Source organism: Urocitellus parryii, chromosome 6 (assembly GCF_045843805.1).
Source record: "Urocitellus parryii isolate mUroPar1 chromosome 6, mUroPar1.hap1, whole genome shotgun sequence".
Classification (NCBI taxonomy): domain Eukaryota; kingdom Metazoa; phylum Chordata; class Mammalia; order Rodentia; family Sciuridae; genus Urocitellus; species Urocitellus parryii.
In genome coordinates, this window is record NC_135536.1 from 2,709,280 (window position 1) to 2,777,500 (window position 68,221).

Genomic DNA, 68,221 nt, shown 5'->3' on the forward strand with positions numbered 1-68,221 from the left:
TACAGTGATTGCTCAGAGAGCCACGGCCTTGCAGAAACGGGAGACGTTTTCTCTGCAGGTATGAAATCTGGCCTGGCTTGCCCTCCCTGACATTTTCAAGATGCCCTTCCCTGTGGCCTTGCTTTGTTATTGTTTTTGAGACATCTGACCTCAGGTAGAACTTTGCTCTCATGGAGTTACTTCTACTTTGTGTGTGAAACAGTTTCTTTAGGGACTTTGAAGTCCATTCTTGCCCCCACTGACCACCCAGGCAGAGCCGAGTCTGTGGAGCGTTTTCTTGGACTGTGGTTGTCGACTGCGCCCCCATCTTCCCGGGCTCCACTTGTGCAGGTGTGAATCCTCCTTTGCAAGCTTCCTCTTGTACCACGTCCTCTCTGGCCCTTTCGCCCTCCAGATGGAGGATGCTCTCCCCCCGCACGGTCTCTCCAAGTCCACTCTTCCTGGGCATCTCATACTTCAGTCCTCATTTCTGGGGTGGATCTGTCTGTTTCTTCATTTCTTTTCTGATGTCCGTCTCTTTGCGTCCTCCTGCCTCTGTCCACGTGTGTTCTTAGCTGGGGGATTTCTGAGTTGAGAGGGGCTTTCAGATCCCAGGACTTCTGTGAGTTCGTAGGATTCGGTTTGGGATGTCGTCCTGCGTTTTCCCTGTTCATTTTTTCCCTGGAAGGGGAAGTTTACCAGGAGAGCTGAGTGATGATCACCTCCTGATTCTTGTGGTGATGAGACTCAACTTTCCTCTGTCCACTTCGTGCCCTGGGGGAGGTCACAGGACCCTGCTCCTGTCAGCGTGGGCTGTCTGTGTCTTCTCGGGATCTCGTCTTCACTCTGTGGTGGCCTCGGGAGGGAAGGGCCCTGTGTCTTCTGGAGTGTCTGGTTCATTTCTTCTGAGGGGACTGGATCCTCCCCTTCCATTCCCACCTGGGAACCAACCCGTGTCCCCGTTGTGCCTTGGCGTCCCCTGCAGCTCCCCTGCTGCCCTTGGCGCTCTGGTCTGCCAGGCCGCCTCCGATGGCGATGGGCCTTGCAGCAGTTCTTCTGAGTTCCTTGCCTCTCTACTCGCTTTGCTGAGGGAGCTCAGGCTGTTAACTTCTGCGGCAATGCCAGTGGTTGGGTCGGCCTTCACTCGGGGCAGAGGGACCTGGGATCAGGGCCTTCCCGTGGGAGACAGGCCGGGGGCACTCAGCTCCCTTCCCTGGACCTGCGGGGCAGAGTCAATGGGGAGAAGGAGCTGCAGAGAGGGCTGAGGCACACAGGGAGTGCTGTGTGTGCAGCCAGGGGCCTCTGCAGCTCTTCAGGTCCGCAGATGAAGGGTCGGCCGGTGACAATTGCCAGAGAGCACATGATATGTGCACTTGGCTTGTGGGGACCACTTGCATGAATATTGTTTGCAAAAAGCAATTCGCACTTAGTTCATTTACATTCAGCGAAGCAGCAACTTGCACTTTTTTCCAGGGACGGTTTCTTTGCCGAGGTGCAGAACCCATGCCTTGCCACGGATCCTTTGGTAGGAAGGCATTGCAGTTTAGTTAGTTATTTAAATTTTTGGCTCCTATGGATATCCCGAGACTTGGAGATATTCTTTTAAAAAAGGAAGTGCCCCCTATGAGCCCAAGTTCTCCAGATTTGAGGTTTCCCAACAAGTTTCCCTCTCCTCCACCTCGGAGAGCTGAAGTGGTCCTCTGGAGACCACCCCCACATCCCTCCTCTGCCCCAGAGGTCTAAGGATGGCTGTGGGGGCATCTCCTCTGTGGGAAAGAGGGCCAGGCTGGAGTGTGGGCTCCTGCTAAGTCAGACGTATGTGGGGTGCATGAGGGTGGTGGCCTGGTGCCTTGAGGACAGGACACATGGGGCCTGCCCCTTCTCTGGCTGCACTCCAGCTTCCGCCCTGGGTCTCCCCCTGCACCTGCACCTGTCTTCCGGCCTCTCACCTGTATTCATATGACGGCCACCTCTGCCCACTGTCTTCCTCCCCACTTTGGGCTGGGGCTGCAGTGAGCAGGGTTGGCCTGGGCAGCAGTGAGGGCTGTTGATTCAAAGAGTCAGGACCGTCCACATCTGGTGTCCCTAGGAGAAACGTGGAGCATGCTGTCCCAGCGTATGACAAATGTCCCAGCAGATGTGGCCTGCCCTGCTGGAGAGTGTTTTCACCCCCTGAGGGGGTGGCAGAGACTACAGCAGGTGACCTAATGGGAACTCTGCATGTGAGGGTACTGCACAGGGGAGCAGGCCAGCTTCCAGGGAAGGGGTGCGAGAGGCACAGCACCACAGAGCCTGCAAGAAGGGAAAGCCAGCATGACTGGTGGCCCAGAGGGACACAGGCCTCGGGTGCCTCAGAGAACAGGAGAGAGGTCTTGGAGTTAAAAAAAAAAATCAAGGACAAAACCAGATGACCTCCACAGATGGGCAGAGCTGCAGTGGACCTCCGGTGGGCAAGGTGGCCAGGCTTCAGGTAGAGGTAGCACAAAGGACAGAGTTGGGAAGCGACTGCGGCCCGCTAAGACGTGGAGGGCAGAGCCTGGAGCTCCAGGCTGCATCCAACAGGACTCCCCGGGGCAAAAGGCGAAGGTGGACGGGGCCGCTGTCCATGCTGCTCCTGGTAGACTTTTCCAGAGCTAAATTCATGCACCAGCTTCACAGAAAAAGCCCACCAAGCACCAAGCAGGACAAACACACGTGCGTGAGAAGCCCCAGCACTGGACCTGGGTGACCAAATGTGATGTGGAGCATCGAGTTCCAACACTGCGGAGGGGTGGGGACCCAGCTTGTCCTGAAGGAGCGGGTAGGTGACACCTGGATTCTCAGCAGTCACCAGAAGTGAGGAGGCGAGACACAGGGCTTCCCCTTGCTGAGGAGCCGTCCTGACACCCACTGTTTGTGTGCAGATAGGGAACAAAGGCGCCTGGCTCAGGAGGGCTCCCAGGAGCCTGGAGGTACACAGACGCAGGGACAGGGGCCCTTACGGTGTCACCCTCTGGGCACTGCTGAGTGTTCTTCATGGACTATCTAGGGTTGTCCTCGGCTAGGGTCACACTGTCCCTCCAAAACTCATGCTGAAGTGTAACTGCCACCGTGTAGGGGTCAGGAGGCAGGATCTTTAAGAGGTCATTAGGTCACAGGCTCCACCTCGTGGATGGACGAACGCTGTTGTTCAGGAGTGGGTTAGTTACCGTCTCTGTCTCTTGATCTTGCCACTCTCAACACGGGATGCCCTCGGCCATGTCACCATGCAGCCCTCACCAGGCACAGCCCCTTCACCCATGCACCCCCAGGCTCCAGAATGCTGAGAAGAAATTTCTTTTCTTTACAAATTACCCAGTTTGGGGTATTCTGTTACAGCAGCAGAAGACGGACTAGGGTATCTTTGTATTAATGCTGTGGGTCAGGAGCTGTTCCCATTTCACAGGTGAGGAGGGGAAGTACAAGAGTGTTAGTAAGTTCAACCACATGTTAATTCCTAAAAGAGTGAACACTCTAGAACTGAAAGTCCACATAGGAGGAGCATGGGGCGTTGGAGGGAGCCACGGGGAATAGAGTGAAGGAGAATTGTGTGGAGGGCCTTGTCTTATATGGACATTACATTATCCAGATCCTAATTCTCAAAAATCTACATGTAATGAAGAGTAAATTGGAAACAATGTAAAAAATGTCAAAGCCGATTAAGAAAAAAAATACAGAATAAAATAAACCTTTTTCTCTAAAGTAGGGCAAGAAAAGGGAAAAGCAAAACAGAAAATAGTAAGATGTAATGTTATTGGAAACCACAATAAATGTCAATGGTTTAAATAAATGTGTCAAAAGATGGAGACTCTTGGATTTAATCAGGACAAATAAATTCTAAATAAAATGTTACAAAAAATATATATATGTCTAAAAGTAAACTAGGAGATTAGAACATAAAGAGATGAACAGTTTTTAAAAAGGCTTACAAAAATCAAGCAGTCCCAGCAATATTTACATGATATAAAATGCAATCTGAGGCAAAATATTTAATGGAGAAAAGGGCCATATTTCATATGGACAAATGGAGCAACTCACGAAGAAAACATGAGAATCATAAACTGAGATGTGCAATGAAAATATATAAAGCAAAGGGTGATTTGTGAACTGCCATTCATAGTGAGAGACCTTCCCTGGACACTGAAGAATTGAAAAGGTGATAAATAAGTCTACCCAAGATTTCAGTAATGCAACTAGAGCTTGACCTGATAGACATATAGGAATTTATGGCCAAGAAACAGAATATATTTTTTAACACAGAAAGAACATTCAAACACTGTATTAGGTGACAAGATTTCAGGAAGTTAAAAAATGATTTGTGCAGGATAAATTCAACAATCACAATGCAATAAAATAGAAATCAACAACAAAAAGAAAGTCCTTCAAATTGTGTGCATCTGGAAATGCACTGTTAATTTCAGCAGGTATTGAAGACAGACAAAAATAGAAATTGTAAACCATTTGTAACTGATGACTATGAGAATATTTCACATCAAAACCTATCAGATACACAGGCACAGTGGCACATGCCTGTCACCCCAGCGGCTTGGGAGGGTTGAAGCAGGATCACATGTTCAAAGCCAGCCTCAGCAACTTAGTGAGGCCCTGTGCAACTCAGTGAGACTCTGTCTCTAAATTAAATATAAAAGGCTGGGGATGTGGCTCAGTGGTTAAGCGTCTGTGTGTTCAGTCCCTAGTACCAAAAAACAAGACAAACAAAATAAACCTATCAGATATGGCCAAAGTGTTACTAAGAGGAAAATATATAGCCCTATTTTATTTATTAAAATTGAAAAATAGTAGGTTAAGATTTTTTCCTTTTTGATGTTGGGGATTGAACCCATTGTCTTTTTATTTTATTTTATTTTATTTTTTTTTTAAAGAGAGAGTGAGAGAGGAGAGAGAGAGAGAGAGAATTTTTAATATTTATTTTTTAGTTCTTGGCGGACACAACATCTTTGTTGGTATGTGGTGCTGAGGATCGAACCCGGGCCGCACGCATGCCAGGCGAGCGCGCTACCACTTGAGCCACGTCCCCAGCCCTGAACCCATTGTCTTGAAACGCTAGAAAAGAAACAAAGTACACTCAAGAGAAATGGTGTATTAATCGAAACAGCAGTCCATGGCCCAGAACCTAGTATTGGCCATGTCCTTCCCAGCACTGCCCAGGGACAGAGTCCCCCAGCTCCTTTTGGATCTCAAGTGCTCCCAGTCGGCTGGGCAGGGGGACACTGTTGGAGATGCAGGTGCCATCTCCACTTAGGCTGAGCTCACCGTCATGCGATGACCTCCGTCCTTTGCTGACTCTGCTCTCCAGTAAGCCTCTCATCTGTGCTCCATGATCTGCTCTCCATGGTGCCTCCCCCGGGCACTGCTGACCAGAAGCAGATGCACTCACAGGTGGGGTATGGATGGCTGTTCTGGTCTTGCTGACAGTCACCTCCCAGGGTCAATCAGCACACTGACCCTTGGGATTTCTCTATCAGACTCTGAATCAGGTTAGGGAGTGCTGCTGTGTCCTCTTGGAACCATGAGCCTGTGTTCTGAGCCTGCTGTACTGAAGCCCTCACCCCCAGAGGGTAAACTCGATCACATCCCACGAGACTCCACCAGAGTCAGCCTGGGGTGCTTTCCAAAGTGTGGCTCCAGGACTTGCTAACCATTCTCTATCCCTCCCCTCCCACCTCGTGATCCACCTACCTACCCACTTACACATCCACCCATCCCTCCACCCTGGCCTCTCCGTCAATGCATTTATTAACCCTCATCTCCCTCCCATTCATCAATCTATCCATCTACTCTCCCTCTCACCCATGCCCACCCATTCACTACCCACCCCCTCACCAACGCATCCATCTGCCCACCCACCCACTCACCCATCCACCCATCCACCCACCCATCTGCTCACCCACCCACTCACCAACCCACCCATCCACTCACCCACCCTCATTCATTTAGCGCCCCCAATGATGCACCAGTCCACTAATCTGCCCACTCGTTCCCCATCTGCCCTGCCACCCTCTATCCCTTACGCCTCTGGGCAGTCCCCATTTGGCCATTCTTCCCGGGAGTGCTCATCTCTCTCCTAGGGTCCAGGGAGAAGTGCCCTTCGGGTCTCAGGTGGAGCACAGCGGGCAGAGGGAGAAGGAACTGTGGACTTCAAGCTGTCTTGAGAAGAGAGGGCTCTTCTCTGTGTCACCTTCCCTGTGTCCACCCTCAGAGTCAAGAGGTGGCTCTGGACCTTCTGTTTGTTCCTGGGCCACTTCTCACGCTGGCCTCCCTCAGCCTGGATTCCGGAGGGGCTGGAGGCCTCACAGGCCAAGTCTGCCCCCCCCCCCCGTGCTGCCTCCCTGCATAGCCCTGGGGCCGGCCACAGCCACAGCTCCATGCAGGGACACGGTGGGCCGGGGAGCGCCCCAGGAGGAGGCTCTTTCCCAAGTCTTCTCTCTCTATCCTGCAGACTTGAAGTCCCTCAGGGCATCCTGTCCCTTTGCTAGTGTCCCCTGCCCCCTCCAGCTCTCCAGGTCCTCCTGGACCCATCAGGTTAGCAGCGTCCTTCCCCCTGGCACCCCTGCCACCTGGCCTCTGCGTGTCTGTCCTCCATTCATGGGCATGGTGCCTAGAGGGAGTGCTGCTGTGTCCTCTTGGACCCATGTGGCAGAGCAGGTGGCCTCTGTCCATGGAGGGAGGAGGGGAGAATGAGGCAGGGTCCCTGACCTGCCCACAAGCCCTGGGTGGTGAGCAGGGCACAGTTACTGCTGCTTGGCAGGTGCCCATCAGCCACCCGGGCTTCATTGCTGTGCCCTTGTTAGCGGGGACTAGGCAGGTATGTGGCCTGGCCTGATTTGGTTTCTAGCCCTGGAGGGAGCCTGGAGGAGAGCAGAGACTGTGGTGGAGAGTGGATTACAGGATGCCAGCCACCTGCAGGTAAGGGACAAGGGTCACAGTGTGGAAAGGACAGGCAGGCCCTGCTGTGGAGTGGCATGGGCAGGAGCCAGAGGAGCCAGCAAAGGTGGGGGCGCAGCAGACAGGAGTCCAGGGAGCCCCACAGAGGGCAGATGGGCAGAGGACGGAGGCAGGGCCTCTGGGCCTCAGAGGGGTGCCTGTCCTCCCCCAGAGCTCTGGGGTCCAGCAGAATGAGGACTGGGGGGACTGTATTGGCCAGCGTTCTCTACAGGAACCGAATCAACAGGTTGGCTTCGTAACCAGAGGCTGGACAGCACCCAGGTTATCATCTGGGGGCTGCAGAGCTGGAGGAACAGCAGCTGCTCAGCCCAAGACGCTGAAGCCTCAGAACCAGAGGGATCAAGGGTGAGACCCTCCTCTGAGTCCCAAGGCCTCTGGGAGCTCCCTGGAGAATCACTGCAGAGTGACTCTCGCTTCAGGAGAGTGAAGAAGTCAGAGTCCGGGATCCTCAGGCGGTTGCAGCCGCAGTCAAGAACCTGTAAGGAGAACCGAGGTTGCCTCTGCTGCGGCTCCCTGCTCTCCAACTTTCATTCCATCCAAGCCTCCGGCCTACTGGAAGGTGCTGCCCACGCTTAGAAGGGTCTCCTCTTCCCTTGCTGTCCCCCGTGCCAGGCATTCCTCGACACACCCTCACTCACACCCAGAAGCCTTGTGGTCTGATCAACTCGACGGTTCAGATGACCTGCTCAGGGCCTCCGACATTCCGTCTGCCCTCGGCCCCTCTGTGGGCCCCCCTGGAAGCAGAGGCCCCTTGGACACAGGAGGCCGGGGCCACAGGGAGGAGTGCAGGGGTCAGCTTGTCGGGTGCCTGGGCCTCATACCCTCTGGGCAGCCCGAGGTTGCTGCTTGGCCTCTGGAGGTTCTTGTGGCTTTCCCAGCTGAGGGTTCACTGTCCCTCCACTGCCCTGCCCTCCTTCCCCACTCCCCAGGTGCTCTGCTCAGTGCCTCTTCAAAGAGCTGCCAGGCCCTTACTCAGAGGGGGCAACAGCTCTGGGTCCTGTCCCTGACCCCACTGCCTTTGGAGAGGGCTGGGCTCCCTCTTCCCTTGGCCTCTGGAGCAGGGCACACAGCTGCTCCCTGGGAGAGGTCCTCACCCAGAAGCAAGGATGGGGACACTCGGGTTTAGCCCTGCCCCAAGGTGAGCCTCCCACGTGGAAGCCTAGCCACTTTGGGGACCACAGGGAACTCCCAGCCTCCCCTCTGCCCCACCAACCCAGAGGAGGAGGGACAGTCCGGCCCCCAAAGCAGGTGACAGAAACACAGGTGACTGCCACCTCTAGCTTCCAGGCTGGTCTCTTAAATGCCAGCCCCGAGGCTCACCTGTGGGTCCGTGGACCACACTGACTGCCGCAAACTGCCCGGCCCCGGGCCGGCTGAGTCCCGCTCCTGCTGCCGAGCACTGCCTGCGGCACCCCTGCTGAGCGATTCCCTGCTGAGCTGTCAGTGCACGCGGGCTTGCAATCTTGCAACCCGGTTGGGCACAAAAACACAAGCCAGTCAAACTGAGACAAAGTTTTATTTAGAGAGAGGCCGTGTGCGTCCCCTAACAGGTGGGTCCGCCACGTGTGTGTTCTACCTGAGGGGGGGGGGGTTTCCACTTCCCCCGGAACACCCTCCTACCATCCTTTTCCAACCAATGGGAACTCTCCCATTACAAGAGTGACATGAGTAACCTGAGTCTAGAAATGGGCCCAGCTGAACAGCATGAGTCCAATTACCATATGAATGTGAATTGCTGGCTGGCAGTCATTAAATCCAAAGGTGCCTATAACAATATTTTTGCTGTGGCTCCTAACAACTGACCTGGGCGTGGGTGGCTTGGTGCCTTGCCAGGCAGGGGGGGAGTGCAGCTAGCTGCGTGGAGTCAGACGCCCACCCCGCTCACACACGGCATCCCCGACACGAGTGCAGGCACAGGGCTCGGCCCGAGCAGACACTCCTTCCGCCAAGCCTGGCTCACTGGCGCGTGGCTCTGCACCATAAAAGTGACCAGGCTCCCGCCTCTGCCTGGTGTGCCAGCATCCTGGCTGTTTTTGCTCTTGGCTGGAACAAGCGGCGGGACCGACATGCATGTGCGCGTGTCCTTATGATCAGACCTTCTCCTTGGAGCTGTGGCTTTGTAGAGGTGGCAGAGCCAGGGCCAAGGAGAGGTGCCGGCTGTGGCTCCCCCAAGTGCTGCCAGGGTCTCTCCTGGAGCAGCACAGCCCCCTGGCCAGGCCAAGGCTCAGCCTCGCAGAGTCAGCGGATACGGCCGTGGGCTTGCTTCTGTCTGTTTGCGTCTTCCCAGAGCAGCACAGGGTTACTTTCGTGCTCAGTCCCACTTCTGTGACTGACCTGTCCTTTATCTTACCAACCTGCCCGTGGGTCGGGGGTGTGCAGTGAAACCTCGCCGGCCTGGTGACGTGACTGCCTGTGTTCTCTTTCACTCTTCTGTTTCCCTCTTGACTTTGATGATAATACACTTTATTTTGCCACAAAGGATTTGAAATTTGACATGGTTTCGACTTTCTGTCTTTATATTTTTTTTTAAAGAGAGAGAATTTTAATGTTTGTTTTTTAGTTCTCGGCGGACACAACATCTCTGTGTGTATGTGGTGCTGAGGATGCCAGGCGAGCGCGCTACCGCTTGAGCCACATCCCCAGCCCTGTCTTGTCTCTGTTGTCACGGGATTTTCTGTCCTGCTGAGAAGTGGTTCCCTCACCTCTGATTGTGAAAAAATAGTCTTAGGTTTTCTTCCTCAGTTGTCGTCTTTCACTCTCGGTTCTGGCCGTGGGAACACAGCGGGTTTGCTCTGCCTTGGGCCTGAGTGTGCGCCCACCTACCTGGGCCGGTTTTCATCTAACGTAATTCTGTGTGTGCCTGTGAGGCTGTTTGTGTTAGTCAGCTTTAGATGCTGTGGGTAAAACATCCGACAAGAACCACTTAGAAGAGGGAAGATTTACTGTGGCTCACAGCTTCAGAGGATTCAGTCCATGGTTGGTTGGCTGCATTGCTCTGGGGCTGAGGTGAGGCAGGACATCCTGGTGGGAGGGAGAGGGTGGGGGGGAAGCTGAGAGAGAGATGGACAGGAAAACCCTTCCAGACTCACTCCCAGTGACCCACTTCTTCCAACCATGTCCCACGCTCTAGTTTCCTTCCCTCCTCATAATCCATTCAGCCACAAAGGATTAACCCATGCATGAGCTTGGAGCCTCAGGATCCATTTCCTAAAAGCTCATGCATTTTAGGAATGGACACTGCTGCACTGGGGGCCAGGCTTTCAACACAGGAGCCTCTGGGAGACTTGCAGATCCACACTGTGACACCGTTCCTGGGCCATGAGCTGTGAACCAGTGCCGGAGTGAAGCAGTGGGAGCAGCCCCCATCCAGCCCCTGGTCGATTTGGGGGTGCAGAAGTCTAGCCCCTACCCAGTGTGGGGTGATTCTGAAGGGCCATTCCTGTGGGACTGTCCTTACCTGCCTGAGTCACTGGGCACCTCTCCCTGGCCAGTCCTGCTGTTCTTGGTGGCTCCTAGGTGTTGTTCCCAGAGGACCCCCACATTCGTGTCTGTTCCTCAGCACCAGCCCAGGTCAGGTTTTCTGGGAGACACACACTGGGCTTCAAGACACTGGGCAGGAGATTAGGGGCTGGACCAGGGCAGGTAAGTATCGGGGCCACCTTGCTGGTGGTTGGCACAGAATGATTGCCCCTCCCTTGGGGCACCTGAGTACCATGTCAAGGGAAGGAAGTGCCCTAGGTGGCACTCACCTCAGGAGCCTGAGGGGCGGGGCAGAGCAGGAAGTGCAGGAGCACGGAATGGACTGGATGACAGATGCTGGGTGCCAGGGGACTGAGGATGGTCTCTGATTCAAGGGCAAGTGTCCACCCAAAAAGGAATAGTTATGCACATTGTTGGATCATCATTATTGTGGAGTGTTATGCTGTTATTAAGAAGAATAAAATAGACCTGTATTTGCAGGCAGGAAACCGTCCATATTGCTGAGTGAAAGGACTTGCAGAACCCAGGTACAGCATGAAGGTTGCTGTGGAAGGCGTGTGTGGTAAAGTGCAAGGTGTCTGCAAGTGTGGATGCTAGGTTGTTAAGGTGGTCACCCTGGTGTGGGGGGTGGGGAGAGGAGAATTTCACCTTTTCCGTGATACATATCTATACAGCTGGGATTTAGAAACAAGCATATATTACTTTGGCAATAAAAGAGTTTTAGTGCTTGCAACAAAAGTGTGGGGCTTCTTCACTCTGGGAATCGGACTAAATGTGACTTAGTCTTCAGGGAAACTAGAAAAGGCATTAAATCTATTAATTAATGCATCAGTGGAATCCACCTCAGCAAAGATGTCTTAATGAGATGCCTGGGGCATCCATTATTTATCTTATAAACAGCTCCAGGCCCTGCTGTGTCAGGCTGAGGGCTGGGTGCTGAGATCACAAACAGCACACACTCCTGGCTGGCAGCAGGGCCCTCCCCTCTCCCCGGGGGTGACCTCCGTCCCATTCTCATTAACCCAGCTCCTCCGCTCCGCGCCCCTCCCCCACCCCGGGCTTCCTGCGCTCCGGGATCCTGGCAAATGGATCCTCACTCTAGCTCAGACTTCAAACTCACCTCCCACCTCCTTTCCTTAGCGCTCACAAATGTTGCTCGTGGCACAGCTACTGGCAGAGTCTGGTCTCCATAAGCCGACCGGCTATACTCCCGCTCCCTCCCCCGGTTTCCGTGCAGCATCTCCATCCATGTAGCTTGGCCTGGTCCAGCGTGGCCCTCACCTAACCCACCTAACCTCCTGCTCCTTCCCCTGTGCGCGCGCCTGGAGCTGTCCGCGGTGCTGACCGCGGGCGCGCCCGGCGTTTGGCCGATGCGCACGCGTCCGGGCGGGGCGCGCGGGACTCGGCAGCGCCGCCACTGCGCAGCCTCCCGCGCGGTCCGGCCTGCGCGCTGCGCCGGGAGACTCTCGCTGCCCGGCTCCCGGCCCCGCCGAGCGCCCCTCGGGCCAGCGCCCGAAGACTCCCGGGCCTGCGGCCTCCTCCCGCCACCTCTCACCCGCGCCCGGCCATGGCGCTCAACAATTTCCTCTTCGCGCAGTGCGTCTGCTACTTCCTGGCCTTCCTATTCAGCTTCGTGGTGGTGGTGCCGCTGTCCGAGAATGGCCACGACTTCCGCGGCCGCTGCCTGCTCTTCACCGAAGGCATGTGGCTGAGCGCCAACCTGACGGTGCAGGAGCGCGAGCGCTTCACCGTGCAGGAGTGGGGCCCGCCGGCCGCCTGCCGCTTCAGCCTGCTCGCCAGCCTCCTTTCGCTGCTTCTGGCCGCCGCGCACGCCTGGCGCACGCTCTTCTTCCTGTGCAAGGGACACGAGGGGTAAGTGGGGGCGCTCGGGCCCCAACAGACGCAGCCCTCAGGCCGCGCAGGTGCCCCTTCCGTGCCCTCAGCGTCCCAGGCCCTCCTACCCACAGGAGCACGAGCACTTCCAGGGTTCCCGCAGCCCAGAGACCTGCAGGTGTCAACACTGGGCCCTCACCACCTACGCACGCAAACACAGGGGCCATGATGATCATCGGTACAAGGCCAGTGCCTCCTTCCCCTCCCCACGAGCTTCCGGGCATCGACCTCCCCTTGTGGTGCAGATGTTGCACAGTCATGGCCGAGCTGGCCAGGCCCTTCCAGGCCTTCCTCTGCTGGCGCAGCCAGGCTCCCACTTTCCAGAACTGGGGACAGCTCCCAGCCAGATTCTGTGCCTGCACTTTGCTCTGCTCTCTCCTGAATGGGGGAAGGGCCCAGGCTTTGGTGGCCAGGAGAGTGGGGGTGCCCTCCAGCACTCCCCATCATCCTGGGACAGAAGCATGTCTGGGGGAATCCTGGGCAGGCACACCCTTGGCTGGGGGCAGGGCAATGAGGGAAGGCCCTGCTTCCTGGTTCCACTACCTCCCTTCCTGGGCTGCCATTGCCCTCGTCACCCTGTCCTGCCCTGGCACTACCCTGGAGCTGGGGGAGGAGGTTCACCGGGGCTGGGTGGGTTCCTCAACCAGTGGCATCTTATTAACCCCCACCCACTTGAGGCCTGCTGGGCCTGGGAGGAGCCAGGGCACCTGTGTGTGAGGGACAGTGAGATCCAGGCCTTCAAACTTTGCCCCGCCCCCATCTGTCACTTGTTGGCAGGTTTTAGTGGCTTCTCCCTCTGCAGGGAGGTGGGAGATGGGCAAGGACTCTGAGGATGTGGGGGTGGGCAGGAGTGGGGCCAGCAGGACTCCTGCTGCCCACCCTGAGAGCTGTCAGACAGAGAGGCAGAGAGAGGATGAAGGGGGCTCCTGGGGCAGAGAGGGCCAGCAGGCTGTGCCTGGGTGGGGTTGCAGGACCTGGAGGAGGGGTGCAAGTCCTAGGACCCCAGGTGTGGGAGTGTCCTGGAGCTGCTGTAACCAAGTACCACAAACTGGGGGCTTCAGGCCCTTCCTCTCTCCCAGGTCTGGAGGCTGGATGTCCAGAATCAAGGTGTCTGCAGGGCCCCTTTCCTTAGGAGGGTCCTTCCTAAGTGCCTTCCAGCTTCGGCTGCTCAGCAGCCCTCCTTGTTCCTTGGTTTGGGGCTGTCACTCCTTTCCGCCTCTGTCTTCACATGGCTTTCTCTCCGTTTCTTGGTCTTCCCTTCTTCTCATGAAGACATGATCGCTGGATTTAGTACCCAGGATGATCTCATTCTCAATCCTCAATTAAATGACACTTTTAAAGACCCTATTTCCAAGTAGTCCATGTACCTGGGGCCAGGGCTTGGACATAGCTTTCTGGAGACACAGTTCACTCCACTAAGATTCTGCACACAGGGCCTGCAGGAAGCCAGGTGTCAGCTGGGGAGGCCTCCAAGTGCTGAGGGTTTGGGGGCCCAAACTCTGGGCTGTGAGGCTGGGGTCTGCCCAGGGTGAGCCTGGCAGGTCTCCTTCTCTCTCAGTTCCTCAATGGCTAGGGTCCCGAGGAGATGTTTGAGATGTCACCTTCACCCACATCACCAAATCAAGCCTTACCCCGTCAGCCTTCTGCAGGTCCAGGGGGTAGAAACGTCTCTGGACAGGAGCTGGGGCTGAAGAGGGGACAGGGGAATAGTCAGAGGAGGGGATGCCCCAGGTCCTGGGGTCCCTCCTGCCTGGGCCTCTGGAGGTGGAGGGTACAGGCCATAGGGGGTCAGCCACTGCTCAAGCACATCCTTCCAGCCTTCTGGGCCTCTGCAGGAGGATTGGCCCCAGGGTGCTCATGGGCTGGCCAGGGCTGACAGGAGAGCAGGTCTCTAGATGGGACTCAGCTTTGTGGCCACAGCAATGGGTGATTTCAGAGAGGCGGGGTGACCACCTGAGGCTGAGGGACAGGCAAGGGAGTGAAGAGACCCAGAGCTTGCAGGGCAGGGATCTGTCACACAGGGAAGCTCATTCTGCATGACCTAGGCAGCGGACCTCGGGAGCCCCAGCTTCTGTCTTGTCATCTTGTAGAAGATGTCCACCTGCCCTGTGGAATGGCCAGCATCGCCCACTTTAAATGTGGAAACGGAGGCATGAGTTTCCAGGTCCTCCCGGGCTCTTGCATGGTGTCATTCCTGAGGTCCTGAGTAGCATCACTGGCTGAAAGGCCCACAGTGGGATTTAGGAAGCAGATGGCTGGGTGGTCAGGGCACTCCGAGGAGGACCACATGGCTCGAGTGCACTGGGGGCCCGACCCAGGCAGCTTTTGCTGGTAGAATCTTGGGGCCTCTCTGCTCCAGTGGTTGGATTCGTGTCCTGCCTGGAATGACCCCTCTCCAGTTTTTGTGTGGGCAGCCATGGTGGGTCCAGCCTTCTTTCCTCCAGCACATAATGTCCCATCAGGAGCTATTGGCTAAGGCCACAGGGCTTTTGGCTGCCTGCCCTCCTCTTGGCCTAGTGCACAATCTAGATGGTGGTCAGCTGTGATGTCAGTACTCATCTGAGTTCTGTAGGACTTGGGTAAAGCTCTTGCAAGCCATTCCAGGCTGAGGGCATCAGTCTGAGGGGACCCTGGTGGGGTGAACTCAGGGCAGGCATCTTATTTGTTTCAGTATCCTCGGGGCTGGGTGCAGGGCCTGGTATGTGGGAGTCATCAAATGATATTTGCTGAGAGGTATCAGCAAGATGCTTGGGTCCTGAGCTGTCCTGCCCTGGGGGCACACAGCTGGTCCTGTACTCCTTGTAGATTCATGACTTAGCTAGCCTAGGGGTCAGCCCTTCAGACCTGCTGTGTCAGTAAATTCTGGCCTCCTGCCTGAACAGCTTGGGTCTGCAGAGGCCAGCAATGGATGAGGTGGTCAACCCAGAGCAGCACCTCCAATGCAGGCGAGCACAAGTGCTGGGTCAGCAAAGGGACTTGGGACAGCTAAGGGGCTAGGGCAGGCATCTACAATGAGCTCGTGTGGTGGGCAAGGCTCTCAGGGCCATCAGTACCCTGTCAGTCTCTGGTTTCTGAGGTCAGCACACGCACTGCTTCTCCCAAGGCGAGGCAGCAACCTTGAGGCTCTGGCTTCCCTCTGTCAGCACCGAGGCAGAGCCTGGGGCCTGTTGAGGGTCCCTGGGTTGGTCCTGAGCTGTGGGTCTGGAGCATCACCCCGGAGCTCTGGGCTGAGTCGGTGGCACCTGTATCTTTGGGGGTCTTGCCTGCAGGGCAAATGGCAGGGCTGATGTGGGCTGTGGGCCTGGGCTGGGGCACTCTGGCCGAGAGGAACCCTTTGCGCCAGGCTTGGCAGCAGCCTGTGACTGGCTGGGGAGCAGGGGGTTAAGACAACCCATCTGCCTGCCTACACCTGTCGCTCAGCCTTCAAATTGCTCCCGGCTTCCCAGGGAAGCCGTCACCATGGAGACGGCACATCCTAGGCTGGGCACCCCGAGAGGGGGGGGGGGAAGATATGTTAACCCTGTGTGTGCTACACTCCTCCTTCCACGGTGTCCTGTCCTGGGTTTGTGTGTTGGGGACAGGGTGGGGTGACATCGTGACCCTGGAGGGCTCCATCCAGATGAGGCTTCACATATATCCAATTCTTCAAAAATCTGGAAAGCCCAGCAGGGTCCATGGGAACCCACCAGGAGTGGCAAGATAGCGGAGGAGGCTGTCAGCAGTGGGTCCCGCTGGGTCTTCCTTGCCTCCTGGGGGCTCCGTGTCCGGCCATGGCAGGAGAAAACCATGATGCTGAAGTGTCTGGTGTCTGCAGATCATCAGAGTCTCTGGCTGTTGGAGCCTGTGTGTGAGCATCCTCAGTGTTGGCAAGGGACAGGGGCAGGGACTGCAGGGCCCCTGTGCGTCCCAGATGTGTTGTACCAAGGGATTCGGGGATGGGCTCAGGAAGACCCTGCGCAGGAGCTCCAGCCCGTGGGAAGTGCTTTCCATGCCTACTTCCCACCCCGCCTGGAATTCACTGCACAGCTCAGGGGCTGCTGTCCCACCCCCACTGGGGAGGCACAGATGTGGCGCTGGTCTGTCAGTTTGTCTGGCCTACTGTCTGCACTGTGGCCAGCCCAGCCCTGCAGAGACCAGCAGGGGGCAGCAGCAGCTGAGATGACCTGTCTGGGAGTTGGGAATGCCAGGTACCTTGGTGGTCCTTGGGAGGACCACAGAGTGCTGTCCAGCAGGTGGAGGGACGAGTGTGTCCTGGTACAGGCTGAGTCCTCACCCTCCTGCTGTCCACTGAGCTGGATTTTTGTGCTGAAGGCAGGGCTCTTGCTTGGCTTTGTCTGTGGAGGCCAAGTCCCTGCCTGCCCCCGGCCACCCTGTCCTCCTTGGCTGGAGCAAAATAGCCAGTGCAGGTCTGCATGGGGGTGAGCTCTGGGTGACCGTCCTGCTGTCCTCCACGAGCCGTCCTCCAGCAGGCCAGGCCCCTGCTCCCCCAGCTTGCTCAGTCCCAGGCTGCTCTGCACAGGGTGCAGCAGTTCTGAGCCCAGTCTCCAGGCACCTGGTGCCCATGGGTGACTGCACTTCCTGCAGCCCAGTTTCTTGGTGGCAGCACTGACCTTATCCCTGGACATAGCTCCAGATGAGCACTGAGGGCTGGGAGGGCAGTGGGCCATTCACAACAGGGGATCTGTCTTGGGAGGCGTGGGCAGGGAGTGAGTGTCCCTGGGAGTGGGGCCCTGGGTTACCTGGTGGACAGCACCTGCCTCCCAGCAAGGGTGGGAAGGCAAGTGAAGAGCCATTGTGGGGCGAGCAGGCCGGGCAGGGCACAGGGTCCTGTGCAGAGCGGGGCCACAGGGCAGCGTCCACCCAGGGTAGGGTCTGTCGGCTGCCAGTGTCCGTTGTGCACCTGCAGGTGGAATGGGACTCGACTCGCTGGGCCCTTGGCCAGAAGCCTGGGTGGAGGCCTGGTCTCCCACCTGGGTGCCTGCCAGTCCTGCTTGCCCTGCTCTTGCTGCTGTGTCTGGTGGGTCACAGCCCATGGCTTTAAGAGCACTGCGTCCTCGGGCCACTGTCTCCTCAGGGCTGGGGTCCAAGCCTCCCATCCTGGGGCTCAGCTGCTGACTCAGTAGCCACTGATGCGGGTGGGCCCTGGTAGCAGTGCTGTGAGATCGTTGCCGGGAGACTTCATAAGCCTGGTGACACCTGCCTTGAGCTGGGCACAGGGACTGGGTTTGTCACTGGTGTGTCGCCTCCTAGGCAGGACCACAGGCTCCTGTTCCAGCACAGGGCCTGGCAGAGGCAAGGGGAGGGCGTGGGGAGGGAGGGCACAAAGCAGGCTCTCAGGGGCATGTGCCACGCTGGGGGCCACAGCCAGACCTCCTGGCTGGGATGCCACCTGGTTTCCAGGTGATCCCAAAGCCAGGTTGCTTAGAGTCTACACATTGGCAGCACCAGTGGGCTATAAGCCTGTGGCAGTTTGGAGGTGGACAGGCCCTTTCTGGCCACCCTGCTCCTTGCTGCTGTCCTACATGAGGGTATTGCCTGTGAGGGCCCCACTGGGGGACGGTCCCTGTCCCCCACCCCCTGGCACCTTAGTGGGCAGCCGACCTGAGGCTTGCCTAAGGGACTTTGAATCTCAGGGGCTTCTGGATGGTGGATGTTCTGGGCAAGGTAGAGGTCTGGTGGCATGGATGACCCCACACAGGTCCCCTGTATGGGCAGACAAGGAAACAGTGGCACCCTGGGTGCCGTGGCTGTGTGCACCTGGCGGAGGCCCTGGGGCCCCCGGGGCAGTGGGCCCAGGCCTGAGCCAGCCCCCCTGATGGCCCTTGACCTGGGCTCCCAGCTTGGCCCTGGTTGGCCTGGCCTGTGCCAGTTCCCCTCACAGCTCGTCCTTTTAGCTTTAAATAGGTCAGTCAGCACCTTCGGCAAGTCCCTAACACAGCCAGTCCCCAGTGCTTTGGAGACCATGAAGGTAGAAGACCCTCCTTAGTGTCTTAGGCTGTTCGAGATGCTAAAGCAAAGTACCCTGACCTGGGTGTCCTGCTCCAGTCCTGGAAGCTGCATGTCCGCGGCCAGGGTGCTCTCAGGTTGGGTCTGGGGAGGCCTGTTTCCTCGTTAGTGCCCAGCATCTTCTTGCCGTGTCCTCATGTGGTAGACACACGATGAGTCCCTTTTACGAGGCAGTGACCCAGTTCCTGGGACTCCACTCCATGGCCTGTCTGCTCCCCAAGGCCCATCCCTCGTGCCATCCCCATGGGTTGGGATTTCCACAGGTGAACTTTGGGGTGGGCATTTGGCCCACAGTAGTGGGTGACCGTGGGGGTGGCCTGGGCTGTGGCCTTGTGCTGCACAGCCTCAGGAGGGCGCCTTGAGTGCCAGTGCACACCATCTCCTGTGCCTTGGAACAGCCGTCTGGTCCCTGTGCCGGCCTCCTGCTGGCCCTGCCTCCCCTGTGCAGTGACGGTCCCGTGGTTCCAGCTCTGGGTTTTTGGGAAGGTGAGATGGGCAGCTCGGGGCTGCGTGTGGACTAGGGCCGAGGGATGGCTGTAGAAGGAGGGCAGCCCCTGAGCCCTGCTGGGACCCATATGCCAACCAGGAAGTCCAGAGGGCTGGGCCCATGTTGGGGGTGCTAAATGCCCCCTGCGTCCATCTCCTGTCCTTGGCTGCAGCTCCTTCTTCTATGCCTTCGTGAACCTCCTGGTCAGCGCCTTCGTGGTCTTCCTGGTCTTTATCGCCAGCACCATTGTGAGCGTGGGCTTCACCATGTGGTGTGACACTGTCACTGAGAAGGGCACTGTGCCCCACAGGTATGCTGCCCCCTGCTGTGTCCCTGGAAGACCCTTCCCCAGCCTTGCCTGTGCCCCAGGGATCTTCCCTCTGAATCCTGTCCTGGTCTGCAGCTTGGCCCTCCCTCCCCCATACCCCTACCTGTGCACTCCTGGTCGCCCCTTCTGGGAGCCCACCCCCTCCTTCCTGGCTAGGAGAGCCACCAGGGGTTGGAGGACCCTGGAAAGCTCAAGGTGGCCATGTAGTCCGAGACCCTGGGGTCTTGCCCTGAGCTGCCTGTGGGGGGCAGAGGCCCCAGGAAATGTTGGGATGGAGGCTTGGGTCCTGGTGGGGTTGGAGGTCTGGCAGGGTAGGGGGTGGAGAATAGAGTAGAAGGCTCTGGTGGGGCCAGGTGGCTCCCTGCCATCGCCCAGGGACATCTGTGATCAGGGCGGCCACTTGGCTGTGACCTGGGGCAGCCTCTGACTATCAGGGTGCCCAAAGTGAAGCATGTGACTGCCCATATCCCTCTGGGATACTTCTGCCCAGCCCTAAGAAGGCCCAGACCTGGGGGGCAGGACCTCAGGTCACCTCTTCCGGAGGCTGCACATTCTTTCTTTAAGAAAATCAACTCTGGAACCTGATGTCTAACTCGGTGACGCAGACCTGGGCACATGGCCTGCCTGACCTCTGTGTGTCCAGTGGTTATCCCAGGCCAGGCTGGGGTGGGTCTGCGGGTTCCTCTCCCCAGAGCCAGTCCTGCTGTGCTGATGGGGGTGGGGACCTAGAGGCTCCCCTCCGCTGGGTGGACGGCCCTCAGCACTTGGGGGTGGTGCTCCCTGCTCCCTGCCAGCCACTCGGCCACAGAAATCGCCCTCATACCCACGCCTTGCGTTTTAGCTGTGAGGAGCTCCAGGACATCGACTTGGAGCTGAGTGTGGACAATTCTGCCTTCTACGATCAGTTCGCCATCGCCCAGGTAGGGTGGGGCCATCACTGCCCCCCAGGGAGGAGCGGGCCCAGGGCAGCCTGCAGGAGCAGAAGGTGCACCTGGAGGGGAGGGCCAGGTTCCCGGTGGCTGGATGGGGTGTGGGGAGGTGGGACTGGAAAGGGGCGTCACGTCCTGGGTTTGAAGGGAGGGGTCTGTGTTCTGGACAGGCCTCAGAGCGCCCTGTGCAGGTGGGTGGTGCCAGGCCCAGGGTCATCCTGGAGCAGAACAGGAGGCCAGTGTGGTGTCCCAGGTGTCCCTGTGCACAGGAGGCTCCTACTCTGCCTGTCTGCCCTGCCAGCCCTCACTGGGCTCCATGCTGGGCATCCTGTAGGCTGGACACATGGGTGGTCAGTGGGGCCCCAGGCAGAGCCTGGAGGTGAGGGTCTTTCTGAGGTGACCTGAAACGGTCACAGACAGTGACAGGTAAATCCAGCGGAAGATGCTCCGGGCCTAATGTGTGCCAGTTAGATGGTGTGGGGAATCGGGTAGACGTGGAGGGGAATCGGGTAGACGTGGAGCCGGCCTGGAGCTGATTAAATCGTTCTCTTTCAACTGTTTGGAAACAGTAGATAAAGGTCAGTTTATTCCAGTGGCTGGAGGGGGTCCTGCCGTGTGCAAGCTCCTTGAAGCTGAGCGGCCCCAGCTGCGGGGGTGGGGGGACGTGGCCCTGGCTCCTCCCCAGGGACCCTCCTCCTGGGGGAGAGAATGGAATCCACAGGCTCCTTCACAAACTTGGCTCTGGAGGGGGCTGCAGAGAGGAGCCTGAGGTCCCCAGGCCTCTCGGCCCATGTCCTCGCTCACAGAGTGGGACACTCGGCAGGGTGGTGTGGGCTGTGCCCTGACGCTGCCCTGCTCTCTGTGCAGTTTGGCCTCTGGGCGTCCTGGCTGGCCTGGCTGGCCATCACCATCCTGGCCTTCCTGAAGGTCTACCACAACTGCCGCCAGGAGGACCTGCTGGACAGCCTGGTCCACGAGAAGGAGCTGCTGCTGGCCAGGCCGGGCCCCCGTGCCTCCTTCCAGGGGGAGAAGAGCGCTGTCATCTAGGCTCCCCGCTGGCAGGGGCGCCGACCCCAGGATCCTTTCCCATCGTCCTGTCCTGGGGGAGCAGCTGGGGTTCCCTGCCCGGGCCCCCACCCCTGCCAGCGTCGCCCTGCATGTGTCCCCCTGCCCTGCCTGCTGTGAGGTGAGCACCCCGATTCCCACCCAGAGCCTGGCAGCGGCTGGCTAGGCAGCAAAGGGCCAGGGGCTGCCAGGCTTCACGCAGCACTCGGCTCTCCTCCTGGCCAGGTCCCCGGGTCCCTTTGCCACTGGGGCGGCTGGTCCACGCTCCGCCTCTGTGTGACTGTGCGTGCCTGTGGGCGTGGGGACAGGGAGGTGCAGGTGCAGACCAGCTGCCCAGGAGGGTGCTGCTGTTCCCCTCCTGCAGACTGCAGCCCAGGCCTCAGAGCCTGGCCAGCCCAGCCCGCAGGAGCAGGACGTGGGCAGGGAGCCCTGGCTCCACGCTGCGCTCGGTGGTGAGCGCTGGTGGTGGCTGCGCAGCCCTGCAGGAGAGCCTGGTCCTCCCTGGAGGGCATGTTCCTCTGTGACCTTGTTCCAGGGGCTGGGACCCCACGTGGAAGAGCCCCCCGCCCTGGCCTCCGTGAGCCAGTTGTCCTGAGCTAGTCCACAGGCTCCCTCTGCACTGCCATGCCCTTCTGGAAGGGAGAGCCCAGCATGTCCAGCTGTCTGCTATCCACCAGCGACTGCTGTGTTTCAGGCGGAAGGTAGCTCAGGCCAACCTGGAGGGGCTTGGTGAGCATGGTCAGCTGGGCCTGGGAAGCAAGGCCAGCAGGGACTTGTCAGGACACTCTGAAGGCAGGTGCCAGTCCAGGGGAAGTCCAGGCCAGGTGGGGCAGGTTGCTGCCAGCCCAGGGTTCAGCTGGGAGTTTCCCGCAGGTACTCAGGGGACAGTATTGTGACAGTCTGAGGTTCCCAACGCTGCTCTCCTCCTGGGCCCCTCACATCAGCCCTAGTCCACTGGACACAAAGACCCTTCCCAACCCCAAGGGTCCTGGTCTGTCTCCCCAACACAGAGTGGAGTGGCTCCTGCCTCACTCTGCCCTGGGTACAGCCCCTGGGACCCTGGAAGGAGGAGAGAGGGACAGGGCAGGGGAAAGGGCAGCTGGCCAAGGGCAGCCACTGTCAGCGCTGTGTGGACCTACGTCCGCCTGCACTGGAGCTCCCTGGGGGGCTGTGCATGGCTCCCCAGACACCTAGGCCCTGGGGGTTCCAGGAGGGGGCTGGGTGCTGGCCTGCGTGGGCCCCGGGTCCCCTGGGGGCTGTGGTGTGGGTCCCCACAGTGGCTCCGCTGAGACTGCTGTTGAGATGCCTGGCCTCCTCCCTGCTGTTTTCAGGGGGGCACCTTATTTTAATTTTCCTTCTGGCTAAACTGAAAGTGAAGATCTTGAACTTCCACGTGTCTCTTTCTCCAAGTCAAAATAAAAGCAAACCCTGTCTCCACTGCGGATGAGGGCTTGTCACTCTCCTGGCTGCCTCCCCCAGCCTCCCCCAGCCTCCCCCAGCCTCCCTCAGCCTCCCTCAGCCTCCCTCAGCCTCCCCCAGCCTCCCCCAGCCTCCCCCAGCCTCCCTCAGCCTCCCTCAGCCTCCCCCAGCCTCCCCCAGCCTCCCTCAGCCTCCTCCAGCCTCTCTCAGCCTCCCTTAGCCTCCTCCAGCCTCCCCCAGCCTTCCCCAGCCTCCCTCAGCCTCCCTGCTCCCGTGGCTCTGACTGCCTCCAGTCTGATTTGAACCGCTGCATCCTGGGCTTGTTCTGTCAGTTTCAGGGGCTTATCAGGAATGGCCTTCTGGGCACAGTGGGCCTCATGCCTGCATTTCAGGGGTCCGAGTCTCACGGCCCCTGGGTGACCCCTTAGGTGTTCGGACAGATTTGAGGGATTCCTCTGGGTCCTTGTTTGAGCAACATTTATTACAAAAACAGCTGGGATGGCAGTTCTGTGGGCCTGAGAGCTGGACACTTCTCTCTGCCATCTTGGCAGTGGACAGCTAGCTATGGGGAGGGGGCCCAGCCCCCTTCCAGCCCTGACCCAGAACCAGGTTGAGAGGCAGCCCCTGCCCAGGGGCTGAGCCTGGTCAGAGCCTCCTTCTCATCTACAGTAGGGATGGGGACCTGCCTGTCCTCCTCCCAGGGTGGGTGAGGTGGCACGGGTCTGGGGGCGGCTGGGCTGGTGCAGGGAAGTGGTAACCAGGGGTCCCCTGACCCCCACCATGGTCCTCTGGAGGCCACTTCTGGGAACAGGGCCTCTCTGCAGGGTTCCCCCACCCTGGGGTCCCCTGACCCTGAAGCTGCAGGAAACCCTGGAGACCCCTACCCATGGTCTCTGAGGCCTGGGGGATCCATCCCCTAAGCAGTAGAAGAGAGTGAGCTGGGTGTCCAGGCAGGACTTGCCTCCGTGGATCCCCCCATTCAGGCCAGGGTCCCCACTGGGTCGAGGGAGGTGAGGCCCAACAGCTGGCAGTTGGATTCGTCCTCTGACGGACTGTCACAGTGGACCCCAAGACATAAAATGGTGGGGCAGTGCGTCTCCCGTCTGGCCTCCAGTCAAAGCTGTCACTGTCCCTAGGTCCCCCTGCCATGAGTCCTGGGTTTGCCAAGCAAGCTGGCAGGGCTCTCTCCTGGCTGGGGCCTGAGGACTGCCTGACGCTCTACCCTAACCCTCATCTACCCAGGGCTGCCCAGAGGGGACGTCCTGGCTGGCCACTGGCCAGACTCCCAGGAGGCAGTGCCAGCAGGCCAGGAGCACGTGCCACAGGCGCATGAGGAGGACCAGGAGCCGGGCTCGGAGGTCCTCCAGGGGTGTGGCAATGGATTTGGCCCGGCCACAGCACAGGCCCAGAGCTGCCCCCAGCAGGACGCACACGGAGAGCCGCAGGAGCAGGGAGCTGCCGCCCGGCAGGCGCTGGAGCAGGGACCTGCGGCGGGGCAGGCGCCGGCCCGACACTGTGGGCCGAGGCGGGTCGGGTCAGTTGTGGCCTGTGCCCTGACCCTCTCGGGTGAGGACTGGCCAGGGGCTTCCCCTCGGAGGGAAAGGGATGGGAGGAGACCCAGGCTGCCGGGCCACTGTCCTGTGCCCATCAGGATGGACATTTGGGAGGGTTGGGGGTGACTCCCAGAGTCCCTATGGGATGGGGATCCCCACTCCTGGCTAGAGACAAACTGCACCATGGGGACACTGCTCCCCAGCTGTGTGCACCCAGGACCCCAGTGTGGAGCTCAGCTTTGGAGCAGACAGGGGTGGCACTGTGGGGCCTGGGGAGATGGGGGCACGGGGACAAGGTGTGGGGCTGGGACGTGCAGGAACTCCTTGTGGGTGGAGGCCCAGAGCGCTGGGCAGATGGGGCTTGGGCTCAGAACTCACCCTTGACGGTGGCCCTGGTGTCCCTGCTGGCGATGTCTAGGAGGGAGAGCACAGATCCCTCAGCCTGCCGGGCGCCCAGCCCTGCTGGTCTCTCCCTGACCCCAGCCCAGAGGACCAGCAGCCGCCCAGCCCCAGGCAGGGCCCACTCCTCAGGGCCCTGACCCTGCGTGCACAGCGGGATGGAGAACAGTCCTTGCCCATCAGCAGCTGCCCCACTGACCACGACCCTGTGTCCATGGGACCTGTTGCCCAGGTTTTACTGGGGATCTACCTGGGAAAACAGAACAGGGACTGTGGTCCCTTCTGGGGGTCTGGGGTCCTGCCAGAGCTGTGTGGGCACTGCGGGCACCACCCTCTCCCAGACCCTGATGCTGGCCCGCGTGCCCTCTTACAATGAATGGCCGCCTCCAAGGGCTCTCGGAACCGTACGTGCCTGGAAATCCTCTGTGGGTCGGCCCCGGGAGGCCCTGGCTTGGGCTGGCCGCGTCTCAGGATGGAGCGGGGCTGCTTCCTGTCACTGTCCTGGCCAAGAGTGGGAAGCAGGCAGCGGTGAGCACATTTCAGCAGAGTCCTCACTGCCCCCTGGGCTTTATGCAGAGGGACAGGTGTGGAGACCCCCGAGCTGCCCTCGGCCCCCCACCCTGCCAGTTGCTATTACATGGAACCCGGACAGTGCTGAGCAGGCGGGCAGTCACCGCAGGCCCCTGTCCAGCCCACACTCTGTGCCTCCCAGTCCGAGTGGGGCACAGTAACGTTTGCATGTTAATAAGAGGAATGACCCATCCTAAGGTGACCCCAGGGTAACCGGCCACTGACGGAGGACTCTCCGCCTCAGGGTGGGGAGCCTGCCCTGAGTCCCACTGAGTTCCTGCAGGGTCTGTCTCGGGGCCCCAAAAACCAGGCCTGGAAAGGCTGGTGACCAGGGATCAGGCGGGGAGGGACGGGGGTGCAGAGCTCTACCCTGTCCAGAACCCCCTCATACAGATGAGGGGCAGGGCCTGGACCAGGGCTTGGGGACCCACCAGCAAGGCGCCAGGCACCTCCTCCCTGAGGGGAGATGCCAGCCCTGGCCCCTTCCTCTGCATTATCTCTGGCTGCTGTTCTGGCCCCTGTAGGGACTCGGGGGACATGGAACATGGGGATGGCGTGGGGAGGGGCCCTGGCTTAGGGGGCCAAGATAACAAGTTCCACCCAGCTCCACGGGGCTGGCTGTGGCCTTGCCTGGCCACTGGGGTCTCGGCCTCCCTTTCTGGGTCAGCATGTTCCCAGGCGGCTCTGGGGTGAGCAGGAAGGCAGCTGTGCACCCACATGCCCACCCGGGGCTGCCGCCCACCTGCTCCGTTACCAGCTCATCTGCCCAGCCCCAGGTTGGAAGATGAGCTCCTGGCCTCTGTGGGCCGCAGTGTCTTTGTCTGTGGCACAGGGACAACAGGCTGTCTGAGGGCCATCCCCAGGTTCTCCCAGCTGGGCACCACCACCGCACACAGCCTGCTGCTCTGGGGTGAGGGAGGCTGCCCTTCGGGGCACTGGACCTGGCAGTGAGCTTAGAGCCTCCACTGGCCTCAGGGCCTGAGGTCTGGGTCCCTCCTGCTTGGAGACTCCCTTGCTGACACCCCCTCCAGGTCCCCTCCCTGTTCATCCTGGAGGACGCTTGGTGACAGCCTCAGGTGTCCTGTCTCCACCTGCTCCCTCGCTCCAGCACTGGCCTTTCTGCGTTCCTCAGCTCTGTCCCCTTCCATGGCTCCCACGTCCCCTGCCTCTATCCGGCCCCCCACCCTGCCAGTTGCTCTTACATGGAACCCCGTCAGTGCTGAGCAGGCAGGGCAGTCACCAGCTCCCTGCCGCTGACCTCCTCAGTCTGGCCATCTCCCACCCCCGTGCTGCTTCCGTGTCTGGGACCCTGGCCTGATGCTGTGTGCCCACCTGGTGCCTCCTCACCAGAGCAAGCCCTTCAAGGTGGCCTCCCTACCCCACCAGGCCCCAGAGTTCCCCTCCTGCTGTTCCTGGGGCAGAGGACACCTTCAGAGCAAGAGTGGGGACCCTGCCTTCCTCACTGCCCCCACCCCAGGGGACACAGTGTGTGCAGCGGGACGTCTCTGGCAGCCCGCCTCACCCTTTCCGCCCTGGGCACCTGTGAGCCCCACGTGGCCTCATTTCTTCTGGGCTGACGTCGGGGCCCTGGCCGGGGGTCGGGGTGCGGGGCTGGCACCGTGGTCTTCATTTACTGGAACATGGTCCTAGGACAGGAGATGGTTCACTGCATGAGCAGCGCCCCCCGTTAAAGACAAAGGGAGGAGGAGATGACTCCCGGGAAGCCACGTGGCTTCCAGCTCCGTCCGGCCTTGCCCAGCGTGGCCGCGGCCCTCCTGCCCAGCGCGCACGAAGCCTGTGCCCTGTGTGCTCAGAACCGCTCCTGCAGGCAGTCTCCTCCGCTGCTGCCCGGTCTCTATCACCCTCGTCTTTCATGGCTGTATAATACTCCTCAGGGCATAATACTGCCCTGATTTGCACCTACCCGTCTGGCAGTGTGCCTTCTGTCACTGTCACTGTGTGTCTCTCTGCATTGCCTCCACTCAGCAGGCGTGGCTCTGGCTCCCACGAAGGTGGGAGCTTTGCAATGCCAGGGCTCAGCGGGCCCTGGGAAAGGCTCTTCCAGAGGGTCCTGCAGCCATCCTGCTGTGCCCCTGAGCTCCTGAGCCCACCCCTGCACTGGCCAGGTTTGTCCCTGCTGCTGTCTGTCCCTCTACCCTCTGTCCTTCTGTCTTTGTCTCTGGTTCTTTGTCTCTAAGCACATCTCTCTCTCCTTGTCAATGTCTGATTCTCTCTCTGCCTCTCTGTCTCTGACCTGTCCCTCCCTGGGTCACGCTGCTCACTCCCGGGTACAGAGGCACCTCTTGATCCACCAGTGTGTCCCCAGTTGCCAGGAGCTGTGCATGTCCCCTGTGCCTTGCTCAGGGTGGCTGCCCAGCACAGATTTCCTTCTTCCATAGCCTTGGCTGGGCCTTGACCTCTAAGGTCTCCTGTCCTGCTCCAGGTGCGGACGCCACTGGGCATCCCAGCAGGGGCAGCCGGACACCAGCCCTCCCAGGCCTGGGGCTGCCGAGCACTCCTCCCTACCTTCTCAGGGGAAGTGAGGTCAGAGAGGGCAGGAGTGTCCCTGGCCACAGAGGCTGACACAGGGCTGCTGGCAGGCTGGTCCTCCCGGCTCCTTCCCAGTTTGATGGGTGGCTCGGGGCCGTCTGCCCTCCTCCACTCTGCCCAGGCTCTCCCAGGGCCCTGATGAGGGGCATTTGGTGGGCATCATTGCCCTCCGGGTGGTGGCAGAAGTTTGAATTTCATGAGAAGCGTCCTGGTTTCTGTGGACCCTCCCGGGCCCTGTCCCTGAGGGCTGGGAACAGGCTGGGGGCTCCCCTGTCCCCAGCTGCCTGGAGGGGTGCGGCTGGGCCGCCTGCAGCCTTCCTTCTGGGAGAGAGCTGGCTCCTGGAGCCCTGTCGGACCTGAGCATGGGGCGAGCCGACACCCTGACATCCACACCACAAGGCCCGCCAGGCGCGGTGACCTCACGGGGAGCGCTTTCTCCCAAGGTGGCGTCAGGTTTTACTGCAAACAGGGCCGAGCAAGGAGCGGGTGCAGGAGCCAGCACGTCTACCCACGCTCAGGGCGTTCTGCTAAGAGGCTGTGCGGCCTCAGTGCCCAGGGCTGAGGCCACCGGAATTCAGGCCCACGTAGCCTCCAGGCCAGTGCTGTCACAGAGCACCAGGCTGTTCTGTTTGGGGACACTGCCTGGCAGGCAGCCTGGGCAGCATCTGCAGAGAGGGTGCTGGACCCACTTCACACTTGGGAGGGCCGGGAACTGCTGAAGCCCTGCCAGGTTGTCAGAGGCTGGGGTCAAGGGTGGGCAGGGACCCTGTCAGTCTCCTGGGCCCGGAAGGGGGAGCTATGGGCTCTTTGGCTTCTCCTGTGGCTGCACAGACTGGGCACCCCAACCCTGCAGCCAGCCTGTCCAGGTCATGCCCTGCACTGCCTTGGAGAGCAGGCTGGGTAGGCCAGGGCCACCCCAGGCAGGGCCATACCAGACTCAAACCCTTTGCCGTATGGCCAGGAGATCTGTGGTGTGCTGTCCCTGGACAGGGCTCTTTGGGGGATTGCAGGACAACATGTGCGTGTGAGCATGTCTGTGTCATATGTGTGATTATGACAGTAGCCACACGTGGGAGACTGTGTGTGTCCCTGGGAGTGCCCACATGTGTGTACATGTGAGTGAATGTGACGGTGTATGTTGATGTGGGAGAGCGCACACCTGCTGGGATTGAATGCACACTCAGGTGTTCCTATCTGCAACTGTGTGTGCATGTGTGCACGGAAGTGATTGTGTGTCTTATTCGTGTGTGCATGTGTGTCTATGTGCATGCAGATGTGCTGTGTGTGCCTGTGGGTGTGTCTGTGTGGTGTGCACACGTAGTGTGTAAGCACGTGAGAGCGTGTGCAGCGTGTTGTGCGGGTGCTGGGCTGTGACCTTGCTGGTTGGGGGTTGGGCTCTGGAGCTCCTCATGTGGCCACCTGTGACCTTGAGTGAGACTCAGCCTCCCTGGCCTTGACCTGCTCCCTGCTTGGTGCCAGCAGCCTCGGCAGCTGCGCCTGGACCCTGCCGGGTGCAGGTGGGCTGTGTCACAGCAGATCCCAGCTGGTGCATCTGCCCCGTCGTCCCTCCTGGGAGAGTGGATGCCAGGCACGGGGACAGCCCCTTCCCCATGGCCTGCGGCCCCTCTGGAGCTGTGCACTTCACCTGGCTGCCCTCGTCCCTGCTCCCAGGAGGCCACCCACCCCTGTACAGGCAGGTGCTGCCTGGGCCCAGACTTCCCCTCCAGGAGGGGAGGAAGCTTCCTCAGGAAGCAGGGCTTTTGGTGTCCCCAGGCCTGGCGGGGTTCTGGTCTCTGTGACCTTGGTCATGTGAGTGAGCTCCTGGGGGCTCATGACCCAAGTGAGGCAGCAGAGAGGTGGCCCTGGTATGCACAGCAGCAGGGGAGACCTGCCTGTCCCCGCCTCCCAGCAGAGGCCCTGGTGGCAGGGACAGGGTGTAACTTGAGTGTACTTGCTCTGGGGTTGGCTCGTGACAGATGGGTGATAAAGGGTAGAACATAGTTCCTGGGGCCTGGGCCTGGGGAGTGTCACCGCCATGCCACACTGCTGGGGAGGGTGCCTGTCTGACGGGTGCTGCCCCTCACTCTGGGCCACATGGGGCCCCAAAGCCCTCTGAGCATTCTTGGGGCTTGTCCAAGTGCCCCACCTCATCTTGAAGCTGTTGGGAGCTGGTGACAGCCCAATGCCACGTCTCTCCACCTGCCATCCCTCCTCGAAGCCCCGGCCCCTCCCCGGCCTCCAGGGCCTGTGGAGGAAGGAGCTCACTGCCTGCTCTGCTCCCTCCGAGCCGCCCGCTTACCCCCACAGCCTGGCACCTGTGTCTACATCCTTGCCCAGGGCGCTGGCCAGGCCCAGGTCCAGTGCCTAGCCTGTGCAGGCTCCAGTGCCCAGCCGGTGCTGCCAGCGGGCCTCTCCTCGGCTCTGACCACCAATGGACACCCTGTTTGGCACTCACAGCTGCTCCTCGTGTACCCCCACTCCGAAGCTGAGCCCGTGGGCATGTAGGACCCAGGCCCACAGTCCTGGAGGGCAGGCACTCGGAGCCTGGTGAGTAGCGGGCTTTCCTGCTGCACCACCTCCACGGCACTCTACAGGGGCTGGGGACGGGCCAGGCTCCTTGGAGACCTCCTGGGAGAGTGAGGAGGCTCGTGAGCCACACACGCACGCACACACACACACACACACACACACCCCACCTGGGCTCTGGCAGTGTCCCACCTGTCTCAGGGGAGCTGGCCCACCTGCTGCGTCCCACACGCTGTTGATCATCAGAGCCTCACCCGGGCGGGCGGGAACCGGAGCTCTGAGGCCGCTCACAGGCGGGCGGAGAAGTTTCCATTACAGAAACACAGGCAGTGGCCTCAGCAGCCCTGAGGGCCTGGCTGCCCGGGGGGCCTCTGAGAGGGGATTGTGGGAGGCTGTCACTACGGGGCCCCAAGCCCGTGACTGTCCCAGTCACCTAAGCAGTTTGGCTAGACGAGCTGAAGCTGCAGAGCCAAGCTGTGCCTTCTCCCCGCTGGAAAGAAGCAGGAAGCCAGGGACGCCCCACTGACCTTCTCTCTGCAGGTGGGGGGCCAAGCTGGGGTGCGGGGCACAGGGCTCCCAGAGGAGGCAGAGCCCGCAGGCAGCTCCCCAGAACACGCTTCCAACTTAAGCCGGAGGCAGAACTGGGGAGCCCCTGGCTGCTCTGTCCATGGCTGCGCTCACTCAGACACCTAATGGCCCTGGCTTGGGGACAGGGAGCAGGGCTGGCCTGGAGCAGCTCTCACCATCCAGGGGTGTCTGGAGCCTCTGTGTGGCTGAGAGGCCCTTATCCAGCTTCTGCCCCCAATGGGCTGGCTCCCGCCTCCCCAAGATGGCCGAGGCTTGGGGGCAGGGTGTAGGTGAAGGGCACAGGCTGGGGGTGTGGGTGAAGGGCACAGGCTGGGGGTGTGGGTGAAGGGCACAGGCTGGGGGTGTGGGTGAAGGGCACAGGCTGGGGGTGTGGGTGAAGGGCACAGCCTCGGGCAAAGTGTAGGTGAAGGGCACAGCCTTGGGTGGGGTGTGGGTGAAGGGCACAGGCTGGGGGTGTGGGTGAAGGGCACAGGCTGGGGGTGTGGGTGAAGGGCACAGGCTGGGGGTGTAGGTGAAGGGCACAGGCTGGGGGTGTGGGTGAAGGGCACAGGCTGGGGGTGTGGGTGAAGGGCACAGGCTGGGGGTGTGGGTGAAGGGCACAGGCTGGGGGTGTAGGTGAAGGGCACAGGCTGGGGGTGTGGGTGAAGGGCACAGGCTGGGGGTGTGGGTGAAGGGCACAGCCTTGGGCAAAGTGTAGGTGAAGGGCACAGCCTTGGGTGGGGTGTGGGTGAAGGGCACAGGCTGGGGGTGTGGGTGAAGGGCACAGGCTGGGGGTGTAGGTGAAGGGCACAGCCTTGGGTGAGGTGTGGGTGAAGGGCACAGGCTGGGGGTGTAGGTGAAGGACACAGGCTGGGGGTGTAGGTGAAGGGCACAGCCTTGGGTGGGGTGTGGGTGAAGGGCACAGGCTGGGGGTGTAGGTGAAGGGCACAGGCTGGGGGTATAGGTGAAGGGCACAGGCTGGGAGTGTGGGTGAAGGGCACAGGCTGGGGGTGTGGGTGAAGGGCACAGCCTCGGGCAGGGTGTAGTTGAAGGGCACAGCTTGGGCCAGTCCTGGCCGCCCAGGAGTCTCAGAACACCAGGGGCTAGGATGTCCCTGAGTCTGCTCTCTGGTTCTCCGTGCAGATGGGGTTCAGAGGGGCTGGGTGTTTCTGGGGCCACCAGCCCTGGTTTTCCTGAACTGTCCCCTTGAGGGAGCCCCTCAGTCTTGGGTGGAAAGCCAGGGGAGGTGGCCTGCTAGCCCCTGCCTCTGTCTGCTGTTCACCCTGCGGGTTCCTGGCCTGCATCATGGTCTGTTCCTGAGCAGGAAGCTGCGTCCGCCTGCTCCCGGAGCTGGCTCTCTCACCTGGCTCCCTCCGGGGTCCTCGTAGCTCAGAATCAGCCCCGCTCTGCAGGTGCCAGCAGTGTCCGCTGCGTCAGGGATGGCAGAGCCCCTCCTGCCCACTGAGGAGGGGGGCCAGGGGCAGCCCCGCAGGGCACACAGGTGAAGGGCCTGCTGCCTTCCTCTGGCTGTGGCCTGGAGGGGCCACCGGCTTATCCACAGGACCCAGTTGGTGCGAGCTGCGTCCCTGAGCCTGGCCCCTCTGCTCTGTTGTGAAGTCTGTCCAGCTCTCCAGGGCTGAGCTGCGGTCACCTCTCCCCTTTGGCAGGAATAGCAACAACCCGAGGATAGGCCTCTGGCCTGAGATTGGGTGGGAGGTGGCTGTTCCCCAGGCCCCTGGTGGACAGCAGGCCAGGCCTGCAGACAAGGCCAGGGGTCAGGGCTACTGTTCCCTCCCCCTTGGCCCAAATGTGTCCTCCCAGGCTAGCTCCAGAGCTGTGTAGCTTACAGAAAGCCCAGGGCTTGAATGAGTGGATAAGTGAGGGTCGTGTGGGCTGTAGGGAGCCCAGCCCTGACGAGGCCCCGCTGCAGGGCGGAGCCCTGGGCTCGGGAGGGGCCCCCTTGGGCCCATTGCCTCTGCCCCACATGGCCCCAAGCCCTGAGGTTTCAGGGGAAAAGGGCAAAGGACAACTCCCAAGCTGAGGGTTTGGGGCATGCTGTCGGAGTCCCAGTAGTGCCTGGCAGGAGGAACAGCATCTGGGCTAGGGAGGCACAGTGGGAGTGAGGGGACCAGTGTCCAGGGTCTGCCCAGTGGGGCACACAGGGCTCTCCTTTGTATCTGCTGCTTGCAGCTGCCCTGCTTGGCAAGTGTAATTGACTCCTCATTTATAGATGAGGAAAGTGCAGCTCAGAGAGGCCAGGCAACCCACCCACTGTCACACAGCCAGGAGGAGGTGCTGGCTCAGGCTCAGTGGCTGCTGCTCAGTAGCCCCATCTGCAGGTGAGCATGGCATCCCCAGGGGAACTGGATCTGAAGGGGGGCTTTGTGGGCTGCCACAGGCATGAGGTCTGCAAGTGGGCAGACCTCTGGGTGACTTATGGGGTTCAACTGTTTTGAGGGACAGTCGAAGGACGGCGGAGACACCTGTTCCCTGCTCATAATGTTCCCTGGAGGCATATCCTGCTTAGGTACAGCTATGGGATCCCTGAGCCTGGGTGTGCAGGATGGGAGGGGCAGGGTGAGGGGAGGGACGATGTCCAGGCCACCAGGGGCCACAATGGCCACAGAAGCCTGGACGTACCACCCATGCCCATGCAGGGGTGCTGGGGGGACTCCCTGGCTAACCCCGGGGCAGGTGCAACTTCCCCTGTAAGGGCAGGTGGTCAGTTCCTTGCTCCCTGGGCCACACTGAACTCTGCCCTCAGACATGGGGATCTGGCATGTCTGTGTCCCAATAAAGCTTTATTCACAAAGACCAGGTGTCCAGCTGGCCCAGGATGACTTACTGACCCTTGTTCCAGGGAGACCGCCTAGGAGCCTAGGAGGGTGGGGGCAGAGGGAGTCCTATGCAGCAGGGACATGTAGGAGGACCAGGGTCTTGACGCCAACAAAGCCCAGATCCCGGCTCAGCTCTGACCCACCAAAGCCGGAGCTGTTCCCACTGGGCACAGAGTGGGGAGCTCTGGGCAACTCCTTCCTGTCCTGTCCTTTGACCAGAGAAGGAAGGGCTGGCCCAGGCCTTGGAAGCTGCCTATTGCCTGCTCTCTCTGGAAAGGGAAGCCACCACTGTCCCGTGGCCATTTGCTCTGGGTGATCTATTATGCCCACAAAGGCCCAGCAGCTCTTGATGCCCTTGAGCCCTCTGGTCCCCGCCAGCCGTATCCCCAGCCCCATCTGATAAGGCTGGCCCTGTGCCCTCCACCGATACCTGCTCGATCAGGACACCACCGGGCCTCCTCAGGGTGGGCAGAGGTGGCCTGGAGCCTGAGCTTCAGGGTGCACACAGACACTCCGAGATGCCCCTGTTCTGTGCCAGGGATGGGGGAGGGGCCAGGCCCTGCCATCTCAGGTCTGCCCGGGGCCAGAGAAGGGTTCCCATGCCTGGCTAGCCTCACCATCAAGGATGAGGAGCCCCAGATTTGGTCCTGACTCTGCCACTGTCCAGCCAGGTGACCCAAGCTGTCCCCTGTGCGGGGGGAATGACTGGAGTCCCACGCCAGCCTGCACCCCTCAGTGGAGGGGTTTCCTGTTCAAGTCTCCTGGGGGGCAGCAAGCCAGCCCCAGGGACAGAGGCACACAGAGGTCTCCAGAGGACTTGGAGGTCTCTGCAGAGCAGTGGACCCTCTGGTGTGAGGAGGTGGAGCTGGTGAGAGGACAGGGATGGAGCTGGGGCTGGTAGATGGGGTCCTAGGGCCCCTGGGGCTGGAAGAGAAGGGAGAGGACTCTCACTGCCAGTCACCAGGCCCAAAGGGACAAGGGGCCAAAAGTCACCACCGGCCATGGCCACCTGGTCACAAGTGGCCCCACCAGCATACCTTGGTGGGTGGGAGGAGTGTAGCCTGAGGGTTGGGGTCCAGGAGAGAAGGAGGGGGAGGAAGTGGGACAGTGTAGGCTTGGGTTGGAGGGCAGAGGCACTATCCCAGCAGGCGGCCAAGGAAGGATCTCAGAGAGTGGGCAGTGAGTCCTCTGCCACCGGGCAGGCAAAGGATGAGGCTGCCTTGAGGACTCTCGGGGACAGTGCACGGTGTGGGAGGGCATGCAGGGCGGGGAGCATGTGCCTGCTGCTCTCCCTGCTGCCCGTGGCTTGCCTGGCACATGGCAGGAGCTGTGGCACTTTTCTGGCTTTCAACTTCAGCTAAGGGTCCTGCCTGATCACCACTGGCCGTGGGGTCAACTCCCTCTACTGTGGAGCGGGCAGCTCGTCATTCTGACTGAAGCAGGGACCTTTGACAGTTAGGGCTGTGTCTGGCCACCCTGCAGAGCCAGGCCCTTAAGGAGGCCAGGATGCCGGCAGCGCCTGGCCAGAGCGGGAGGCCCGATGTCCCGCTCAGCCCGGGCTAGCCAGAAGCACTGGACCCCGTTGGCACTAACAAAAGGGCCCCTTTCGCTCCTGCTAAATTATTCATGACCTCCAAGAGGCCGTAAATGTCCTCGGCTCTCTACAGGGGCCATAATTACAATGATAAATTTTATTTATGAAGTCAGTGCCTCCCGCGAGCCGGCTGCCTGGGGGGCTGTACATAAGCCATAACCGAGACGCCCCGAAACCTGCTGCGACAGCTGTTTCTCCGGCTGGGCCTTGGGGGCCGCAGGAGCAGGCAGGGAATGCCAGGGCAGGGGTCTCCGTCTGTCCCCTGACCTGTGGAGGGGGCAGTGTGGGGTCCGTTTGGCTACAGGGGCAATCACAGGGTGGGTTCTGGGTCCAGCCTGGGGGACAGTGGACCTGGGCCCCATGGCGGGTGTCTTTGTCCCCTGCCCTTGGTCCCTGGGCCTGAGGACCCATTGAGGGGGCCTGGCTTGGGCTGCTCCCAGCTGAGCTTGCACACAGCTCACACCCTGAGTTCTCACACCAGAGTTGTCCCCTGTGCAGGGCTCAGGTATAGGCAGGGCCCAGGCGCCTTGGTGGGCATAGCAGGGCGTGTTCACGGGTGCCCAGTGGGCACCCCTGCATGCTCCTCTCTGCCCCACCAAGCCTGCGTTTTGGCCTCGTGGGCTGCAGAGGACGAGGGCTCTAAGAGGCAGGACCCTGCACCTGGCCAGAGGAGGCTCCTGCTGAGCCTGATGAGGACCAGGGCAGGGGGTGTGGCCTTGCCCCGCCCCTGTGCACGCAGCTGCTGGGAGCAGGTCAGGAGACTCATTAGGAAGATCTGAGAGCCTGGTAGGGCCCCTGCTGGCCTCTGACCTGGGCTGTTGGTTCCAGCTGAGCACATGACCCCTCTCCATCCATGCAGGTTGTAGAGGGATAGGGGGACTTCACGTTGAGATGGCAGGTGGGGCAGGCAGGGGGGAAAAGTGGGACTGCTCCTCCTCATTGCTATCATGACAGCGACTGGACAGCCCAGCCTGGGTGCCCTGTGGCCTTGCAGCCCAGGTGGTATGGCCTTGCCTGGGCATCTTGAGGCTCTGCACCCAGGTATGGCCTGCAGCTTCCCAGACCTTTCTACCCTCTGCCGGGAGCCTCCTGGGCTCTTGGCAGATAAGTCTCTGGACTTGATGGGAACCGCCCACTGGGAAGGAGAGGTGTCCAGATCTTCTGAGAGCTGTTGGCGCTAGGGCCTGAGTGGCCTCGGTGCATGGCCAGGAGCCACACCCCTGGGCCCAGCAGTACCCATGCACGACCTTGCACTGTGAGGGGCCAGACCGAGGAGCAGGGTGAGGACACGAGGTGAGAGAGGGACTCTGTGGACCGCCCAGGGTGCTGACCCCCACGGGCTTTCTTTTCCAAGAAGCCATTTACCTGCAGCCCAGCCTGGTCTGGTGACAGGCTAAGTCACTTTCCTCAGCAAACTACCTGTTAACTGCAGGAGAAATGCAGGCCCAAAATAGTGTCAATGGGAGGAACCCAAGTCACCCTGAAGCTGACCAGATCCTGAAACTCTGGGAGATAAGGGTACTTCCTCCTAACCATAAAGTCTGCACGAATGTATGGTTAAGAATCCAGTTAGAACCAGTCAGTGTGGGCCAGGTGACCTACAGTGGTCATGGCAATGGGGACTTAAAATCTGATGTCCTCCTGCTGTCTGTCAAAGTCAAGAGGGGGACCTGGGTGGGACACTCTGGGGGGGACACTCTTCCCAGGGATCCCCAATAAAGCTGGAGTGCAGGAGAGGCACAATGTCCCTCTCCTCTCTGAGGACCCACTGTATCTCTTGGGAGTGTCCCCTTTCCCTTTCCTATTCCTTCAGTAAACTCATTCCTGCTACTCTGAGCAACGTGGCTGAAATCTTTCTAACTTGGTCTCAACAATCAGGGATGGGGGTCTTCACGCTGCCTCAGTTTCCCAGAAGGCCCAGGGGCCAACTGTCTTCATGACACGGTGCTTGGCCCAGTCAATCCTAGAGATATCAGGGCTGATACCACATCTGTGTGGCGTCCACTATTGGCCCCCCAGGGAGACCCAGGGCATGGAGCCTGGATGTGGCAAAGACGGCAAGCCTTGTCCTGCCCTCTGTAGACCAGGGAAGCATGCAGGTTGGTAAGGGCCCTGGGATGCACCCTGTTGGCCTGGCTACCATCCCTGAGCTTCCTGAGCTACTGTGGGCACTGGCCTGGGGCCTGCTCAGCTCTTTGTCCAGCCTCCTAAGCAGGCCTTGGGAGCCCAGACGCCCTGCTGTGGGGGATGCCCCGAGGGCCCACACCTTGGGCTCCTCAGCATTTATCTGGGAGCCTATCTGTACTTTTCCTCGATGAGTTATGGTTCTATTTCTGCAGCTGAGGGACAGCTCACTTTATTAGCCCCATATCAAGGATCATGCATTTTAATCTCGGCACTGGCCCCAGGAGGGCCAGCTGGATGGATTTTCTGGGCCTATCTTTGTCCAGTACCTTCTCAAGGAGGGGTGCTCATCTTGGTCAGGCACCATCTCCCAGCAGCTGTGGGGGCAGTTTGGATCCCAGGCACTTCTGGGGGAGTTCTGGGCCCAGCCAGGGACGGAGGGTCTCTGATGCCCCCCCTTGCACCCCTCCTGCCCAGCACGACTCCCAACTCCCCTTCCCTGGCCCTGGGTGTGTCTGCCCTCCCTGCTCAGCCCCGAGTGCCTGCCTGGAGCTTCCTCTCCAGGAACCCCCCTGGCCTCGTACCCCAGCATTCCTACAGGTCTCTTCCTGGATTCCTTCTTGGGCCTGTCTTCCTCGGGTCAGAGGCTCCGTCTGGGGGCAAGGCCCGTCCACTGCACCCTGTGCGGGGCAGGCTTGGCTGGAGGAGACTCCGGGAGTCTGAGAAACCCTGGAGGGTTGTGTGCAGGTGCTTTGAGTGGGAGCCCATCTGTCTCAGTGGGAGAAGAACAAGAAACAGGAGGGGAGGCCAGAAGCGCTGAGCCCCTGCTGTTGCTCCCAGCACCCCCAGCTTTCCAGGCCTACCCCCACACCCCCCAGCTTTCCAGGCCCACCCCCGCACTTCCAGCCCCCTTCCCAGCACCTCCCGTGCAGACTGTCTCAGTGGAGCCAAATGAAGACCCCAGGTCAGGCGGCCCGGTCATCCCCAGATCGTCCTCTGATTTCTGTTGTGGAAGTGGCCTGAGCCTATAGACGCCCCTCCCTGTGAAAACCAGCCCCCAGCTGGTCCTTCCACAACATTGGCCCCTCCAAGTCCTCCTCCAATTGGGGTGTCCCTGGCAGGTTCCCTTCTCTTGTGGTCTGGGAGCTCAGGTCACGCACATAACCAACTGGTTTAGGGAAAGAGAATGGGGTGTCCTCCCTGTTCAGTGGCGACACAGCCCAGGCACCTGGCAGAGCTCAGCTGCCCACTTCCCCTGGGGCATGAACCCTGGCACTGTGGGTTCTCACCTCACATCCTCCTGATGAGGGGCAAGAAACCTCTTTGGGGTGGTCCCCAGGGGTGGGAGGGATGTGGGCCCACATGCCATGAAGGAGCTGCTGATGCTTCAGGGGCTGAGATGAAGGTATGTGGGGCCTGGGACCCCCCAGGGCCACCCCGTTCTCAAGGGCACCTCCCTCCTGGAAGCAGCTCCACTGGGCAAGTGGTTGGCACAAGCTGGGAGGCCTGGGGGGGGGGGCTCCTGGCAACATCCTGTGTCAACTTCATCCCTGACTCTCCCTCCAGGGTGCCTCAGACTGCCTCTGTGTGGAGTGAGGCCCCTGTGGCCCTCGGGCTGCAGGCTGGGCAGGCCCCCCATCAGCATCTTCTTGTCCATCTTGCCCGCTTCTGCCACCCTGTGAGCCTGGCTGCACCAGGGCAGGCCCTGCCAGGGAGGCAAACGTGAGTTGGAGGACAGGAGGGCAGGGTGGCCCTGGTGAGGGGGTCAGAGCGGTGGGGATGCTGCTCCAGGAGCACTGGGGAGCTGCAGTGGTGCTGCCCACAGGAAGGCCTGCCCAAGCCCAAGGCTGCTCCCTGCCAGGCCCTCGCAGACTCACCTGTGGGCCCCTGAGGCTCAGGTCATGGTGGATGGGGAGCCGAGCTCCACACCAACCCAGCCTGACTGGGAGGAGGGCCGTGCTCCGGGGTGCCCAAGGGGGAAACTGAGGCTCCCGACAGGTGGCCTAGGGGCCCACAGGGAGCTGACTCAAGAGCACCTTGCCAGCCTGAGGGGTCACTCCGTGTGCCAGGCTAGACAAGGGCGGCAAGGCTGACCTGGGCTGTGCGTGAGGGGAACCGTCTGCCCAGGGCTTCCACACCTGGCCCACCCTGGGCTCCACCGGGTCCCGGCTGTGCTTATGGAGTTCTCCAGGTGAGGTGGAGAGGGAGAAGTGTGTGTGTGTGGGGGCTGCTCCAGTAGCCCCAGGCGGGCCCCAGGCAGGCCAACCCCAGGGGGCCACTTGCAGGGGCCGCCTATCCTGGTGGACTGGACCTGGGTGGAGGACACCTGGGCTCAGTCAGCAACTTTCAAGCCCAAACACAGTTTTCATCAGCTCGATGGTGGCAGAGGCAGTGAGGCTGAGGGTGGCCTTGGGGTGCGGAGCCCCTGGCTTCCCCCCTCCTGGCTCCCCCCCTCCTGGCTTCCCCCTCCTTCCCCCTCCCGCCAGCCGCCCCTTCCCTGCATGTTTTAAGACCACTGCTGATTAGAATTTTTACAAGTTTTTTTTATAAGAGTAATAACAGCTCTTTCGAGACAATAATGTGGCTCAGGAAGGGTTTTAAGGAGCTTTAGGAAGAGGCTCTGATCAGTAGCTGGGCCCCTCTGCCTGGACCAGCCTAATGGCCTGCATTTATGGGCTGTTGATTGCCTTTGCCCTCTGGGGACAGAGCTCCTCTGATGATCAAAACTCTTTTTCAAGAGCCAACTGCCCCATTGGTCCCTCCCCCCCCCCAGGGCGGGGGCTGGGGACTCCTGGACACTGGCCTCTGCAGACCCTGGCCTGCTCAGGTCCAGGAAGGTGCTGGGCCTGGGGGAGGATGATGGAGAGGTCCCAGCTGGTGTTGGAGGGCAGCAGGGGTGCAGTGAGCCACCAGGTGGCGATGGAGGACCAGCCAGGGAGGCCAGGGCGCATCCCACCCCACGTGGGCAAGCACAGAGGAGGGTGGGGAGGCTGGCCTCTGCTGGTGGGGCTGTTGGAGGCCCTCCTGCTGCCCAGGAGCCTCCCTCTGAACGTCAGGCAGGGGAGGACCACACTGTCGCCTGGACGCCGGGCTTCCTCTATCCTGAGACAAGCCCTGAACTCACCAGGTGCGGGGCCTAGGGACAGCGTGGAAGAATTGCAGCCTCCTCAGGGGCACCCCTGACTCGTGGGCTGGCTCTGCTCTGGAGGCACCAGGGACCAACCTGCTCACACCTGAACGGCTTCATCCAGCTGGAGCCTGGAGGGGAGGACTGCAAGTCAGGGATCCACAGGCAGGGGCTGCAGACACTTCTGGGACCTCGGGACAACAGGGGAGGAAGACCCCAGCCTAAAGGGTGTGGCCGCTGGCTGTGGTGTCCTGATGCCTGGCGCATCTGAAAACTTTGTCGGCCAAAACCACCCCCACGTCCATCTTTCTTTATCAGAGTGGGTCCCGAAAGAGCCCAGTTACAGACCACCCTGGGGTCGCTTGGGGACGTCACTAGGCCTCATGTGGTGGCGGGTATGCTTCCTGAGAGCTGGCACTGCAAGGGAAGTGGGTCAGTGGTGACCCTGCTCCCTACTGAGAGGGGTCCCCCTCCCGGGAATCTTAATAAGGGACAGGGAGAGGGGTCCGCATCCCCTGGGCTGCTCTGGGGCTCGGGGAGGGCAACAGCTGCTGGTGCTGGGGGAGGAGCAGAAGCAGGGCCCTTGGCAGGGCCAGGACCAGGGCTTTGCTCTACAGTCGTACAAAGGAAGGGGCCTTAGTGACCATTTGGAAAACAGCCACACGCCCGCCTTGCAGGCTGATCATGTGAGCCACCAGCACCTGGTTGAGACCTTGCAGGGACACATCCCCAGAGGGTTCCTGTGATCTTGGACAAAGCCTGGCCTTGGCAGGGAGGCCCTCCTGGTCTGGTGGACACCATGGCCTCAGGGCATATCTCCCCAGGTCCCTGGGTCTCAGCAAAGGTCTCAGCCCAACACCGAACCCTAGTCCCAGTTCACACAGCCTAGATCTCTGCCCCACATGGAGCCCTGATCCCAGGTCACAGAACCTAGGACTCAGCCCCAAGTGAAGTCCTGATTCCAACTCACAGAGACTAGGTCTCAGCCCCACATGGAGCCCTGGTCCCAGTTCACAGAGCCTAGATCTCAGTCCCATATCAAGCCCTGATCCTATAACACAGATCCTAGGTCTCAGTCCCATGTTGAGCCTTGGTCCCAGCTCACAGAGCCTCTGTCTCAGCCCAAGTAGAGCCCTGGTCCAGCCCACAGAGCCTAGTTCTCAGCCCCATGTGGAGCCCTGGTCCTAGCTCACAGAGCCTAGGTCTCAGTGCAAGTGGAGCCCTGACCCAGGCAACAGAGCCTAGATCTCAGCCCCACGTGGAGCCCTGGTCCCAGTTCACAGAGCCTAGGTCTCAGCCCCACATGGAGCCCTGGTCCCAGCCCACAGAGCCTAGGTCTCAATCTCAAGTGGAGCCCTGACCCAGGCAACAGAGCCTAGATCTCAGCCCCACGTGGAGCCCTGGTCCCAGCTCACAGAGCTTAGGTCTCAGCCCCACATGGAGCCCTGGTCCCAGCTCACAGACCCTAGGACTCATGCCTACATCGAGAGCCCTGATCCCAGCTCACAGAGCCTAGTCTCAGCCCCAAGTAGAGCTCTGATCCCAGCCCACAGAGCTTAGGTCTCAGCCCCACATGGAGCCCTGGTCCCAGCCCACAGAGCCTAGGTCTCAGCCCCACATGGAGCCCTGGTCCCAGCCCACAGAGCCTAGGTCTCAGCCCCACACTGAACCCTGATCCCAGCCCACTGAGCCTAGGTCTCAGCCCCACATGGAGCCCTGGTCCCAGCCCACAGAGCCTAGGTCTCAATCTCAAGTGGAGCCCTGGTCCCAGCTCACAGAGCCTAGTCTCAGCCCCAAGTAGAGCTCTGATCCCAGCCCACAGAGCTTAGGTCTCAGCCCCACATGGAGCCCTGGTCCCAGCCCACAGAGCCTAGGTCTCAGCCCCACACTGAACCCTGATCCCAGCTCACTGAGCCTAGGTCTCAGCCCCATGTTGAGCCATGACCCCAGCCTGCTTGTACTCCTAACAGTCCTCAGGCTGTGGTCTGGGCAGGCAGGTCTCTAAGGGCCTGTGAGGATGGATGGTTGTCCAGTGATGGGCAGACTTGGGGCAACACCTCCTAGCATGGAGCAGGGTAGTCTTGGGTAATGTCCTGGGGAGGCATTTGACTGTTTCCCTGGCTAGTTCTGTGGGGCGTGGCTCTGGGGCCGACACTGTGCCCTTGTCAGGCAGAGGAGTGCACCTTGAGGCTCTGGGTGGGTTTCCTGGCTCCACTGCTGGTGCCTGCACCCTGGGGAGCCTCGTCTGCCTTAAGGAAGCCCGTGGGGGGGGCAGAGAGGCTCTGTGCTGGGGGTGGGGCGGGTGGTAGTAGTTGTGGGGTGGGCGTGAGGGAGATGGGCTTGCAGGGTGAGGAAGGCCGCTGGCCCCCACTTGCAGATGCGGGGCCCCCGGGGCCGGGGGCGGGGGTCCTCTCCCTTGCACTCCACCTCATCCCTGAGTGTGGGGGAGTCTGGAGAATTACCTGCCACAGACGCTTATTCAAACCTGGTGATTTATGAGCAGGGACAGCTTTAAGGCCACCGTGAGCGGTTGCCAGCAGCACTGCTGAAACGGCAGTTTCCCAAGCCAGCGCAAAGGCACACTGGCCGCCCTGCCCGGCCCACCCCCGCTGAACTGCCTGCGCATCGCAGGGGACGCTGAGGGTGTCCTCTGGACTGCAGGCTGCCCTGGCGCTCAGAGCAGGGTCCTACAGGCCACCAGAGTGGGTGTCGGATCTGGGTGGGTCAAGGGCACTGCCTGGGGGGTTGTGTTGGGACTTGTGGGACAGGGTCCCTTTTTCCTTTCCCCTGGGGGAGGACAGTGACAGCAGGAACATGTGGCCCAGAGAGGCAGTGTGTGTGGCCATCCTCATGTGCTCCTGGGTGCAGCTCAGGACATGGGGCCTGGCGGGATGCCTCGACAGGGAGGGAAGCTTGGGTCCAGCCTCAGGCCCAGCTCCCAGAGCTGCTCCCTATAACTGGGAGGATGCCCTCCTCTCCCACTGGCCCACAGGCCCAGCAGGAAGCTGGGGAGGGACGTCAGGGGGGCTGCAGACCATGGCCACTCGGGCTCCCTGACCTGCTCAGGGAGGGCCGCCGATATGGCTGCTTTACCAGTGAGGCTGGACATGGCGACCCCATATGGAGTCTGACCTTTAAGATGTGGGTGCCCCATGAAGACGTGTGGCAGCTGGCTGGGCCACAGGGGGAGGGTGGGCCTGGCTGGGGTGAGGGCAGCCTGAGGTCCTGGGAGGTGGTGGACACGGGTTCCAGCTGGCTCCTCTGAGCTGAGAGTGTGGGTCGCCGTGGGGGGTGCCTGGAGCACGGAGGTGGCGCTGTCCTGTCTCCCGGGGCCCACTGGGGCAGTGTGGGTGGCCCTGGCTGGCAGCAGCTGTCTCGTCCTTCCTAGCCCTCTTAATGTGGACCTAATGAGGTGGAACGTTGAAGACACCTGACGCTGGTCTCCAGCCGTGTAGTGTCAGGGGTTCCTGTCGTGAAGCAGGAGAGCGGGGACATCCCCACAGCCGGGGGCCCCGTGGGCAGAGCAGGGGCTCCAGGAGGAGGTGGCCCTGGTGGCTGGGGCCTCTGGGTTCCTCCTGCCCGACTCTGACTCTCTCTTCACCTGTCCAAGTGGAGAACACTGGAGGCCCAGGAGGAAGGGGCACCTAGGGCAGTAGGACTGGCTCCAGGGACAGCTGGGACTCCCTGTACAGGCACACTGAGCCCCCAGGCCACCATGTCTGGGAGCAGAGCTTCCCATGACACTCCTGGGCGGTGGGCACAGATGAGGGCTCAGCCCCTCTGGAAGGGGAGTGGTGTCCCGGGCCACCCCAGGGTCATGCAGGAGCCCTGAGAATCTCTCTGAAGAAGGCTCTACTTGGTGGCCTGGACCCCTTGGGGTCTCCCATACCCTCTGAATACCCGCGGTGTGGCATGAGTTGGGCAGGGACCCCGTCTCTCTGGGCGGCACTGACTGTGGGGCATGGCATGGCCAGGAAGGGACGGCCTCCACTTGGGCCTGGAAGACATGGCGTCTGTCTTGCAGGGAGAGGGACAGAGACTGTGGCCGCCTGGTGGGAGGCCACTGCCCATGGACACCTGGAGGCCAAAGGTGGGGAGATGGGCTGGGGGAGTCGAGAGGCCTCCAGTCCCTGCCCTGGATCACCCAGCAGCACAGAGGCGCAGGGGTCTGCTCTGTGCTGGGCAAGGCCTGGGCGGCTGAGGTTGCCGGGGTGGGCTGCGCCAGGGAGGCCGCCCCTGCTGAGAGGGGAGGGGGCCCTGGCCCCGGGTCCCAAGGCCAGCGTCCCAGCTGCTAGGACAGTGAGGGGCACTGCTGACCCACAAGGAGATGCGGCTTCAGGTCACAAGTGCAAAGCCACAGCTAGTGAATATTTAACGAGGCCTAACAAAGCGCATGCATAATTAACCAGGCGGTGGAGGAGCTGAATAATTTGTCTTCTTAAAGGGGATTCGGTAATTTGTTAAGCTGTTTTGAAATCTGCAGTCTAGCTGCGGGAGCCGCTCTGATTTCTAAATTAATTTGTGTGATTTAGAAAGTAGGAGCCTCCACTTCTGTGGTGGCCATGGTGTCGGGCGGCCTCTGCTGGCGCTGGCTCACTGGTATATTCTGTTTTTGTTGATTGACTAATTGGCTGATGGATGCTTCATTCCCAGGGCCCCCTGCTGATCTCCGTCCTTGCCTTCCACCTGGCTGCGGCCACCCCACCCCACCGTGCTGGGGCTGCGTGGCCTGGCGTCTCACCGCCTCCCCGGCTACCTCCTGCTGATGTTGGCTGAGCACCCCTGGGCTGGAGGGGTAAGCCTGCATGGTGGCCTGCAGGGGCCAGCCCGTGGGGGAGCACAGCCCTCAGACATGCTCTGAGGTCGACTGACCCATCTGCACTTTAAGGACCAAGCAGCGAGGGTCCGAACGGTGTCATGACTTAGGGGGTCACATGGTAAACCGTGGGAGGAGCCGACCCATTTCCTCAGATGTCAGGACCATGAACTTGGCTGGGGAACAGAGGTGAGGAGCTGGTGCTGCGTGCTGGCTGTCCCTGCCCAGCCCCTAGGAGCATTTTGGCCCAGCTGGTCCGCACCTGAGTCTTCAAAGGCCACGCCACCATCCCATTAGGCCAGAGGCTGCAAGATAGTGGGGGACGTAGAGTCCACTGCTGCTGAGCCTAGGTTCATCTGCTCTGAGCCTGGTATCACCTCCTGTGCTGAGCCTGATATCACCTCCTGTGCTGAGCCCGGGATCACCTCCTGTGCTGAACCCGGGATCGCCTCCTGTGCTGAGCCTGAGATCACCTCCTGTGCTGAGCCCGGGATCGCCTCCTGTGCTGAGCCCGGGATCGCCTCCTGTGCTGAGCCTGACATCGCCTCCTGTGCTGAGCCTGACATCGCCTCCTGTGCTGAGCCTGACATCGCCTCCTGTGCTGAGCCCGGGATCGCCTCCTGTGCTGAGCCTGACATCGCCTCCTGTGCTGAGCCTGAGATCACCTCCTGTGCTGAGCCTGACATCGCCTCCTGTGCTGAGCCCGGGATCGCCTCCTGTGCTGAGCCCGAGATCGCCTCCTGTGCTGAGCCCGGGATCACCTCCTGTGCTGAGCCTGGGATCACCTCCTGTGCTGAGCCTGGGATCACCTCCTGTGCTGAGCTGGGATTCACGTCTCCTGATGTGCTTCGTGGCACCCCTCCTGAAAGGGGCCCTGGTGATTCCCAGCTCACATCCCTCGGAGCCAGTGTTTGCTAGGAGGCTTTTCAGTTTGGTGACTTCGACATGCCAAGCCAAGAGAATTGAACAGATTCCACCAAATTTAGCTATGGGAGTGGTCTCCAGTGTTCTTGGTGGCTCACTCCTGAAAAGCTTGGGACTCTGGACTCTTGGACTCCTGCCTGCAGTGCCCCCGGTGTGTCCCTGGAGGAGGGGTGGGGAAGGCTTGGTGCATGCTGCCCCTCCATGCCCGCTGGACTCCAAGAGGGGCTAGGGCACCTCAGGAAGCAGCTGTCACCTGGCCTTCTCCAGCTCCTGTGTCTGCTTCTCTCTGAGCTGCCTGGGGCTGTCTCCAGGAGTCACATGGGACCTGAGGTGAGGAGGACCAGTCCCATCCCTGATTGGGGCTAGGGAGGGGTTTCCTAGCACCCAGGAGCTTCTGGGCCAGGTTTCTGGGAACTACAGTGGAGCCTGTGGTTTTCTTTGACTCTGGGAGATTCTGGGGGAGCTGGGGGGCGTCAATTGAGAGAGCCCATCTCTAGGATGAGTGGCCAGCAGGGTGGACATAACAGACCACAGCCTCCCAGGGCCTGCCTCCTGGTGGTGGCTCAGGACATCACGCCTGGGCAGGTGAGAAAGGTGAGGGGCTTCTGCAGGCCCTTCCCCTGCTCTTCCTCCACCACCCTCTCCAGCTCCCTGTGGCCTTTAGCCATGTTCTGGTTGGGGTTTCTCAGCAGCGGGGCTGGGAGCCCCTGAGGGAAATGCCTTCCGTCTCCATTCCTGGGGAGAGGGGCCCTGCCCGTCCTCTGCCAGAGCCCAAACAGCGCAGGATTCAGAGGCCAAGGACAAGTTCCATGTTGGAGGAGGCTGGACAGGGTGCTCTGGGGTCCAAGGAGATCGCCGGGCACTGGAGCTGCAAACTGGCCAAGGTGTGGCTTCTCCATCTCCAGGGGACCCACCTGCTGCTGCTGCTGCCCCTTGTTCCCTTCAGAGCTCCCTGAGGGGGTGGGAGCCTGGGGGTGGGCTCTGTCCCAGCAGGCCAGGCAGGGCTCCAGCTGTAACAGCCTCTGGCTCTGAAGCCGCCCCTCCCGCTCTCCTTCCTGTCAATAGAGCGGTTTTCAAGCTCCTGGCTTCAAAGCCAGCCCTGCAGGTCCCGGATGGACCCGGCCTCTGCTGACAAACACCAGGGGAGAAGGTGGCAGCGACCTGGGGGCACCCCTGAGCCTGAGCATGGCCAGAGCCCCTGGCCCAGGCACGCCTGGACAGTGCTGCTCCCTGGCTTCTGAGAAGGGAGCCAGCAGCTCGCCTCTGCGTGCGGAGGGTGATTCCAGGCAGCCTGTCCGTCCACTCCCACTGCCCGGGAGAGGAGCGGAGGCCGTGCAGGCGGGTGCCAGCCCTCCCCTGGGCTGGTGGGCACCACCCTTCCCGAGAGCTCTGCCCAGGAGGGGAAACCGAGGCTGAGACGCCCCAGGGCCCCCAGCGGGAGGGAGGGGCTCCCTCTGGGCCTCTCTGCCGGCGGGGCCTCATGTCATCTGATGGGCTGCCGTCCCCTCCCGCCCCCCAGCTCGGTGCATCCTCCCCTGTTCCCAGCAAGCCCCAGGTGCCTCTCCCCTCAGGGGCTCTTTGGAGGCCTGGCCATCAGCCCCCAGCCTCCTCTTTGTCCCTCCCACGAAGCCCATAGCAGTGCTTTCTCCACGGCTGGGTGAGTTCTGAAATTCTCTTTCCATTAAAAATAAATGCCCCATTTTATCTGCCTGAAATGGCTGCACTCTCTGATTGTCTTTTCCACGGTGCCATATATGGAGAACTATAAAATCATAATACAACTATTAATCCCCTGTATCTGCTTGTACCTAATTTTTATTAAAAATATCCTATGTTCCAGCTGCCTTGTAAATTATAGTGGGGTGGGCAGCTGCAGCTGGTGAGTGGGGACAGCTCTCCCCAGAGCCCCAGGGGTGGGGCAAGGATGTGGCCAAATGCCCAGGGCTGCTGGGCCCCGTAGGGGTCAGACCCTGGTCCTCAGGTCTCTGAGGAGCCTGCCTTCCTGCCCAGCATGACCTGCTGCTAACGGGTCCTCCTGGGTAGCTCAGGCTGGGTCCAGGGCCCTGATTTTGGCTGTGACCAGGGCGAGGGAAGTTTCCCTCCACATGGAAGGGCCAGGGCAGCGGGCAGCACGGGGTGGCGGGAGCCGCGGGGCCCTGGTGCTCGTGGGCTCGGGTTGTCCCTGGGCTCCTTTTCTCCATGGCACAATCCAGCTTTAAAAGCAGCTGCCTGTCCAGGAGAGACTCTGTCCAGTTGTGCTGGCCGCATGGCGGTGCCTATCACCGCTTGTCTCCAGGTCAGGCTCAGGGCCGGTGCCGGGGTCAACTCAGGGGTCCCACAGCATTGCTTGTCTCCTCGCGCTGTGGGCTCCCTGCCTGGAGCTGCCCATGGAGACCTCCAGCTTCCCCTGCCTTGGTCCCTCAGCGCATCTGATTTTACCCAGAGCTGAGTCCCCCCAGAGGCTCCAGGACCCAAAGGGCTCCGCTCACCCAGGGAAGTGGGCGGAGCTCGGTTCTCCCCAGACTCCAGCACCCTCGGAAGGAAACCCCGTGGCCGGCCGGTGTTTGTTTTGGGGTTGCTGGGGTCTAGACATGCCAACCCGGTGGGGGGCAGCTCACGTGGTCCCATGGCCCTTCTTTGAAGCCATTGTGTCCTCTGTGGCTTGAACCTGATGTCTCTGGCAGCGCCCTCACTGTCTGCCGTGACAGAAGCTTCCAGACTCACCCAGGCACTGTCGCACCCCCTACGGGGCCACCCACTTCTCCGAGATTCTGGGGACCTGTTTCAGAAGCCGGAGCCAGGGTTGGCCATTGTGCCTCCTGAAGAGCCGAGGAATGTTGTTTTATTCACCTTGTCATCCCTGTGACAAATCGTGACAAGAACAAAATTGGAAGGAGGAAAATTTTCTTTTGGCGCATGGTTTCAGAGGTCCAGTCCGTGGTCAGCTGCATAGCTCGGGGCCCAGGTGGGGCAGAGCATCACGGTGGAGGGGGGTGACCGGGAAAGATACTCAGGACATGGCACCAGGAAACAGAGCTCTGCGGGCAGGGACGCCCCAGGGACGCTCCTCAGGCCACACCCTGCCTGCCCCTATGGTCATCTCCCAGTGGATCAGTCCACTGAGCAGGCTTCAGCGCTCACAATTTAGTCATTTCACCTTGGACAATTCTTGGACTGTCTCACACGAGCTGTGGGGATGCCTCACACCTGAGACCTGACTCAGGTGTCTGTTGAGATAAAGTCCCAGCAAGCTCAGGCCACGTCTCACGTGCAGACTCAAGAACTGGGGTTCCCTCCTCGCCCTGTCCAGCTCCCCGGCAGCCCTTCCCTGGAGCTGACAAGTGCGTCCTCAGAGGCCACTGGTTACTGATTTCCTCTGCCACATGCAGGCCAGGGCCCTGGGATCTGAGAAGTGTACGGCTCCCTTGCTGGGCCAGTCCCTGCGTGGAGCCACGTGGCCACGGGCCCTTCCTGGGAGGTCATCCGTCAGTCCACACCAGTGAGCTCCCTTACCTTATTCTGCCATTGGGCTTGGAAGCTCCTCTGACCCTCGGCCTGTGTTTGCCGTTACCACCGGCCCTCGGCAGCCGCCGGCTTTGCCCAGGTGGATTCAACCAATCCAGGATCCCAGACTTTTAAAGAAAAGGCATAGGCTCTGTTCCTGTCGTCCTCCCCTGACACAACCTGTAAGGACCACCAGTGGCATCCTCAGGGCGCTAGGTGTGGTAAGGGACCTGGAGAGGAGCTCACGCATGCCACGTGGGTCGAGGTGGCCGTGGAGCCCCGAGGGACCACTGGGTGGCTGGGTTTCCAAGCCCATCTGCAGAAGGAAGCCCCTGCAGCCCCCGCTCTGCAGGACGCTACTTCGGGGTGGCAGCCCCGTGGACACAGAGCTCCCCTGCCCCTTCCTCGAGATCTGCCACCGTCACGTGGCGTCGCAGCCACAAGCAGGGAGGCCCCGCCAGGCCTCCAGCCTCAGCACCTTCAGACCAAACTTAAGAGAGACCAGGGACCAGGAGAGTGAAGAGATGAAGTCCCCGATGGTCTCCCACTAGTCAGCAGGCGACTGCTCGGAGGCTTGGCAGCCCCAGGGGCTGGCTCGCTCCAGGCCTGCAGTGGGGCTGGGCAGGGTGGGCGGCGAGGCCAGCCAGGGCTCAGCGCAGAGCAAGGGGCTGCTGCACGGAGAGCTGCAGGAAGTTCCGCTGCGGCTGGGGCTCCTCCCCAGGCAGGGGGCCTCAGATCCCCCTGGAGTGCAGACCTCTGAAATGAGCCTCCAACACAGGAGCTCACGCCAGACCAGCCTCTCCACCATGGTCACCCCTGCCGCTCCTCTAAGAGGGATGTGACACGGAGTCCCAAGGCTCCTGTGAGAAGGGAGGACATGGGTCCCATGGCCCTGGCTTCCGTCCCAGAGGAGCCAAGCGTTGCTGGTGGGTGGCGTGGTGAGTCTTCCCCTCTGTCCATTGTGGGCCAGGACACACCCCTGCTGTCCCCTCTTACCCCAACCGAGCCTTCCAGCTGCAGGGCATGGCCCTGCGAAGCCCGCGTCTCTGGTGCTCAGGGAGGTGGACGCTGACTCCCTGCAGAGCGCGGCCTTTAAGAGGCCTACCTCTCAGGAGCAGTTGTCTGGCCAAGGGCGCGACCCACCGTCAGATCCATCGCTGACCACACAGGCTCCACTTGATGAAGCTGCTGGGTGCCAGCATGGGGCCTGCTCACTGGAGGGGACAGAGCGGGCAGCCCTGGGCATGGGCCTGCAGTCAGGCTGGCCCCGCCCCTGCCGTCAGTCCTGTGGACAGTGGCAGGGGCAGACCTGGTGACACTGTGAGGGCAGGGCAGGGCCAGTCGGAAGGCCTGGGCAGCTCTGCTGGGGGAGCTAGACATGGTGATGAAGTCCAGTGGCCTCCTTGAAGCCCCCAGATGGGCATGGGAGGGTGCAGACGGGCTGTCCCACTCCAGGCCCATGTTGGTGGCTTGGAGGGTCAGCTGCCGGCAGCGTGGCTGACCTGCCGGGGACCAGGGTGGAACCGGGGTCAGTTTGTCACTGGAAGGGAGGGTTTCCTTGGCGTCGGGGGAGGGGCCCCGAGGTCTGACCTTGGTCGGGGGTCAGTCAGCTTTCTGTCCTCGTCCCGTGTCCCTGAGGGGCTCAGTGCTGGCTCCTGGTCTCAGAGCTTCTGATCCTGGCTGCCCGGCCTGTGGCTGGGCCTGTGGTGAGGCAGAACACCGTGGCAGGGACGAGTGCCCAGGGAGCCTGCTGACCTCAGGGGGGAGCAGAGAGCGACAGGAGGGTGGGCCACCTGCCTCCCCTGACCGCACCACCCACTGGGCCCCTGCTGTCCAGGAGTGCCTGGCTGGTGACAGGGCCGTCAGCACATCAGCTTGGGGTACAGTTCAAGCCTGGGCAATGGCAGATGGGGGGCCAGTGGCAGTGGCCAGCAGGCCTGTGGGGGACGTGCTCAGGTGGTGCTTTGTGGCCTGAGTGCCCTCGGCATGTGTCAGGTCTTCCCCAGCCAGAGGCAGGCCTGTGGCTGGCAGGACCCTGTGTGGCGGTGTCCTAAGGAGCCTTGCCCGTGAGCCAGAGGTGGAGGGACGTCTGCGGCCCCTCTGGGCTCTGGACACTCCCTGGCACACAGATTCTTCTGGAAGGTTCTCTGCTGCTGTCACACTGGCGGGACAGGCACAGGGAGACCCCGCGGGCCTGGAGGGCAGGGCTGCTCTTCTGAGGACAGCTGGCTGTCATTAGGAGCCATTCAGAGCAGCCTGGAGGATGCCCCCAGCTGGACTCTGTCCTCTGTCCCTGTCACCAACAGAAGCCACCAGCAGAGACTGGACCTTTCTGTGGAGCAGGCGGTGTGGCCTGGTGAGAGGGGAAAACGGTGGTTGGGAGGGCAGACGGCAAGAGGAGGGAGCACAGCCCGCAGCTCACCCTGGGGGCCGCTCAAGGCAGGCCTGGCCCTCCCTCAGCTGACCCGCCTCTGACCCTTACTGACACTCGTCACTCACTCTTGTCACCCCCTCGGCCACTTCCCCAGGTAGCTGGGTCCCAGGGCCTCCTGTGGAGGCCACAGGAAGTGCAGGGCTCCATGCAGTTGGTGAGGATGGGCAGAGGGCTACTTGGACCCAGCTGCTGGCCGGTCCTGGTGTGAAAGAGGATGGGAAGCGAAGTGAAGACCAGGTGCTGCCCAGGACACCTGGATTCCCAAGCGTGGAGAGCCGGGAAGGCCAGCAAGGAGGGTGCCTGTGGGCAGGAGAGACAGGAGAGAGCTGAGCCCTGGTGATGGGACATGCCCCCTGAAGGGACACAGCTCTCCTGCCCTCAAGTGGGCAGCTGGGCCTGACCTCAGGGCCAGGCAGGTGCCACCCTCTGCATGTCCAGGAGCTCACAGGTCCAGGTCCTGGATCTGTCCCTTACAGATGAGCCCAATTAAAATGGCACTAGAGGCTTTATTTGGTTTTGTTTTTAGCATCCATTATTCTTGGGTGCATTGATCAGGAATAAATTGAACTTTGTGCTTTGTGAGGCCTGATTTAACATGGATTCACCAAAAGGGTTTTCTATGTCTTATGTAACAAGAAGTCTGGAGAATGTCGCAGTTCAGGGTGGAAGTGGGGTCTCCATCATGCCCCAGGGGTTCTGGCTCCTTCTGTTCCACTCTCCTTAAAGTGGGTTTCGTCCTTTTGCCTCATGGTTGCAAGGTGGCTGCTCCATCTCAGTGCTTCTACTTATATCCCATCGGCCCAGCGCCGTGCTGCTCGGCCATCTCTGGCTTCAAGGGGTGCCGAGCATCCTTTGTGCCTAGGAGGCTGCATTGCTGCCAGGAACAAGATTAGGGGCTGCAGGTCATGACCTCAGAAGGCAGAGTGGACCCCAGGTGGCTCTGGTCAGGACACCCACAGTTCTCCATTCTGCCCTAGGGAGGACCTGCCTCCGATTCCTTCCTGTTCCCTCCTTTCCGCAGCAGAGCCAGGAGCAGGCCTGACCACAGGCACGCACTGGATTCGCGCACCCAGCTCCGACAGCGTGTCAGCTGAGCACGTGGTGACCAGTTGCCAGTCAGGGTGGCGCCCAGTCTGGAGGTCTTGCTGGACATGCCTGGAGCCTTACTCCTCCTGAGAGCTGTGCTCCTGGGCCCTGGCCTCCTCCCCTTACTTTTGGGGCCACAGGGCAGGATTTTGGTCTTGGTCGGTGCCTGCCTTTGCCCCTGGCCTCTTCTCCCAACAAGTTCCTGTGGCCAGGGAATGGCCCTGGGTGGGTGGGAAGTGATAAACTTGTCCCTGAGCCACCAGCCACCGATGGCACAGCCGGCACCTGGGAGGGGACAGAGCTGGGTCCTCCTCTCGGCTGCAGGCACCATCCACCTGCCCCCTGGCCTGCCATGAACCAAAGACGCAGAGAGGAGTGAGGCTTGGAGCTGGTGGGGGCACTGCTCGTCCTGGGCACCCTGGTGATCAACAGCGGAGCAGCTGGGTAGCTGGCTGGTTTCATTGTTATTAAGTAAGGGTGCCTTCCAGGCCATCAGCCGGTGCATGGAACTCAGCCCTGGCCCTGCTTTCTCATGGTGACTTGGAGCAGTGGACATTCTCATACCGACCGGAAGCCCAGGGTTGTCCTCCTGGATAGAGAGTGCCTTCCCGGCAGGGGACATGGCCTGGTAATTCCTGGGACGCTGCAAGCCCCTGGAGGGGTCACCCTGAGGCTTGACAGTCTTGCTTGGCACTGGTCAGGCCTCTGAGGGGCTGGGGGCCTGGTTGCCGACCCCACATGGGAGGGTAGGTGGGGTGGGGGGGACAGCTGGGCCCAGCCCCTCCCTTCCACAGGCTCAGAGCCAGCCTGGGAGATTCTGGAGGCCCTTCCTGCCCACCTGAGGGTGAGCAGGCCTGGGTCAGGTGGCTCCCAGGCCACTTGGGACCACCTGGACCTCTGGGTCACTTGTGTCCCAGGTCAGGTGTCACAGACCCCTGTGCCCAACGTAAGCCAGGTGAAGATGCTACCTGCGATGGACACCTGCTGGACTCTCCCACAGGACCTTGCACAGAATTCCCATCTGTCCCACCTTTTGGGCACCAGTGACGCCCCTGGTCATCAGGGTTGTCTGCCCGGGAAGTGGGGCCCGGTGAGCTCCTCTGCAGAGGAGTCACCGCCCCCCACCCTCAAAGGCCAGCTGAGCCGCGCCTCTGTCTCGGGGCCAGGGTGCGTTCACAGTGGGACTCTTCCTGGGGGGCTGCCTAGAGAGCCCCGTTGCCAGCGCCTGGGAGGCCACGGGACCTGGTAGGCTCGTCCCCACCTCAGCAGGCAGACCCCACGTCGTGATCTCGGGTCCTGCAGCCTGAGCGCCGTGGGACAGCATGTGGCCTGGTCGACTGTGAGGCAGACGCCACTTCTGTGGCACTGGGAGGGGCGCTGAGTGAGCCCTAGAGGAGAGGTGGGATGCACAGCCGCTCCTGGGGTTCAGCCTCCGGGTCTCAGGAGGAGGGAAGTGGCTGCAGGCCTGGCTGCGGGCCGAGCCGCGTGCCTGGTGTTCCCGGGAGGACCCCCATCTGGACAGCGTAGCTGTGCCGCTCGCTGTGGTTGCGCTCTCGGGGACGCATCAAAGCCGTGCCGGGGCTGGGGCTGGGGTGCACTCACCAGAACAGTGGCGAGGCGCTGGGCAGTGGTGGCAGGGGCCTGGGCCTCCGTGGGCCAGCTCAGTGCTGGGGTCAAGCTGGTGGGGTGTCCCGGGGATGCACTTTCCTTTGCCCTCAGGAATTAGTGAGGCCTGGCAGGGGCCTCGGGCTGACCCTGAGCTGATGCAGGGCAGAGCCCCACTCATCCCCAGGTCCCTGAGCTGGACCTCCCATATGCCCCCAGTTCTTAGGGTCACTGAGTTGGCAACACATGTGAAGTGTTCTGAGCTGGCACCCAGGTGGCAACCTGCAGGGTCCACCCTGCTTGGTGTGGGTCTCTGTGTCCTCTGGCCCCATGTGACCCCTGCTGGCAGCTGCAGCCACCCTGCCACCCACGTCCTGCAGGCCCTTTCCTGCCTGGTGAGCGCCCCAGGGTGCATGTCCTCAGGGCTCCTCCCTGGGCATCCTCGGAGATTTAGGCACCCAGCACCACAGTGGGCAGGGCGCCTCGCTCCGAGTGCCAGGGTTTCCATGCCCTGCTCACTGCTGGGCAGGGAACTCACCTAGCCCACTGCCCTCCATGCCTGCCACCAAGACCTGAGTTTTCAGGGGTCCTCGCTTCGAGCCACAGACACCACTGTGGGCTGTTCAGGCAGAGAAGGGATGGGGCAGCTCACAGAAGGGACGGGGAGTTTGGGAACCAGGCTTGGAAAACGCGTGGAACCTAGGAGCTCTGTGGTGGCAGAACAGTCTTCAGTCTGACCAGGGGAACCGTCCAGTTATGGGGAGACCAGCTTGGACACGGTCACCCCTGGTGTCGGGGCTCTGGGTGCTGCTGCTGGTGCAGGGATTTCGTGTCTCCCCCCCGCCCAACGTGCTTCTCACCCAGCTGGTCAAATGGGAGATCCCTCCACACACACGTAGGGGGCAGGTGGCCAGGACCAAAACAGGTGACCCCACCACAGGCAGCCCCTCCTGGAGGAGGCCCCCATGGCTGCCTGATGCATCTTACCAAGAGACGCCCTGATGGGTTTGTGCCGTTTCCCAAGTACCTCCCCTGGCTCCCTGGCCCACACCCCTTAGCTTGGCAGGCGAGGCTCCCACGGTGCCTCTCCCCGAGGCCCTGCTAAGGCTGCCCAGCGAGGCTGCTCTCCGACCTGACCCTCCACGCTCACCCTTCACATTGGCCTCCTTGCCACTTCATGGGCTTGCCCTGTAGGTCCTTGGAATCAGAGGACATAGCTTCTCTCTGTCACGTGGAACATATTCAACCAGGACCTGGAGAGAAAGAGGGTTCTTCCAGCCACAGGCATACCCCAAGCCCCTCCTGGCCAGCTGGATGGAAGGCCACCTTCTCTGACCCATGGTGGTGGCCTGAGCTGGCCTCGTCCTAGGGAGGGGAGCGCCGGCTCTGTCCAGGTGCTGCGGATGCACAGCACAGTGGCCGTCCCTTCACCCCTCCTCCTGCTTTCCTCCTCCCACCCGGAGGCTCCCGAGGACTGGACAGAGACTCCATGTCAGCGGCCCTGGAGGTGCAGACAGGTGCCGAGCACTCTGGGTCCAGGCCTGCACCCTGCTGACCGGCACTTGGCCGCTGCCTGCACGGGGCCGGCGAGGCCTTGCAGGTGAGGGCGGCGCTGTGGATGCTGCAGTCAGGTTGCCATCTGTCTGGCTCAGGGACCCCAAGGCAGGGGAGGGGCAGTGAGGGGCAGTGAAGGGCAGAGGTGGGGAGAGCATGCAGGCCAAGGCCAGTTCTGAAGGCTGGAGGGACAGCCAGAGGGGACCTGGCCGGGTCACAGACACTCCCCAGGGTTCCTGGCAGCCAGCTGCAGCCACTGCGATCCCAGTCTAGGAGGGGTCTTGAGGTCAGGGGTCAGTGTCCTGCCCTCTGCGGGATGGGTCTGCCAGCTCAGTCCAGGACAGGGAAGAGGAGTTTGTTCAGTGGGCAGAGACCTCCCACTGTCCTGGGGGTGGGCTGGACAGTCAGCTGAAGGCAGTGGGCGCTCAGCCTGGTCTGCTGGGGGGTGGCCGGTCAGATCCCTGTATCCTGCCATCTCTCCAGGCTGGCTTTCCTGCAGCCTTCCCTGGCACTGCCAGCCCCCTGGCATAGGCAAGCCCACTCTGGTGGCCAGAAAATGTCTTGGGGAGAGCTGCAGCCTTGGCGTGGGAAGTCATGTGGCTGTGTGCCCAGGGGAGGTGACACAGGGGATAGGGGCAGGGTGCCCACTGGGCTGGCTGCCCCTTCCCCTCCTGCTGACCACGTGGTGCTGAGCCCCACCAGCCCTGGGACACCTGGGGAGAGTGGTGGCTCCCGCAGGCTCCTGTTCTGAGGCTGGTTGACGCTGCACAGGCATCTGCCAGGGACTCCACAGCTCGGATGTCTCCAGCCCCGTGTCCTGTCCTTGCGTGACAGTTCTGTCCCAGGCGACAGCTCCCTGCAAGCGTCAGCTCTGCTGCTGAGTGCCACCCGGGCCACCCCGCCAGCCCCCACCGGCTGTGACAGTCCTGGGAGGGCGGGCTCGGCTGGGAGTCAGCCCCGGGGCCTGCTCTGGCACCCAGCGAGCGCCAGCCCCACTGAGCCGCAGGATGAGTCAGAATAAATTAGCATGCTAACAACCGCGAGCTGCACGGAACCATCTGGAACAAGGCAGGCTGTCACTGAGGCGCCAAGTTGGTTCCAAAGCCATACTTAAGGTTTCAAATCGATCCCTTCCCTCCCACAACCAAGAGGCCTTGGCACCCGAGCCCAGCGAGCCCAGTGGCCGGCGGGGGCTGCCCGCCTGCTGGCCCTCTTCTCCCCTGGGCCGAGGAGGGAGGAGAAAGAGCAGGAGAGGGACCTCACCCCCAGGACGGGCAGCTAAGCCAGGGACAAAGTCGGGGGGATCTATCCCTTAGGCCGCCTCAGGGGAGGGCGGAGCTCGGCCTGGAGGCCCAGGTCAGACAGACAGACAGACACACAGCCCACATGGACACCTATGACAGGGACCCACGGATGCGTGTGCACAGGCACACACCGCGCAGATAGGCACACACCGCGCAGACGCCCCCTCAGGGCGGGACCTTTGCTTTTCTTCAAACTGGAATGAAGGACTCGGGTGGGCATTCTCAGGCTTGGTGTGAGGTACCCAGGGATCTGCGCCTCTAAGCCCCGGCTCCCGTTGGGTATTGGTGTCCCAGGGACACCCCTTTTGGATGCTGGCTCCAGCTCCCTTTGTGATCTCAGCCAAGTCCCTCAGCCTCTCCTCCTCAGTTTCCCCATTTGGTAGGGGTGGCGGCTGGGGACTCGTGCCCCCCACACTGAGCCTTGGTTCAGTCGCAGGTCAGGGAAGCAGGAGGCTTGGGTGGGGGCAGGCTGAGGCCTGGGAGAGAGTGGGAGGGTGTCACTTAGGTCTGTGCCAGGTGCATCGTGTGGTGGAGGGTCCCAGCAGACCTGGGTGGAGGGAGGGGCCGTGTTAGGCAGAGCAAGGGGAAGGTGGCGCTCCTGTCTGGGTTGGGGCTCTGGAGAAGATGGCAGATGAGAGCCGAGGCAGGCCCCTGGTCCTGGTGGGTTTGAGGTGTGCCCTGGGGTGAGCCTAGGGCCTGAGCCCCTGGTGGCTCCTCACGGCCATGACTCCTGTCTCTGCTGACATAGGGGAGGAGAAGTGTGGGGCCCAGTGGGCGTCTGGCGCCTCCCTGTCAGGTCCAGTCACCCTGTAACCAGGCTGGGTGCAGACGGGGCGTCTGGCCCCCGCTGCTTCCACACAGGCGTCTGGGTTGGTGGCCAAGCCCTGGAGCTGCAGAGCATGTGGGAGCTCTCGTCACCAGGGCCTGAAGCTGCAGGGAAGCGGCCACCAGCCCCTCCTGGGTGACGCAGGGGACCCCAGTCTCCGCCAGAGACCTGGGCTCCAGGGAGGAAAGGAGGCTCCAATGCCACCCACCTCACTCCAGGGCCACTGGCTGACTCTGCTCTGCTGCCCCTGCCGGAGCCTGGGACAGTGCAGGACCCCAGTGGGGGGGCCACGAGGGTCCACACCAAGGTCAACCTGACACTCCACAGTCGCAGCTGGAGGACATCCACGGTTCCCACTCCTTCAAACCCACCCCACTGTTCAGAGTCAAGACCTGACAGAGTCAGGCGCTGGGGCTCAGTGGCGGAGCGCTGGCCTCGATGTGCAAGGCCCTGGGTTGATCCCCAGCACCACATAAACTAAATAGGTAAAATAAGGGTATGGTGTCTGTCTAGAACTAAAAATAAAAATGAAATAGACCTGACAGAGTTCAACAGTGCGAGTTATATAACCCGAGTCTTGGGATCTGCTGTGTGTTTCTTACGGCTTTCCCTTTACAGATCTGGATGGGGAAGCATTTGCTGCTGAAGAGTTGATCAAGGTCACCCTGGGTCTGCAGTCTTTCCTCGATGTCAAATCACCCTTGGTCCCTCTTAGTCCTTTCCAGCTACCCGGTGTTGATTCTATCAGCTCTTTTTTCACTGTTTGGGTTGGCCCAAGGTGTCTTTGCCTTCCCTGCTCGGGGGGACTCTGGGCAGAGAGCGTCTGGGGACCGTGGGCTCTAGATGCTGTTTGTTGTCAGCAGGAGTGTTGGCGGCTCATCTGTTATTTATGCTTCCTCCCTTCTTCTCTGGCTCGAGAGCTGTTTACTTTTGTTTCCCTGCTGTTCTAGAAGACCGCGTCCTCGTGTTCGTCCTCCTGGTGGCAAATTCTAAGTTTAAAGCATACTTTAAGCAGTGTTTTGAGGTGTGATTGACAGGCAATCAGGCATGCACACTTAGAGGGGCCCTCCGACGCTCTGCCGTGTAGCTGGCCACTGCCCCTGTACTCAGGACCCTATTTCTGACCACCCTTGAAACTGGTGACCTGAGACTGCTTTGTCCAAAGATGTGGTGGAAGAGAGGCCATGCCGGCCCTGGACACAGCCCTCCATGGCTGCAGAACTTCCTTTTCCTGCTCTTGGAAGCAGCCATCATGTGAGAAATGGGATGACGTAGGGAGCCTTTTTCTGTCAGATGCCCAGACCCCATGAAGAGGCCACGGGTGGGCATGCTAGTCCCCAGCGGGCCTGCCCAACTCCAGCTGGCAGGTGCCTTTGATGGCTGCCATCTTGGACGCTGGCCCAGTGAGCCTTCCTCGACCCCAGCCCGTTCACTCTGACAACTGCATGGGAACCCGCGCCGGGGCATCCCTGCCAGGCCCATGGGCCTGCATAGCCGCAGGAGGCATGGACAGAAGGCTGAGAGGAGGGCCGCAGGGCAGAAGGTGCCAGGGCTTGGAGGGCGTCACAGAACGTAGCTCCAGAGCTCTGCCAGGAGCCGGCTGCCTGGCAGAGCCTGCACAGACCCTCCTCCCAGCTGCTGCCCCACCCTAGCACCTAGCTGCAGGGTGGCCTGATGACCTCCCCTCTAGCTCCTGGGAGGACCTGGGGCTCACTCAGGACTGTCCATTTCCCTGGCAATAGTGGTCAGGTGGCTCCAGCCCAGAGGGACGATTCTGGGACCTTGACAGGGCTTTTGAGAGGAGGAGGTCACTGCCTGGCTGGAATCTGGGTCCTGCTGCAGGGACAGGCCCCGAGTCTCCCTGTCCAACATTGGGCTTGTCTGCCGTGGTCTAGAGTTTCAGAGGCCCAGGCTCTTGCTGCCTTCACTGTCCCCGACCCCAGGACACTGCTCTTTTCTGTGTGCCCAAGCTGATTGCCAGGCATCAGCTCACAGTGAGGGGCAAGGGTGGGGCCTCGGGCTTCTCCTGTCATTTCAGCTGCCCCCCGCCCCCCACCCCCATGGCCAGGACCTCATCGCATCCCACGCAGAAGCATCCACCAGCACCAGGTGAGAACCAGGTGGCATCTCGTAACTGTGGCAGGAGATGGAAGCTCGGGCTGGTCACTGCCCAGGGTCAGCCACGGGGAGGGGGAGAAGCAGATGGAGAGGCGGCTGGCTGTAGCCCTTCAGAAGCGCGTGGTGGTGGGGGACAGCAACAGCGCAGGGACTGGACAAGGTGACCACAGCTCCTTGCCAGAGCATCTCCCTGGCCTAGCAGGAGGCAGGGCCGGGTCAGCCTCCTGGCACAGCATGGGCAGGCTGGACAGGCACAGCATGGGCACCCGGGGGGCCCAGTGGGCCAAGTGCTCTGAGGGTCCAGCCACCTGGGTCCAGCCCCAGGGCACTGGTAGTCCTGGTAAGGGTCAGGAAGGAGCCCCCATGTACTTACTCCAATTGGTGGGCGGCCCCAGGCCCAGGTGTCTGACCCATGACCAGGGCCCCCTGCGGGAGTCTGGCTGGTCCTGGCAGATACCCTGCTGCTGATGTCGCCAGGCCATCGCCAGGAGCCCCACCCACTGTCCCCCAGCGTTCCTGGGTCCCCGCCTGGGGCAGGTCCTCAGTGGAGGGACTGACTCCGTCCAGGATCCCCGTGGGAAACCCGTCAGAGGCGCCCACTGGCAGGGCCTGCATCGGGCAGGGAGGCGGGAACTGAGAGGCAGGCAGAGCACAGGGCAGCCAGCCGTGCCATGGGGACAGGGTGGCCCCTCGGTCCTCAGGCACAGGCCAAGGATCCTTTTAAAGGAAGCGGCCTGTCCACGGGTGGGGCAGATGCCCTGGGTGCTCCTCCCCAGCCTGCTTGGCTGTTTGGGTGGGGTGTCCTAATGCCAGGCAGTGGCCCTTGCTGTGTGGCCCCTGTTACACTAGGAGCTGAGCGCCTGGGAACCGGGGAACTGGGGCCTGCACTGTGGGGAAGGGAGATGGACCGGCAGGAGGTCACTGATGTGTGCCCCCCCACCCCCCAGACAGGACAGGAACCCTTTCCACCTGAATGAAAATGAATGAAAGCCTGAGGGAGGAAGTGTCACTGCAGGGAAGGGGGGATGGGGCACGTTGGTGGCAGAGCAGGGTGTGCCTGGATTCAGCCGTGCCTGAAGCTACCATGCCTTGGGGTTTTTCGGGGGGATAGGCCTGTCAGAGGGTTCTGCTTACCTGGCTGCATTGAGGCACTCCAGAGCTGGCCCCTGGTTCCTTCCGACATGTTCAAGCCCCATGTAAACACCCGGCCACAGCTCCCCTCCCTGTGTGTGAGGCTTATCTGTCAACAAAGATGGAGGTTGTGAAGATATCCACGCTGGGCACCTCCCTCTCCTGGGCCTCAGGCTGCCTCTAGCCTCCAGGGGAGGTTTGTGGGCGCCATTGTTAAGAGGGAGTGGCCCCCAGGGGGCCCAGCTCTCTGCAGCGTGGGATGATGGAGCTTGGACCTCATGGTGGTGGTGACACCACAGAGTCGGGTGACAGGTGGTCGCTTCACAGGTCACAGTGGCGTTGGCACATGATGAGAGGCCCTGGCCTCAGAGCAGGACCCCCACCCCCACAGTCCCACCTTTGGGAAAGGGCAGGTGAGATACCGGGCATGGCAGAGCCGGAGCTGGACCTGAACTGAGGACCCTGCCCCAGCTGATGAAGTAGGTGGCCCCTGGCTGGGCACAGGGTTTCCTATTTGTAGAACTGTCCCCAAGCTCCAGTTGCTCCTGCCAGTGTGGCCGCCCTGTCTCCTGGTCTTGAATGTCCACCTCCTGCTGAAAGACCCCAGCCCAACAACCTCAGGCCTAGTTGCAAAACCACCGAGGCATGTCACAAACCTACGCAGGCACCAGAGGTGTTTTTCAGACAATCAGTTAGGTGTAACCGGTTGAGAAAGCACAAAGGACCAGGTCCTGAGGCATGCCTGAATGAGCAGCAACAGGAGGACCAGAGTGCTAACATGTAACTTTTATGTGGCTTTTCCAGTAACATAAAGTGAAAAACAACTTTGCCCTTTAGGTAATCTATATGCTGGGTTTAAAATTAACCAATAAGAAACCTATTGTTTCCCCCGCGCGAAAACAGCCCCTTTACCCTATAAAAATCTCTGTATCCCCAAGCCCGGTGTGCCAGCTCACCAAAGCTCCGGCTGAGGTTCTGCTGGGCACCCGCAGGCGCCTGTGTCCCCCAATAAATCCCTCGTGCTTTTTGCAGCCAGTGTTTCGTGTGATTCTCCTTGGACAGGGAAACGGGGGTCTTTTCACTGCCATGGGCCAGGGACCCCAGTGAAGTGCAGCTGTCTGTCTGGTCCCTGCCACTTTGGTGGGCACAGGAGTCCTGCCATCTCTGCCCAAGGGTCCCAGGTCTCCATGCTCTGGGGACAGTTCTGCTCCTAGTGCACAGAGTGCTGGGACCCAGGCCCCCGATGTGGGTCTTGATCTGCCTACAGCAGACGGGGGGTAGGGGTCTAACCCAGACCCCTGCCAGATGCGCTGGAGACAGGGCGGCCCAGGGTCAGAACAAACCCAGCAACCAGGTGAGGCCGGGGAACCTCCGGGGAGCAGGCAAGGTGTCCCCAGCGCCTCACCTCTGCTGGCCGGTGCTCTCTCGTGGCTGTCCCGGGAGGCCAAGCCGGCCGGCTCCACCACCTGTCTGGGGCCTCGGGGAAGACCAGGAAGGAGCCCGTGAGCAGCTCCACGCCCTCGAATTAGATAACTCAGATGAGATGGCCGATTCCTTAGAAGACACAGGTTCAAAGGCCTGCACCAGGGAAAATGGTCACCCGACAGGCCTAGGTGGTGGCAGTCGCCCCCACGACAGCGCTGAGCCCCAGCCACGCCCGACTGGGCTGCAGCTCTGCTGCCTCCTGGCGCTGCCTCCTGGCGCTGCCTCAAGGTGATTCTGCAGCCCAGCGCAAAGCCACTTGCGCGGCCTCCTCCCCGGGGTCTCGCTGTTCTGCGCTCACCTTCCTGTGGTGACGTGGGACGTTGGCTAGTGTGGGGTGCAGTGAGGTGAAGGGTGGCATCTGGCCTAGCTCAGGTGATGGCCCCTCTGAGGATGCCTCGGGAAGAGGAGCACCTACTCTGGGTGGCCCTGGCCACCGCGCCCCGACGGGCAGGCAGCGTCTACGGTGTGGGTTCGCGGGACGAAGGGGTGCTTTACACCCTGGGCGGGACCTCAGAGGGCATGAGGGTGCTTTCACAGTGCTCAGAATGACACGCACTTTAAACTTGTAAGTTGTTTATTTCTGGAATTTTCCATTGACTGTTTTCAAACTGCAGCTGACTGGGTAGCTGAGTGTGGAAAGGGGGTTCCTGTATTGAAGAGACGGCACCCACTAGTGATGACTCCCTGGAAGACCTGCCCGGCCAGGCGTCCGCTGGCCAGCTCCCAGCTCTTCAGGGACGAGTGGTGCCCCCTACACCCTCTCCAGGGAGCCAAGCAGAGGAGGCTCCCCGACTCACTCTGTGGCCCCCCTGCCAGATCCCCACGCCAGACGGAAAGCCAGACCCCAATCTCTCAAGAACATAGATGCAAAAATTCTAGAAAAACATGAATCAAACTCAACAAGGTATAACATTTATAAGTGGAAAAGAGTAAAGATCCCTTAGAAATAGACTCACACAGACTCAGGCAGCTGGTCTGGACAGAGCCCAGGGTGGAGGGTAGAGGGCGGAGGTGGGCTGGGGCGGGGCTCTTCCCAGCAGATGGCACCCAGGCCTTCACCCTTCACAGAAGCTGTCCACCAGGGCCCCGGGCCTGACGGAAAACACAACACCACAGACTCCAGGAACACAGCGTGTGGAGACTCAAACCGATATTAGGTTCAGCAATGAGCCTCTCAGTACAGAATCATGATCCCTGAAAGAAAACGGGAAGCTGGACTTCACAGAAATTAACAACTCGCTGGGCGCAGTGGCGCATGCCTGTCATCCCAGCAGCTTGGGAGTCTGGGGCAGGAGGATCGCGAGTTCAAAGCCAGCCTCAGCAATTTAGAGAGGCACTAAGCAACTCAGTGAGACCCTGTCTCTAAATAAAACAATACAAAATCGGGCTGGGGATGTGGCTCAGTGGTTGCGTGCCCCTGAATCAACAACTCCTGCTCTGTGCCAGACACCACACAAAGGAGGGGCTGGGGTGCCGGACAGGGATGTGGCCCAGAGAAGTGGACAGGGCTGCTGGCCCAGGAAGTGGCCGCAGCTGCCGTGGGCTTCCTTTGGTTGGGCTGAGGGAGAAGGGGAAGGGGTTAGGGAAGGTCATCACAGCGCTGGCCACTGGGCTGCCTGCTGCAGCCTATGGTCTGGCTTCTGCAGCTCCAGCGTCCAGCAGGTCAGCCTCCGAGGCTGCTGTCCGGGTGGTGGGCTGCAGGCCGGGGGGAGGGCCGGGGTCAGGCTCTCTTTATATAGGGCTCTGTCCATTTTTACACTCACCACTCAACTTTTGTCCAAAATATACAAAGAAATCTCAGGACTCAGCAATAAGGAAACAAACGTCCTGATTAACAATGGAAAACATCTGAAGAGACAGCCGGGAAGAAGACAGACAGATGGCAGATAAGCATATGAAAAGAGCCCAGGCCCTCGCTCTCACGGAATTGCTAATTCCAACAATGAGATGCCTCTGCACACAGGTGAGGGGAGCAGAAGGGCCCAGGGCCCACGGAGTGCTGGGGAGGCTGCAGCACCAGCTCCCCGGGGCTGGGAGGCAGAAGGACACTGGGAGGCAGAAGGACAGTGCCCAGGGCACTCTCCTACCTCGAGATCCAGCCATCCTGCCCCTTGACACTTGGGGAACACGAACACCTGCGCATGAGTGTTCACAGCAGCACCAGGACCCCACAACCCAGAGCAACCAGGCGCCCCCCAGCAGGGGACAGACAACAGGCACACGCACAGGCCCACCCAACAGTGAAAGATAGCCAGCTGTCAGGCCACACTGGACGCGAGTCTCAAGCCCACTTCCCAAGAGAAAGGCCAGGCTGGAGAGGCTGCCTATCAGGGGATGCCACCCACAGCATTCTGGAAAGAGCAGCTGCCGGTTGGGGGAGGGATGCCTGGGGTTGGGGGGAGGGACTCAGCGGTTGGGGGAGGGACTCAGAGGTTGGGGGAGGGACTCAGGGGTTAGAGGAGGGACTCAGGGGTTAGAGGAGGGACTCAGGGGTTAGAGGAGGGACTCAGGGGTTAGAGGAGGGACTCAGGGGTTAGAGGAGGGACTCAGGGGTTAGAGGAGGGACTCAGGGGTTAGGGGAGGGACTCAGAGGTTGGGGGAGGGACTCAGAGGTTGGGGGAGGGACTCAGGGGTTAGAGGAGGGACTCAAAGGTTGTTGTGGGGAGGGACTCAAGGGTTGTGGGGAGGGACTCAAGGGTTGGGGGAGGGACTCGGGGGTTGGGGGGAGGGACTCGGGGGTTGGGGGGAGGGACTCGGAGGTTAGGAGGAGGACCTGGGGGGGTTAGGAGGAGGGACTCGGAGGTTTGGAGGAGGGACTTGGGGTTGAGGGGGATTCCGGGGTTGTGGGGGGCAGGGATGGATGGGAAGGCAGAGCGCCAGGCCCTCCTGTGCTGCTGGACGTGACACTGTGCTTTCCTCAGGCACCCAGGCCTCCGCAGCTTGCAGCCACCCAGAGTTCAGAGGGCTTAGCAGGGAGCCTTGCTGTGACTCTAGGGTGTAAACTGCACCATGACCATGGGCAGGGACTCCCTGCAGGGTGAGAGGGGCTTGGGTCACTTTGGAAACAGGATGGGTTGTAGGAGTGAAGGCAGAAGGGACCTTCCAGGAGCCCGGCACCCTGGTTGATAGCGGGCTCCCCCTGGGAGTTGGACTCGCAGCCCGGCCCCAGGCTGCATGTACCCTGAAACTGGACGATGGAGTAAATGGCCTGTGGTCGGGAGTCCGGCTTCTCATGGTGGGAATTTATAATAAGAAAAGGGGCTGTGAGATCCGTGTGGGGTGACTGAGGGGTGGTTCAGCATGATGGGGACACGCCTGACCACCACAGCAGCACCCACAGATGCAAATGTGCGTGATTGGCAGACTTCTCTCTCAGCCGGCAAGGAGGCCTTGGGCCATGACGTCCAGCAGTTCTCACACCTGGCCTCCAGGAAGGGGGTCCTTGGAGGTGCAGTTTTGGCAGGCGAGAAGTCCTTACTCAAGGGGGACCTTGGCAAGACCCCAACTGCTTCCTGGAAGGGTTTGTCAGAGGGGTTCAGGGGCCACCTGAAAGGCCCCCCATGCATAGAGCTGGAACAGCTCTAGTGACACAGCAGTACTGGATTTTCACCCAGGTCTGAAGCAATACCCAGGGATACACAGCATAAGAATAAAAGGTAGAGAAAACCAAGAGTAGAAAGAGACAGCGCTGCCCCAGGGAAGAGGTCCGCAGAGAGCCTTTCCTTGAGTGTAGTCCAGTTCCATGACATCCTGTGAGGCGCTGAGGGGCGTGACTGCCCCATGCAGACTCAGCCAGGTGGTCAAGGTCAACGTCGAGGGATCATCGCTATGGATCGTGTGCACCTTGATGTGATCATGGTGACACTGATGCTTCTGGCCATTCTTAACTCACAGCACCAGTTGGTCATGAGGACACTGCCAGATGATTCCCACAGAAGGTGTCCTCAAGATTTCTGACCAGTACCCTTCAAGGCCATCGAGGTCACCCAAAGCAAGGAACATCTGAGAAACTGTCACAGCCCATAGGAGCCTAAGGAGACATGGTGGCCAAATGAATTTGTGATCCTCTTCCTTGATGCAGGAGAATCCATCCAAATTATCTGGATTCTTCTGCAGGGGAGATTTGTCTCTTCTCCTTATTGTCAGGTTTAGTTTGTTATTCACACCATCATCGACCCGTGGTCACTCACACCACCATAGACCTGTGTCACTCGCACCACCTTAGACCTGTGTCACACCACGTTAGACCTGTGGTTATTTATTTTAGGTCTTGGGTCCTGGTAGGACCCTGGGACGTAAAGACAGCAGGGAAGAAGTCTGAATGAAGTACGGAACTTTACTTGTGCTGATGTATCAGTTCTGGTTCATTCATCCGGATAAACATACTATTTGTAAAACTTTCAGGATAGGGAGACCTGGACGTCCCACGGGGACTCTGTACTGCCCTCTCAATCGTGTCAATCTAAAACCATTCAAAGTATAAAGTCTGTTTTAAAAAATGGGCGAGATGCTCGCGGCAGCGGGTGGACCCTGTGAGTGGGCAGCGGCCCTCACGGTGCCCGAGAAGTCACTGTGCGTGAACGTGAAGACTTTACGACCATCGTTATAGAAGCCTCTCAAAGCTCTGTCTGGAATGCCCTGCTCAGGAAGGACAGCATCTCATCTCCCACGTGGCTGAGGCCGTCCCTCGTCAGCTGCAGTCATCCCAGTTGCAAAAGCCCACACCTGACTTTTCTTCCAGGGAGAAGCCACAGGACGGAGGGCAGGAGGCCTGGAGCAGCTCAGGGGCGTGGGGAGCCCTGCAGCCTCAGCAGGCGGCCCCCCAGGGTGTGCAGGAGAAGCTCTGGAGAAGCGGCAAACCTCAGCAGGGTTTGCCGTCCCCACGTAAAAATAAAGTAACACAGGAAACCAAGAGGGGTTCACGGACGCGCCCCGCGCTCACCCTGTGGGTCACCAACCCCGTTTGATATCGTGGGGGACATTCTGCGTGCGGCCCCACAGAACTGGAAAGATGGAC

General features: G+C 60.8%; 2 protein-coding genes across 2 annotated transcripts; one reads left to right on the forward strand and one right to left on the reverse strand.

The window, feature by feature from the left end:
* Nucleotides 1–12,010: 12,010 nt before the first annotated feature.
* Nucleotides 12,011–21,133, forward strand: Tmem179 (transmembrane protein 179). Its single transcript, XM_026405572.2, has 4 exons — nucleotides 12,011–12,315; nucleotides 19,002–19,139; nucleotides 19,999–20,077; nucleotides 20,954–21,133. The coding sequence occupies exons 1-4, from the start codon at nucleotides 12,011–12,013 to the stop codon at nucleotides 21,131–21,133; spliced, it is 702 nt and encodes a 233-aa protein (XP_026261357.1).
* A 2,118-nt stretch (nucleotides 21,134–23,251) lies between these two features.
* C6H14orf180 (chromosome 6 C14orf180 homolog) lies at nucleotides 23,252–32,288 on the reverse strand. The gene is made up of 5 exons (XM_026405558.2): nucleotides 32,099–32,288; nucleotides 26,615–26,738; nucleotides 24,894–25,023; nucleotides 24,502–24,537; nucleotides 23,252–24,083 (listed from the first exon to the last, which is right to left on the reverse strand). Exons 2-5 carry the CDS (start codon nucleotides 26,720–26,722, stop codon nucleotides 23,794–23,796), a joined length of 564 nt encoding a protein of 187 aa, XP_026261343.2. The 5' UTR covers nucleotides 26,723–26,738; nucleotides 32,099–32,288; the 3' UTR covers nucleotides 23,252–23,793.
* Between the last annotated feature and the right edge of the window lie 35,933 nt (nucleotides 32,289–68,221).

Bases quoted from the DNA above. Each gene is read 5' to 3' on its own strand.
- Tmem179 (XM_026405572.2), top strand. From the start codon at position 12,011: ATGGCGCTCAACAATTTCCTCTTCGCGCAGTGCGTCTGCTACTTCCTG. The intron at 19,140-19,998 runs GTATGCTGCCCC...CTTGCGTTTTAG, and splicing joins AAGGGCACTGTGCCCCACAG to CTGTGAGGAGCTCCAGGACA. The intron at 20,078-20,953 runs GTAGGGTGGGGC...CTCTCTGTGCAG, and splicing joins ATCAGTTCGCCATCGCCCAG to TTTGGCCTCTGGGCGTCCTG.
- C6H14orf180 (XM_026405558.2), bottom strand. From the start codon at position 26,722: ATGAAGACCACGGTGCCAGCCCCGCACCCCGACCCCCGGCCAGGGCCC. The intron at 25,024-26,614 runs GTGAGGCGGGCT...ACTCTTGGCCAG, and splicing joins AGGTGCCCAGGGCGGAAAGG to GACAGTGACAGGAAGCAGCC. The intron at 24,084-24,501 runs GTGAGTTCTGAG...CTCGGCCCACAG, and splicing joins CACCAGGGCCACCGTCAAGG to TGTCGGGCCGGCGCCTGCCC.